At 43.1% G+C, this 71,615-nt stretch overlaps 4 protein-coding genes and 1 long non-coding RNA gene across 6 annotated transcripts in view; 3 read left to right on the forward strand and 2 right to left on the reverse strand.

Annotated features, from left to right (window-relative positions):
- Positions 1-17,414: 17,414 nt before the first annotated feature.
- Positions 17,415-18,257, reverse strand: LOC309703754. The gene is made up of 3 exons (XR_014276019.1): positions 18,060-18,257; positions 17,835-17,986; positions 17,415-17,750 (listed from the first exon to the last, which is right to left on the reverse strand). It is a non-coding gene; the product is annotated as an uncharacterized lncRNA (long non-coding RNA).
- Positions 18,258-21,373: 3,116 nt separating this feature from the next.
- Positions 21,374-39,386, forward strand: LOC309703200 (uncharacterized protein). Its single transcript, XM_082527912.1, has 4 exons — positions 21,374-21,712; positions 21,814-23,216; positions 32,686-32,722; positions 37,603-39,386. The coding sequence occupies exons 2-4, from the start codon at positions 21,831-21,833 to the stop codon at positions 39,012-39,014; spliced, it is 2,835 nt and encodes a 944-aa protein (XP_082384038.1). The 5' UTR covers positions 21,374-21,712; positions 21,814-21,830; the 3' UTR covers positions 39,015-39,386.
- Positions 39,387-47,100: 7,714 nt separating this feature from the next.
- On the reverse strand, positions 47,101-50,964 carry LOC309703604 (interferon-induced protein 44-like). The gene is made up of 10 exons (XM_082528522.1): positions 50,934-50,964; positions 50,614-50,649; positions 50,416-50,442; positions 50,302-50,319; positions 50,141-50,174; positions 49,199-49,400; positions 48,868-49,017; positions 48,471-48,639; positions 48,047-48,147; positions 47,101-47,934 (listed from the first exon to the last, which is right to left on the reverse strand). The coding sequence occupies exons 2-10, from the start codon at positions 50,639-50,641 to the stop codon at positions 47,770-47,772; spliced, it is 894 nt and encodes a 297-aa protein (XP_082384648.1). The 5' UTR covers positions 50,642-50,649; positions 50,934-50,964; the 3' UTR covers positions 47,101-47,769.
- Positions 50,965-51,919: 955 nt separating this feature from the next.
- LOC309703649 (uncharacterized protein) lies at positions 51,920-59,637 on the forward strand. The gene is made up of 7 exons (XM_082528583.1): positions 51,920-51,947; positions 52,242-52,270; positions 52,881-52,915; positions 57,597-57,642; positions 58,005-58,106; positions 58,628-58,822; positions 59,058-59,637. The coding sequence occupies exons 2-7, from the start codon at positions 52,258-52,260 to the stop codon at positions 59,390-59,392; spliced, it is 726 nt and encodes a 241-aa protein (XP_082384709.1). The 5' UTR covers positions 51,920-51,947; positions 52,242-52,257; the 3' UTR covers positions 59,393-59,637.
- Positions 59,638-67,815: 8,178 nt separating this feature from the next.
- The window catches only part of LOC309703560 (nuclear factor 7, ovary-like), a 33,008-nt gene continuing 29,208 nt past the window's right edge, over positions 67,816-71,615 (forward strand). The window contains exons 1-2 of one of the 2 annotated variants that reach the window (XM_082528473.1): positions 67,816-67,978; positions 68,080-69,440. In XM_082528473.1, coding sequence (XP_082384599.1) covers positions 68,097-69,440 — 1,344 coding nt within the window. In that variant the 5' untranslated portion in view covers positions 67,816-67,978; positions 68,080-68,096. Of the gene's footprint in view, positions 67,979-68,079; positions 70,710-71,615 lie in introns of those variants that run through there. The other variant, XM_082528472.1, reaches the window with a different exon arrangement.

Raw genomic sequence — 71,615 nt, forward strand, 5'->3', positions numbered from 1 at the left:
CAGCAGATAAAACATATAGAGCAGCCTGAAATCAGTTTTCATTACCCACTGAAGGAGTCTCAACTCACTAAGTGTCTGACTACAAAACTGTGGCATTTATCACAGTGCATGTTTTACACCTGAAATACTGAGCTCTTTGCTGGTTGCACATCATGAGTCTAACTCATTATTCATCAACTTCAAAAATACAAAAGATGATGTTTAACCTGAGATTCTTGCGTTTCTGGCAAAATAAATTTATATTTAAATGTTGATTCAGGATTTAATGAACCAACATCACATTATTTAAACTAAAATTGAATCGGTGAAATTGATTTTTTAAACTCACCCCTACCTACAAGGCTTTAAATGGTCTGACACCTTCATATCTCCCTTACCTTTTCCACCTCTATGTTTCACTCCATGCTCTGTGATCTCAGGATACTGGCCTTCTGAAAGTTCCTAAAACCAGAACAAAACTATTGAAGCGTCCCTTTTCTTTTAATGCCCCGTCTTTGTGGAACAACCTCCCTCAAAATATTAGGCAGACATGCTCCGTGGAGGTTTTCAAAGCTAAATTAAAACCCCACTTGTTCATCCTATCCGACGTGTCTTTATTCCATGCCTAAAGTTTTTACTGGTTCTGTTTGTTGTTGTTTTTATCTGTTTTTAAACTGTATTGTTTTTATTTATTTATCCTCTTTACCTTCAAATAGCAGTTCAGCACTCTGAAAGCATTTGATAATACAATTATTATTTGTATTGCAAATGTGGAAGACATGAAGAAGTATCCCATGCTATAATGTTTAACTCCCACCACTGGATTTTTGCATAATGAAGGATTTGTTTAACCTGAGAAATCAGTGGCTGAAAGTCTAAGCCTCTGAATCTACAAACACATGAAGTTTTGGTAGAGTTTTCCACATCTTAACATCCCACTGTTGGTCTCTCATTAATCCCCTGTAGCACTATAATGATTTCATGAGTAATTGACTGATAATCCAAATGAACATCTACATAGTCTCCAACCTGTGACATTGTTGAAGGACTGTGGCTGTGATGCATTACAGCTCAGTGAATAATACATATATCATCTCTAAGGCAGTTATATGTGTATTGTTTATGACTTCTCATGTCCATATGGAATATGTTTTCTACTCTTTGATATCGCTGCTGTCCATCAGTGGCCTGTTCTTTCTCTGTTACTCTCCTATAGCCACCATCAGCATTGTGTGTCCATCACTGGTAACTCACTGGTGTCATAATCCAACCAATGTAGGATTATGCATTTGTATTGGGAGAGGTAAGTAGTCAGTTACTGCAATCTACTAAAACCTAGGTGATGTCATTTAAGTCAACTAGCTAACATATTTGCCATTTTCACCTTGTGTGTTAGTTTTCAATAAACAATAGCTTTTCTATTACTTGTAGCACACAAAAACATGTGTAACGCAGTTAAAGGACCAGGGCACCTGACTGCAGCCTCATAGACAATGAGCTATCAGAATAAGATTCGCCTATGGAGCCTGAGGGTGTGAATAAAACACAGGAAACAAAAGTAGAGCTCAAAATATATATATTATGTTTGTTATGAGAAGTGTATAGACGGATGTACAAAAGAAATAAAAACATATGCATATATATCACAAACAAAAATAATGTTGACAATACAAAACAGCTTATTAGGTTCCAAAAGGAGGTGGGATGAGGTGTAGTCCAGTATGTGATTTAGTTTAGTTCCATGGACCTGTGATAGGTCATGCGTCAACAGTTTGTGATTCAGTCCATAGGTTCACAATTCCTACCGCAACGTAGCGGTGGTCGGGTGGCTCGCCATCTCGCGCCGATCAGGGCGTTGATCGCGGGAGAGAAAAAAAAAACAAAAAAACAAAAAACAAAAAAAAAAAAAAACCCTGACCTAAACAAGGTCAAAAACATAAATTATCATTCACAAAAGAAAATGAAACAGCATTCTACTGCTGTGACAAAATAAATACATAAATAACAAAGACAAGTAATTAATGCCATGTTTCATACAATAATCAACAAACCATCATTTCTTATAATGAATTTCATTCAACATACTATTATAGAAAAACATTCTCATGGGTCCCATCAAAGTACAGTATATCAGCCATAAAGCTAATAACCATTATCCAAAGTTAATCAAATATATTTACAAAACTCCTTTAATCACAGGTGTTTGCGCAACAGATTCAATAATCTAAATGAAATTTTACTCAATACAAAATCTCATAGGCCGTTTTGGCATTTCATCAGAAAAGTAACAAAAAACATCCAAAACGGACAAAACTACAAAAATCAAATCACTTGCTCAACTCTAGATACATTAAGTCACCATTCGGCCATAATGGAATAAAAATAAAAACAACAATATTCAATAAATAAAACTAGTAATTGCACTTACTGTCGCTAGCCTAGCATTAGCTTACCGGCGTTTTAGGATGTGCAATCGCGGCTCCGCATTTACATTAATTGTGACAAAACAAAACAAACAAATAACTCACCGTTGAGTCGATTGTGAGGTAGTGTAAAGATGAATGAATCGGCTGGGTTATTGCACGCTGTCAACTGGTCTGTAGTGTAAAATTTGTCGATATATGACAAATACGCCAACCACAGGGACAACAGCAGCCAGAGGAGCAGGGACATGCAACTGATTGACCCGGAACTTATATAGGATTCATTCCCGCCACAATAAAGGGACTGGCGGAAGTGGGGTCAGAAGTTACCGTGGTTACACATGACTTAAACCACAGAAAACATGAAAACCCTTTAATATATAACATTGAAGAAAGCTGAAAGCTACAAAAACAAAAATAGAAAAAAATGACAACAAAGGAGAAAATACAAGTTAAAAACTAAGATCACAACAGTAACTATGGCAACACCAGCACAAACGTTACCCACCAACTGCTCTGCTTACTACAGTTAGGTCTCTGTGACTTTGTCTGCTCCTCCAAAGTAACAGACAAGTTAAAGTGTCAGATACGAGGACATCCAGCATGCTTTGCAGCTGCACTCCATTGAAAACGATGATCCACATTCATATCAGGTAAGGTTTGGGACTGTTATGGTCTCATTGATAGCTGTTAATTGTTCAATCAGTTGTTTAATTCTTTCTCTCTTCCACAGCATGTCTTTATCCCATTTTCATTCTCTCACCCCAACCGGTCGCAGCATGAGGCTCCGCCCCTCCCTGAGCCTGGTTCTACCGGAGGTTTCTTATTGTTAAAAGGGAGTTTTTCCTTCCCACTGTCGCCAAAGTGCTTGCTCATAGGGGGTCATATGTTTGTTGGGTTTTTTTTCTCTGAATTTATTATTGTAGGGTCTACCTTACAATATAAAGCACCTTGAGGTGACTGCTGTTGTGTTTTGGTGCTATATAAGTAAAATTTAATTGACTTGAATTGAATTGAACTGAATTCATGGCTGTTACAGTTATTAAACAGTAGAAGTAGAAACAGGACATAAACAGTACAATGTTTTGTTGTCCCCCCTGACCTCCTCAAGCAGATCTCTGGCTCTCCTCACTTTCTTCTCCATCATTTGTGTAAGTCAGCAGAGGCTGCTGTCAGATGAAACAGAACTATGGATCCTAATAAACTGCACACAGACGAAGCCTGTGCAGTGACGTCCACAGAAGGACAGTGCTGAAAGTGTTGAAAGACACAGTGAAAAACAAAACAAGGGACTAGAGCCTATCAGGAAAACTAGTGAGTGGACCTCTGATTAAAGAATTTCTACCAAACTACAACTGCAGCTGAACAAATGAGCTGTTGGTGGAACTTTACACTCTGAAATATTGAAAGATTTAAAGGATGAGACAGCTCAGCACAGCATGTTATTAACTTCACACATGAAGTGGTTCAGTCCAGTCAGTCTTCAGTTTTGCAGCCACCGTCCACATCCTGCTTCTTTGACTACGCTAGATTCGAGACAGCGAACACCATGAGACCGGACAGTGTGCGCAGGAGTGTCTGAGGAGGATGTGTGGAAGTGCTTCAGGAAGGTGAACACACGCAAAGCTACTGGTCCGGACGGGATTCCCGGCCGCGTCCTCAAGTCATGCGCGGCTCAGCTGGCTTGAGTGTTCACGCACATCTTCAACCTTTCCCTCTCTCTGTCTGTAGTCCCAGCCTGCTTCAAAATGGCCACCATCGTCCCTGTACCCAAATCCTCCACCATCTCCTCATTGAACGACTGGCGACCTGTAGCCCTGAACCCCATCCACAGCAAATGCTTCGAAAAGCTGATCAGGGACTACATCTGCTCTGCACTACCCGACTCACTGGACCCTCTACAGTTCGCATACCGCCACAACAGGTCCACTGATGACGCCATAGCCATGACACTACATACTGCCCTGTCACACCTGGAGAAGAGAGACACGTATGTGAGAATGCTGTTTGTAGATTACAGCTCAGCATTCAATACCATCGTTCCCTCGAAGCTGGACAGGAAACTGCAGGATCTAGGACTGAGCAGCTCCCTCTGCAGCTGGATCCTTAGCTTCCTGTCTGACAGACGCCAAGTGGTCAGACTGGGCAGCATCATCTCATCCCCCGTCACACTGAACACTGGTGCTCCACAGGGGTGTGTACTGAGCCCTCTCCTATACTCACTCTACACCTACGACTGCACGGTGTTACCTCTGAACAGTTTCTCCCGGTTCGTAGATTCCTCAGGCCTCCAGAAAGAACACCGGGGACTCAGTAGTCAATTCACAACACTTTTATTAATCTACACTCATTGATCACACTTATCGATTACACCTTCTAGAAGGGAGATGTACAGGACCCCGGAATTCCTCTGCAGATCTCAACTCCTTTGTCTGTTACATGCAGTTTTGTATCAGTGACCCCCTTCTAAACCCTCTACAAGGTGCCATAAAACTAAGTACTATGTTTACCTACTTTCACTTGTGTGTGTGCGAGCCTGTGAATGCCTACATGTGCGCGTTCCTGCGTGTCTATGCGAGTGCTCGTGTGTGACTGTGTACACATAGCTGTGTGTATGTGTGAGTGCACATGAGTGAGTGTGCGTGTGGATGTGTGTGCGTGACAGTTAAAACACTGTGGGGGTAGGTGACTCCCTAGAGGTCATAAAAGTCCATCTCCCTTCCAGATCACAGTTATCCAATTACAATGTTGAGACCCCCACCCAAAACATCCGCTGGGGAATTTCCACTTAGCATTAACTCCTCTCTGTTTTACTTTCACAGTACAAGTGGGGGAGGGGTCTCCTACAATCTACTCCAAAGTTCGTGACACTATCAGGCCTTTACTTTTGAGGGCAGTGTCAGTGTCTCCACAATAATTCTAGATTCTATGTTAACACATTTCTAAACTCTAAAATAAGCTAAACATTTCTACAACGGCCACTAACAACTCCAACATCATTGTGAGCTGGAAGCATGTAAATATAATAATAGCCACTGCAGCCAAGAAGAGAGCCTGACGAGCCCAGTTGTAAGTAAGCTATTAAGACTCAACTGTGCACTGTGTTATTTTTTTCCTCCGGAAAAAATTTGTTCCGTTGGAGCAGCCTTTCAACGCCTGTCTCTGTCTCTGACAAGCAAAATTGACCCAGACAACAAAGTAAAGCTATTTTTTGACTACCAGCCCGACACGAACCCGACGTATTAGCCAGAGGTCGCTTTACTACGGTTCGGAGCCGCAGACCTTTAGTAATTGTAATAACTTAAACAGCAATAGTACATTCATGTAGTTGTAAAAAGCATGATAATATATTAAGTAATCCAATGTATTCAGAACATGTTACTCTCATTGAGTAACGTAATGGAATACGTTGCAAAATACATTTTGGGGCATGTATTCTGTAATCTGTAGTGGAATACGTTTTAAAAGTAACCTTCCCAACACCACCAACAGCATCACTGAAGTGACACTTTAATGTACTGCTGATGTACATGAAATCTTTACGATAGAAAAACAGGTTCTCTCGTTAACAGATGTTTGTGCTGTCACTTGTCATTAAAATGGACGGAGCCTGGGTTCAAGCTTCCTCTCCTTCCTTCCTCTTTATTAATTACCAAATATGATAATCTCTTGCTCTAACCATCTTCTTCTATCTATCTAAAGGTTTTATTGCCTCCAGCGCTGTGGAAGGTCAAACACAGTCAGTGCTGTATGAGTCATCTGAAGTGAATTTCACTCTAAAGTGATTTCCATGCATTTTGTTCATAATCTCTCTGTGGTTTTTCTTTTCTTTTTCTTTTTTTGGGGGGGAGGGGGTTGCTTTCACTCAATCAAAGATACATGATTACACATTCATACAATAAGCAAGGCTTCTATAAAAATTACACCCAGTGTAAGAAAAACATTAACATGTTCCTGTTCTTTGATGATCATATTACATTTGTCATATTTGAAAACACATAAGATACTTGGAAAAGTGTTCACAAAACACTTTAAGAGAACTTACACACCTTTACTTTTTCCACAGTGCCTGTATGAGCCACGGTATCCAGTGCTGTACACAATGAAGATGAAACTGGCATGGTTCAGGGTCAACTGACTCAGTATTTTGAGTATAGTATAGTGTTGGGTCTTCAGTGTGTCAGCCTGTCATTCCCCCTGTGTTAAAGTCTCCCTCTCCTTTGTTTATCCCAGTTGCGTCTTTGTGTCTTGTCTCCATTTTCTGTCCTCCTTGCGTTTCATTCCATGTTTTCCCAGCCCGTCACGTGTGATGGGAAATTCGACTTAGCCCTCACATTTAGATTTATGTGGTTAGAATTTCACTGTATGTTTTTTGTGTAACCTTTTCATGCTTAGATAAGGTATGTGTATGTGTCAGTATGACCTCGTGAAATAAAAAACAGCTTAGCTAGGCCTAACAATGTTTCACTTTGTTATCTGCTAGCCGCTTTGCTCAGAAGGATGAAGCTCAGAGCCAGCGCCAGGTGCTGCCCTGGGAAAAGATAGTGGGAGTCTGTTCAGCAACAGCGCGGGTTGGAAAAAAGACTGTTGTAACTGAAAGATACACAGAGTTTGTGCGATGTTATAAAAGGTGTGCTGCGATGCCCCAGGTCAGAGTGCTAATAACTTAGACCTGTGATGTTTTGATGTGTGTATCCCTTTTCCTGCGCACAGTAATAAATAGCTTGACCACAGCCAACAATCATATGACCCCCTATGAGCAAGCACTTTGGCGACAGTGGGAAGGAAAAACTCCCTTTTAACAGGAAGAAACCTTCGGCAGAACCAGACTCAGGGAGGGGCGGGGCCATCTGCTGCGACCGGTTGGGGTGAGAGAAGGAAGACAGGATAAAGACATGCTGTAGAAGAGAGACAGAGGTTAATAACAGATATGATTCAATGCAGAGAGGTCTGTTAATACATAGTGAGTGAGAAAGGTGACTGGAAAGGAAAAACTCAATGCATCATGGGAATCCCCCGGCAGCCTATGTCTATTGCAGCATAACTAAGGGAGGATCCAGGGTCACCTGGTCCAGCCCTAACTATATGCTTTAGCAAAAAGGAAAGTTTGAAGCCTAATCTTAAAAGTAGAGATAGTGTCTGTCTCCTGAATCCAAACTGGAAGCTGGTTCCACAGAAGAGGGGCCTGAAAACTGAAGGCTCTCCCTCCCATTCTACTTTTAAATACTCTAGGAACAACAAGTAAGCCTGCAGAGCGAGAGCGAAGTGCTCTAATAGGGTGATATGGTACTACAAGGTCATTAAGATAAGACTGATTATTTAAGACCTTGTATGTGAGGAGCAGGATTTTGAATTCAATTCTGGATTTAACAGGAAGCCAATGAAGGGAAGCCAAAACAGGAGAAATATGCTCTCTCTTTCTAGTCCCTGTCAGGACTCTTGCTGCAGCATTTTGGATCAGCTGAAGACTTTTCAGGGAGTTTTTTGGACATCCTGATAATAAAGAATTACAGTCGTCCAGCCTGGAAGTAATAAATGCATGAACTAGTTTTTCAGCGTCACTCTGAGACAGGATATTTCTAATTTTAGAGATGTTGCGCAAATGGAAGAAAGCAGTCTTACATATTTGTTTAATATGTGCGTTGAAGGACATGTCCTGGTCAAAAATGGGAGGAAGTAGCGCCAGACGGTATGTTTGCAAGATGGCAGCTGTTGATCTAACTCTCTCTTGAAGAGAGAGTCTTGTGGTTGTCACAATGGAGAGTAATTCTTCAGATTAGCAGTAGGTGGATTACAGCTTCCCGATTTCAATTAAAGTCAAAAACACAAAAATCACAGGAGAGCACAGAGAGTGCACTGTGGTCACGCCAGAATCGAATCCATCAAAGTTACATGGTTTATTAAAATAATCAAATTACAGCATTTAGATTTATGTTACACTACTTAACTGCTTAAGCCCACTTACGATGAAAATGTAAAAAAAATCTTGTTCATGACCTGTGTAGTATGTTAACACTATTGGAAGTAAAATTAACTTGAACTCCAATTTTGAAAACACAACTTTCTTTCTTTTTAAAGCTGACTTGTATTATGAGTATGAGTCTGCGGTCTGGGAGAGAGTCCTGTAACTCTCTGTCTGAAAAATACAGTAAATAATGTCCAATGTTGAGCAATTAATTATATAGTTACTTCTTCAAAAAAGTTACTGAGTTATGCAAACAACAAAGTTTTTTGCAGCTGTTTATCTAAAAATAGAGCCAAGTCGTTTTTTTTAAAATAAACATTTCAAACTATTTACAGAACAATCAGCTGCTCTGCATGAAATCTGATGCCACACAAATTATTTGTGCCACTCCAAAAAATTATTTCTGTCCACTATGAAATAAAGGAGAACAACAGCCTAATACCTGCAGGCCTGACAACAGGAGACGTATCACTGCTGTAACCCCTGTAACATTCAGCAGTCGCCTCATTCTTCTGACACGCACAACAAAACTATATTGACTACACTACACACTAACTACACAAGATTTGCGCTAAATGTTGCAAATCTCTCACATCTCAGAACAACGCTATCATTCCTAAAACTTCAGTTTCTTAACAACTAGATGCCACGTTGCCATATCATTTTTGATTGGTCGACATGGTACATTTTTCCACCAATAGGAAAGGGTGGGGGGGTTTTTGGTTCTGTTTTTGCTCACAGGCGGAGGGTGCTTTTGAGCGCTTTCCTCATAAAACACCGTTTTTACCGTTTCTTTCCGCAGTAAATATAAACAACGACAGTATTCAGGAAGAAACCCAAACATTGCATATATTTTTATCACAACTCTGGTTTTACGTGGCCTATCAACACAATTTAAAAACTGGTATAAAGTCCACACTGTTTCCGTCAATTGCTCACATCTCCAATGGTTGTACACGTTGTCATTAACTCACTTCACTCCACATCAGCCACACTGCTTTGCTAGCTAAAACACCGGTGTCGGCACATAAGGACACTGTCAGCTGCTGTGTCCTAAAACGTCGGCTGCATCCTCCGCAGGCCGCATTTGAAAGCCGATTATGTCACAGCCATGCGACGAAGGCTGTCCCAATTCATCGACTCCTTCAAATGCGGCCGACAAATGCGTCCTTCATTTCCCCGAATTTGAAGGATGGGTTGGGTGTGTCCTTCGTGGCCCACCATATCCCAGAATTCATAGCACGGCCCAGCCAAATTTCAGCTGCCAACAACTGCTACTAAGTTTTAAAATTAGTCTTATTAATCTTTCTGGGTCACAAAATAAACTTTTAACATATTTTCAGGCGAGAAAGTATCTGTGTAAACATCAAATATCTGCTTGGTTTATCAAGACATCGCATATTTGCAAAAGTGCGCCGACATTTTCGGAGATGTCTGTTACCCACCCACTCGATAGCAAGCCGGGGGGGGGGGGGGTTTCAATGGTCACTCCAGCCGGCGAGAGCAGTGGACTCCCGGCTTCATCATTTTCAGACCCCCGCTTTCGCTACTCAGGTTAAACATGATATATAAGTCACTTAAAAATTTAATTGTTTGCCTATTTTCTGTGTTTTATTTGTTCCGGAGTAAATCGGTTTGGCTGAGATCGAAGTTATTAGATTATCAGATTAAATAAAACTTTATTAATCCATCGGGTGGGTTCCTCCGGGATTTTCACACAGCTGAATAAACGTCAAACAGAAAACTGATTAAACCGAAGTGTGAGATGGTCGATAATTTACGCCAGTGTCCTGTTATATTTTAGATAGCAAGGAGCAGATGGCCGTGTTTATTAAACTCAACCGAGACAGCGGTGACGCAAATCTGAAGGCTAGACCGTCCCATTTCACAGCGTCGCACTTCCGGCCTACTCTGTCTTTGAAGAACCCGGCCCACGTAGAGCGCGAAGGCCGGGTCCTCTGAAGGATGCAGCTGACGTTTTGGGACACAGCTATAGCCTGTCAGCTACGTTGATTAGCTGCGTATATACGAATGTGAATCGCTTCATTGGCTGGACTATGGGATAAGGTGGCATCGTTCTAATCCCATACGGGAGCAGCCAGTAGTGATGTGCGATACCACTGATTTCCTTTCCGATCCTATACCAAGTGTAAGAGCCAATTAAAGGTTAATTAGGTAAGGTAAGGTAACTTTATTTATACCTAAAGGCAAGGTAAATTTGCTTTACAGAAAAATGACAGCATTTGACATCCCTTTAAAAACACACATACCTAGTAAATATATAAAACTCACTGTGACACATACTTTAATATTTCGAATCAAAAACAGTTCTTATTTAATTCAGTGACAGCAACGGGGACAAAGCTATTTTTATAACGCTTTGTCCTGCATCTCGGAAATAGAAACCTCCGTCCTGAGGGAAGAAGCTGAAATTCACCCCTTAGAGGATGGGAACCATTATTAAGGATTGATAAAGCCATCCTCTGTACCTGCTTAGAGTACAGGGAGGCTAAACAAGACTGTGGCTCACCTATCAGACGACTGGACCATCTCACTATCTGATTTAGAGAGTTTTTCTCTGTGACAGAGGTCTGACCAAACCATGCCACCTAATTTTATTGGTACTGGTAAAATGATTAGAGGAGAAATATATATGTTTGATGTTAAGAATATAATTCTAGTTGATTTTAAAATACTGTTTGTTAAATGTATAGAATAGAGAAGTGCAACATTCTAAAGCGCTTTTTAGTATTTTGAGCTTCCGGCGCACTGTAGTTACGTAGTTGAGGAGTTGGATAAGCTGGAAGCGACACAGTTTTTTGACCGAGTCTTGCCATGTAAACTAAAAGTGTCAATAAACATATTGTTTGCAAGAAGGATACTTGGACTTGCTCGCGTTTCAATGCATGTTGCCGGACTGACTCCTAACGGCGGTACAGAAGAGTGAAATAGGGACGGAGTGCCGCCGCTACACCAAGTAATATTCATGGTGGTATCGACGATACTGATCCGATACCGATTTGGATGCACACAAACGGTGAGAGAGAGTCCAGCGTTGAAACACTCTCATTTCTAACAGTCCAAGTGGTACTACAGCGATCATAGATGAAATCAAGCCCAACAAGCTTCATATCGTCTGGAAACGCAGTCTGCGTTCCAGCTGAAACTGAGCGAGGGAGCGATGAAATGCAGCCACTCTGTGCTCTGACAAACGTGCGCGGCTGGAAAGCGAGCATATTTCCAAACCGAGAAAAGTAATCTGCTCCCTTGGGATTACCCTCCTCCCCCTTTTGCGAGTGTGGACGCTTCAAATAAATTAGCGAGCTCTTTTGAAAGTTCACAGAGAATCTGATCAGAATCAGAATACTTTATTGATCCCTAGGGGAATTTTTTTTTTTTTTTACTGTGCTCCATTAAATACAAGTCAGAAAATAAAGAATACGTAAGAAAACAGAGTTAATCTAAGAGAAAAAGCAGGAGCGACTGCAACAGGCTGCATGCTGGTTGGCACATGCGCACTGAACCCCAGTGTCTGAATATGTGACAGAACCAGTGACAGCTGTGTCTCCGCCTGCTCTCTGGAGCAAGCTACAAGAGCCCAGTCATCTAGGTAGGCTAAGATGCGGATGCCTGTCTCTCTCAGGGGTGCTAGCGCTGCCTTGGTACATATCGTAAAGGTGAGGAGCGAGCGACAGCCTGAACGGCAGCACTAGGTATTCGTAGGCTACGCCCTCGAATGCAAACCTCAGAAACTGCCTGTGTTTCGGGTGTATAGCTACATGAAAATAAGCATCTGCAAGATCGATTGTTGCAAACCAATCTCCCGGGCTGACCGCATTCAAGAGCTGTCTGAGTGTTAGCATCATGAACCTGTACGTTCGTAGATACGTGTTCAAGACTCGCAGGTCGAGGACGGGACGATGCCCTGCCCCTTTTTTCGGAACAACAAAATAACGGCTGTACCAACCTTTGTCTGTCTCCGAAGCGGGGACCACTCGTATTGCTCTTTTCTGCAATAGCGCCTTTATTTCCTCTCTGAGTATCATGGCCACCTCGGTGTTGAAAGTCGTCTTTACGACTCTTTGGAAACGAGGTGGATTGACCTGGAACTGCAACCAGTGACCCATGGCAATGGTTTGCAGCACACACGGAGAGGGTGCGCGAGTGCACCACTGAGGGAAGTGAGCAGCGTGCCGGCTGACCTGCAGCACCGTCGGCGGGGCGTTGTCTCCCCCCAGTGTGTCTGCAGGGGACAGCATCACCTGCCTGACCTAACTCATTCTGCCTGCAGACTGAGCATTTGTGACTGTTTGAGAATAAACAACACTCTTTATCGATTGTAACATGGAAACATGTTGTCATGCGCCGTGCCGCGCGTGCACAAAAGGATCCAGACGCAGACTCAGCGCTAACAGAAAAAGACACTTTATTATAATAACGAAAGGCGACCAACTAGGGAGCAAAACGAGGAACTAAAAACCCGGGGAAACAATGACATGAGGAAGCCGGGATCGGGACCATGAGAGGCTGCAATAGAAAGGGGAGAGGATTACTAGAGAGTCGGGAAGTGGGGAAAACACATCAGGACTGAGTCAGAGTAGGGGGGCTTACGATAGAGCAGGACAGTGGGAGCTCGGGAGGGAAGTGTGGCAGTCCGTGAGCAGGAAGTCCGTGGGAATAGCGAATGGGCCAGATGATGCACCGAGTGATCCAGTTGAGCCGGAGGACAGGCAGGTGGCAGACGCCGGACGCCGGGTCGAAACCTGGACACAAGTAGGCGGATTAAACACAGTTCCAACCAGAAGTGAACGCACGCTTTCGTGGAAGTCTAGTTACCACTGTGAGGTGAGTAACGGACTGGCGTGGAGCATCCGTCAGCGCCGGGTCAAGTAGCTCTTCATGTAACCACCGCGATGGAGAGCAGGTTTATGGCCCAGCCCGGGGGTGTGGCTACCCGAGCATCATGCATTCCACAGGCACAGGACCACGGACCATGACAGTGGCCCCCCCTCAAGGGTCGCCCCCAGGCGACCGACCGGACTGCGGCCTGCAGAGAGAAGCACGGAAGTCAGCGACGAGGGACGGATCCAGAATGAAGGAACGCGGAACCCAGAGGCGGTACTCAGGACCGTACCCCTCCCAGTCCACTAGGAACTGCCACCCCCGCCCACGCCGGCGCTCAGCCATGATCCGCCGGACCGTATAGGCCGGGTGACCGGCGATAAGCCGGGCGGGAGGAGGGGACTCGGACGGAGGGCACAACGGGCTGCGGCGGACAGGTTTGACCTGGGAAACGTGGAACGTGGGATGTATGCGCCAGGAAACAGGGAGCTTGAGCCGAACTGCCGCTGAGTTAACAACCAGTTTTCGGGATGTCACGTGCAGCGAAACGTTTTTGGCAGCTAGCCAGACCCTCTGCCCCGACCGATATTCGGGGGGTGGGGGTTCGACAGCGGTTGGCATGGCGTGTGTGCTGTTCCTTCGTCCGCAGGAGAGCTTGGCGGACCCTGAGCCAGACCCGCTGGCAGCGCCGGAGATGATGCCGTGCAGAGGGGACTGCAAGATCGAGTTCATTTTCAGGGAAAAGTGGAGGCTGGTAACCGAGGGAAGCTTCGAACGGGGACAAACCAGTGGCAGACGAGGTAAGTGAGTTATGTGCGTATTCCACCCAGGGTAGATAGGTGACTCAGGAGGTGGGGTTTTGGGACGCTACGCAGCGTAGCGCAGCCTCAAGCTCCTGGTTAAGCCGCTCAGTCTGGCCATTAGATTGCGGATGGAAACCCGAGCTTAAACTAACTCTTGCGCCCAGAATGGAACAAAAGGTCCTCCATACTTGTGAAGTAAACTGCGGGCCTCGGTCTGAGACGATGTCAAGGGGAATACCATGGAGCCGGAACACGTTCTCAATTAGGGCTTGGGCTGTGTCAGAGGCGGAGGGTAGTTTTGTTAGCGGGACGAAGTGAGCGGCTTTGGAGAACCGGTCGATGATGGTGAGGATGACGCTCTTTCCCGAGGAACGAGGAAGACACGTAACGAAATCTAATGAAATATGAGACCAAGGCCGGTGAGGAGTGCTGAGCGGGTGGAGCAGGCCCGCTGGGTGCTTAGTGGATAGTTTATTGCGGGCGCAAACAGCGCAGGCAGCCACGTACTCCCTCGCATCTTTTCTTAAAGTCTTCCACCAGAAATATCGTTTGAGGAGATCAATGGTTCTACTCACGCCAGGGTGACATGAAAATCGTGCAGTGTGGATCCAATGAATTACCGCTCCACGGGCGGCAGCGGGGACAAAACGCCATCCAGGCGGTCCGGTACCTGGGTCATGGTCGCCCGGGAGGACCTGGCGGATAACCTCCTCAACATCCCAGGAGAGGGCGCCCACCACACAGGTTGGGGGGAGAATGGTGGTTGGTGACGATGTTTCCGTGTCTGGGGAGTACTGACGGGAGAGCGCATCTGGCTTGACATTCCGTGAACCTGGGCGATACGAGAGAGTGAAGTTAAAGCGGGTAAAAAACAGAGACCAGCGGGCTTGTCGGGAGTTTAACCTTTTAGCAGTCCTCAGAAAAATCAGATTCTTATGGTTCGTCCATATGAGAAAAGGCTCCCTCCAGCCAGTGGCGCCACTCCTCCAAAGCAAGTTTTATGGCCAAGAGCTCCCTATTGCCTACGTCATGATTTCTTTCAGTAGGAGTGAGCCGGCGAGAGAAGTAGGCGCACGGCTGGAGCTTACCTTGAGGCCCAGACCACTGAGAGAGAACAGCCTCGACTCTCATGTCGGACGCGTCCACCTCAACGATGAATTGTTTGGTGGTGTCGGGGTGGAGTAGAATGGGTGCCGAAGTAAACAATTCTTTTAATTTAGTGAATGCTGTGTGGGCCTCTGGGGGCCAGGTGAAAGTTACCTTAGAAGAAGTGAGGCGAGTGAGGGGCGCGGCGACGTGGCTGTAGTTTCGGATGAAGCGTCGGTAGAAGTTTGCAAACCTGAGAAAGCCTTGAAGCTTCTTCCGCGAATCCGGGACTGGCCACTCCAGAACTGCCTTGATCTTAGCTGGGTCCGTCTTCACCTGCCCTCCTGCTAAGATATAGCCCAAAAAGGAAACTGATGAGGCTTGGAAGTCGCATTTCTCTGCTTTGGCAAACAGTCTGTTCTCCAGTAACCGTTGCAGGACGCTCCGGACGTGAATGCGATGCTCCTCCATGGTCCTGGAAAAAACGAGGATGTCATCCAAGTATACAAAAACAAACACGTTCAGGAAGTCTCGGAGCACACTAGAGTTTGAAAAACTGCAGGGGCATTTGTTAAGCCGAATGGCATAACCAAATACTCAAAGTGGCCCAGTGGTGTGTTAAAAGCGGTCTTCCACTCATCCCCCTCCCTTATCCGGACCAGATGGTACGCGTTTCGCAGATCCAGTTTCGTGAAAACGGTGGCTTCCTGGAGAGATCCAAAGGCAGAGTTAATCAGCGGAAGAGGGTATTTGTTCTTTACAGTGATGTCATTTAAGCCCCGGTAATCAATGGTAATCAACCGTCCTTTTTCCCCACGAAGAAGAAGCCTGCAGTTACAGGGGAAGAAGAGGGTCGAATAATACTGGCCGCGAGTGATAATTGGATATAGTTTTCCATCGACACCCTCTCAAAGCGAGACAGGTTGTACAACCGGCTGGAGGGCAGCGGGGCACCAGGTAGCAGGTCAATGGCGCAGTCATAGGGGCGGTGAGGTGGCAGAGAGCAAGCCTTGTCCTTGTTAAACACTTCCTGTAAGTCATGGTACTCGGGTGGGATGGAGGAAAGGTCATGTGCTTGTGTAACAAGTGGGGTCAGGTTAGCTGGTGCAGCAGGAACTGCTGATCTCAGGCAATTAGCTAGGCAGAACAAACTCCAACTGGCGATCTTGCTCCCTGCCCAATCAATGTGGGGATTATGTCTTTGCAGCCACGGGTAACCTAACACGAGCGCGGTGTCGGGAGACGGGAAGGTAAAGAATGAAAGTGATTCGTTATGATTCCTGGAAGTGATTACTTTCACAGGCGCAGTCTGATGGGTGATGTAAGCAAACACTTGTTTATTCAGCGCTGACGCAGGGAGGGGAGGTTCCAACAGAGTGAGTGGTACTTCCAGCTCTTTAGCCAGCTTCTCATCTATGAGATTTTGCTCCGCCCCAGAATCCACTAATGCGCTGCATGTAACAGTCTTTTTGTTGGTTACTATGGCAACGGACACAACTAATCGGGGTCTAATAGCATTTAATGGGCTGCCCACCCGTATCCCCGAACCTACCGGTGAGCTGGTCCATTTGGGCGAACCGGGCAGCTGGCGATGCGGTGTCCCGGCTTCCCACAGTATAAGCAGTCCCCGGCCCGAAAACGGCGTTCCCTTTCCTCCGGCGAGAGCCGAGAGCGCCCGATCTGCATCGGCTCCGGCGGAGACAGTGAGCGAGCGCACGCCGCTGGAGAGCTAAATGGGGGCAGGGGGGGGTGACACGCGAAGTTCTGGGTACAATACGGGTTTCGGTGGCTTGGACTGCCGTTCAGCCTCTCTCTCCCGTAGACGCTTATCAATTCTACGGGCGAGTGACACCAAATCCTTGAATGATTTAGCTGCCTCGTGAAACGCGAGCTGATCTTTCATCTGATCGTTCAGGGAGCGTAGGAAAATGCCCCTTAGGGCCGAATCGGGCCAGCCAACAGCGGCTGCCACTGTGCGAAACTCCACTAAATACTCCGCAACACTACACCGGCCCTGGCAGAGCGCCACTAGCTTTTGAGCAGCATCATCCTCGGAAACTGGCGGGGAGAAAGTTGCTTTGAATTCTTCGAGGAAGTCATCGAAGTCGCAACTCTGTATCGAGTTAAAAGATACATAGGCTTCAGCCCACGCCAACGCCCTTCCACCCAGCAGTCCCACAAAGTGGGAAATCTTGGCCGCGTCAGTGGGGAAGGCGAGTGGCGAGCGACTGAAGAAAAGGGTACACTGAAAAAGGAAACCCCACACTGGTCCAATTCGCCGTGGAAACACAACGTCACACAACGGTATGCCGGGGTCGGGCTGTTTAGCGTGCATTTCTCCCCGTTTCCCGCTAAGCTCTTGATACTGATCCTGAAGTAAGAGAAGCAACTGATCGTGTTGGCCGAGCATGGCACCCTGCTTATTAATAGCTGAACGTATTGGGTCTGCTGGATCCATTCTGGCCAGTCCGTACTGTCATGCGCCGCGCCGCGCGTGCACAAAAGGATCCAGTCGCAGACTCAGTGCTAACAGAAAAAGACACTTTATTATAATAATGAAAGGCGACCCGGGAAAACTAGGGAGCAAAACGAGGAACTAAAAACCCGGGGAAAAAAATGACACGAGGAAGCCGGGATCGGGACCGTGGGAGGCTGCAATAGAAAGGGGAGAGGATTAGTAGGGAGCCGGGAAGCGGGGAAAACACATCAGGACTGAGTCAGAGTAGGGGGGCTTACGATAGAGCAGGACAGTGGGAGCTCGGGAGGGAAGTGTGGCAGTCCGTGAGCAGGAAGTCCGTGGGAATAGCGAATGGGCCAGATGATGCACCGAGTGATCCAGTTGAGCCGGAGGACAGGCAGGTGGCAGACGCCGGATGCTGGGTCGAAACCTGGACACAAGTAGGCGGATTAAACACAGTTCCAACCAGAAGTGAACGCACGCTTTCGGGGAAGTCTAGTTACTACTGTGAGGTGAGTAACGGACTGGCGTGGAGCATCCGTCAGCGCCGGGTTAAGTAGCTCTTCATGTAATCACCGCGATGGAGAGCAGATGTGTCGGTGATGGCCCAGCCCGGGGGTGTGGCTACCCGAGCATCACGCATTTCGCAGGCACAGGACCACGGACCATGACACATGTACATTCATACATTTTGTTGGAGGCACCTTTTCTGGGACACAACAATGAAAAACAGCGGGAACACTCGATGTGGTCACCTGAACATTTAGCACACCTGAACAGAGGGTTACCTGAGGCATTTTGTGTGCAGATGTTTTGTGCTTGGGAGACATTGTTAGGAAAGTGCAACACCTTCTGGGGCTGACAACCTGAACAGAACTTAAGCGGCACCTCTTGTGCGGCAACAGAGGGGTAAAAACAGCGTCTCCCTGCTGCTAGACCCCCTCTCCACTCTAAGCCACAGCTAGGAGGGCTGAAGCTTCTTCCTCCTGGACGTCAGGTCCCGCCGGGGGCCCGAGGGTGGGCCTTTGCTCCAGGCTGACTGGCGTGGAGCTCGGGCCGGAGGATGTGCTCTCGCTGGTGGCACACCCACTTCAGCAGTGGGCGCTGGTCTCTTGCCAGTCATTAGAGGAGTGGCGGGCCTGTGAGAGCTGGCTGCGGGCTTGGGCTGACGTCTGGGGATGATGTCGCGCAGAGCTTCCATCTGCTGAAGCCCGTCAGCGCTCCTGCATGGTTCCGGCTCGTCATCGGCTAACCCGTCAACATATTCCATGTGGTCAGCCCAGCTAATTGCAGGGACATCGACCGGAAAATCCTCGTCTTTGGACTCAGAGAAAGCTGGGGCTCCAGACTCGGAAAGGTGAGGGTCTTGCCTTGCGACAGCCGAGCGTCCCAGCACTTTTTCCACAAATGTCACCCGTCTTTCCAGGGTCGAGCGCCGGAACTGGCGACAAAACGCACAGGCTTCGGGCTCCGTCAACGCTCTCCGAGCATTGACGATCCCCAGGCAGACAGGGCAGGCATTGTGCTAGTTGCTGTCGTGCAAAGAGAAAGGGCATCCCTGAGGACAGGGGCGATCAGAAGATTTCTGCTTTGCTCGCTTCGGTTTGAAGTCCATAACAAAACACAAAGCAAAACACTGCACGGGAAAAACTTGAAATAAGCGCTCCACGGGCAGCCTACACACCAACTGCGCGGTGGAGGCTAACACCAACAGGGGCAGTTAAGCAAAGTTCAAGTCTGCAGACAACGGAGCTAACTAGCAGCAGTTAGCTAGCCCAACTCAGCAGAGGTGTTCTCGGCGAGTTGAAGAGCGTAAGAACTGAGGGATGACTGTGATGACAGTGGCTATATGTGTCATCACACGTCATCTGCCTTAAAGGCGTGAATAAAGGTTTCTTCAGCCAGGACACGTGAAGGAGCGTGATATCCCATATATATTAGAGATGGCACGATACCACTTTTTATGTCCGATACCGATATCATAAATTTGGATATCTGCTTCCAATACCGATATGAATCCGATGTAGTGTTTTTTAATCAACAAAACTGTTTTTTTAAATATCTTGCTGCATTTTGTATAAGTTGTATAAGTTTAAAACAACAACACTACACTAAAGCTATTCTGTTATACCTGTATGCAAAAAAAAATATTTCATAGTTCAGCAATACTGATCAATCTAATAAACTTAAACCATCCTCCCTATTCTGGTATTTTAAAGAGTACTTAACGTAAATATTAAGCAACCTAACTAATAGGGTTCCAACTCCCAGCAACAACAAAAATAAATAAATAAAAAATAGGGAACCACCCCTCACGCTCCACCTCATGATGCTTAATCGACCTAATCAACCTTAAATTGATGCAGTGTGGAAAAAAAACGCACAGAAATCAATTATTTTACAAGAAATATTAAATAGATTCAACATCTTTCTTCAACAAAATTGCAGACTGCACAGATGGTACCTTCCCAAAGGAAAAAGTACTATAGCTTACTAGGGTATATATATTAGACTTAATAGTTACTATATACAGTAATTGACTTCTATTCATTTTACATCAAATTAAAACTTTGGGTGTCAGATAATTATTTATTAAAAGCTCGACATTTTAAACGAGAATAAGAAATAAAAGTATGTCTTTGTGCCCCCTTTTCCCTGTTAATATCTATCGGCCCCCCTGGCTAAACTTTGCTAGATCCGCCCCTGCACAGTTACCAGCGTCAGCTATGTAGAAAAAGATCCTGGTGTAGAAAGTAATATTAAATACATTCTAACAACAGCTTATCAAGCTTAAACGTGCTGCTGTTTTTTATCCACTGGTTTCCTCTTTCTGGTGCAAAGTGGACCAAAAACCAACAAGAGAGACGGACAGCCGATCAGCTGATCATTAAGCAGTTTCATGATTGAAGTAGCAGCAAGAAGAGGTAGTGCTTGTTAAGCTTAACGCAGGAATGCTTTACAAACATTCAGAGATGGACTTACACACTTGCTTTACTTCTCTCAGGGATGATTTTGTCGGAGATGAAATGGCGGTTTGCTAACGAAGCTCCAAAACTATCCAGACCACCGACAGGCCACAGCCGCTCTATCACGTGATGCATACTGCTCCGACCTGCTAACATTCTGAGGCGAGTTACGGCGTGTTGCAAGTTTTGTGAGGTGCTTTCATGATATTTAATGGATCGGATTACATTTTTTATTTTTCTCTGATATCCGATCCAGTAATTTAGGTCAGTATCGGACCGATATCGATACGTAATATCGGATCGGTCCATCTCTAATATTTATGTGTTATACCGAGTGAATCGACTGAAAGGTAACTGTCTGAACAAAGCTTTGTTATGTTACTTTTGCACTATGATGCACATGTTGTTATTACATGACTTAATAGAACTCCAGATATTCCAAATATTCCTTCATCACATCTTCTTTAATGTTAATATTTCATGTTTAATAGTAACAAACAACATTTCTGACTAAAATAATCAATGAATGAATGAAAGTGTGTTTCAGAGAATAAAGAGGAGGACTTAAAGTCAAAGGATAAATTCCATCTAGAAGTGTTGTTTGTATCAGACAGAATTTGATGTTGGTGTTGGTCTGATGGAAAAGTAGCTGCTGTTACATTAACTCGGGCATGGGGAAACTCCAGGCCTTGAGGGCCGGTGTCCTGTAGGTTTTAGATGTGTCCTTGATCCAATACAGCTGATTTACATGGCTAAATTACCTCCTCACCATGTCTTGAAGTTCTCCAGAGTAAATCCAACTGTGTTTGTGTGACTGCATTACACTCCCACTGCTGTGGAACCTGAACAATAACCAGAACAAAGTCTGAAATAAAAACTGCCAAGCAGCTGCACCACTGAGTCACAGTTTATTTTCTACGCTTAAGAAAAGGTTTCGTTTCTGATCTGCAACAAACGTCTGCACTCTGCTGTCACACTCACGCTGAATGATGTTCCGGCCTCTATGTCACTGAAATGCTACAAACCAGGAAACAGGATGTTGTTCTTCTTCAGTGCAGAGAGACGCACAGACGATCAGACTGAACTCAGACCAAACTAGCAGCTTCCTCTGAGTGAGTCCAGCTACAGGAGAGAAAAGTGGAAAACTCCAACACTGCTGCTTCAAGCTGCTGACGCTCCACACACTGAATGTGAGTTTGAGCAAAAACACGACTCAAAGTAAGTTTCAGTGAAGGTGGTAGAGGAGGGAGGGGAGCCAGGACTGACTGTACTTCCTGTCTGCTGTTTTCAGCTTCACTCACAGACTCAATGGCTTCCAGATCAGAGGAGGATCTCTGCTGTCCGGTCTGTCAGGAGGTCTTCAGAGATCCTGTTCTTCTGTCATGTAGCCACAGCTTCTGTGAACACTGTCTGAAGAGACAGTGGAAAGAGACACCAACACGTGAGTGTCCAGTTTGTAAGAGAAGATCTTCACGGTCAAAACCACCTTTAAACCTGGCTTTAAGGAACCTGTGTGAGTCGTTCTTACAGGAGAGAGATCAGAGAGCTTCAGAGGCTCTCTGCAGTCTGCACTCTGAGAAACTCAAACTCTTCTGTCTGGACCATCAGCAGCCAGTGTGTCACATCTGCAGAGACTCAGAAAAACACACCAATCACAGAGTCAGACCCATTGATGAAGCTGCACAACAACACAAGAAGGAACTTCAGGAAACTCTGGAGCCCTTAAAGAAGAAGTTAAAGGTTTGTGAAGAAGTTCAAGTGAAGTTTGATCAAACAGCAGAACACATTAAGGTCCAGGCCCGACACACAGAGAGGCAGATTAAGGAGCAGTTTAAGAAGCTTCACCAGTTTCTAGCAGAGGAAGAGGAGGCCAGGCTGGCTGCACTGAGGGAGGAAGAGGAGCAGAAGAGTGGGATGATGAAGGAGAAGATGGAGGCTCTGAGCAGAGAGATAGCAGCTCTTTCAGACACAGTCAGAGCCACAGAGGAGGAGCTGAGAGCTGAAGACATCTCATTCCTGCACAACTACAAGGCTGCAGTGGAAAGAGTCCAGCGCTGCCCCCTGCTGGATGATCCACAGCTGCCCTCAGGAGCTCTGATAGACCAGGCCAAACACCTGGGCAACCTGACCTTCAACATCTGGAACAACATGAAGGACATGGTCTCCTACACTCCTCTCATTCTGGACCCAAACACTGCTCATCCAAAACTCATCCTGTCTGAAGATCTGACCAGTGTGAGACGAGGAGATGAACAGCAGCTTCCTGATAATCCAGAGAGGTTTGATTATTCCTGCTGTGTCCTGGGCTCTGAGGGCTTTAACTCAGGGACTCACAGCTGGGATGTCGAGGTTGGAGACAGTACATGGTGGGCTCTGGGGGTGCTAGCAGAGTCTGTGCAGAGGAAGGGATACATTGAGTCTGGATTATGGAGATTATGGTTTTCTACAGGTAAATACTCAGCACACTCACCATCAGCTCCTCTCACTCCTCTCTCAGTAGAGAAGAAGCTCCAGAGGATCAGAGTGAATCTGGACTGGAACAGAGGAAAGCTGTCGTTCTCTGATCCTGATACTAACACACACATACACACCTTCACACACACTTTCACTCACAGGATGTTTCCAATCATTAACACTGGTGATAAAGTGAAGGTGTTGCCGTTGAAGGTGTCAGTGTCAGTGCAGCAGATGAGTTGAGGATGATGATGTTTCTAATGTTGTTTCCTGTCAGTGAGTTGAAGCTGTTAAACTGCAGCTGTCCTCCTGCTGCCTCGTTGTTCCAAAGCTCTTTGTTTCTCTTTTAGTTCTCACTGTTTCTTTCTGTTTCTGCTGTCCACCTTTTCACATGGAAAATCATTTCACTGTTTCTCACTGAATGACTCCCCAAACTAGATTTGAAATTCTATCAAGTTTCTAATCATTACCAGTGTTGGGAAGGTTACTTTTAAAATGTATTCCATTATAGAATACAGAATGCATGCCCCAAAATGTATCCGGTTGTTCAGTCTGACGTCACTAGCCGTGTCTGGGCCTAAACTCCGCTGCAGGTCCATATATCAAACGATCACTGTGGCATTACTGAGAGTTGAAAAACTGTCTAAACTCTTTCATCTTTAATAAAATGATCAGCGTTCTGCTCTACCAGGTGTAACAATTGAGTTTAACATCCAGGCATCCATGAAAACGGAATTTATGACATTTAACGGAGTTAGACGTTAGCAGGGAGTTAGCTCGCTAGCTTCTATCTAAATACAATATAGCATGTCCTGACTGCGGGGTTTTGGAAACAAATTAAAACGTACAGCTCTGTTATCACTTCCAGCATAAATGAAGACAGAAAATTAAACAGCAGTGACGTTTTTAGAGTTACTGAAGTTGGGCTAGCTGGTATATAATGATGTGCTACATGACCGCTAGCGACACATCTATGTTAGCATAATATAAACAAGCTAACTTTTTTTCCACTCGATAAAAGTTAACGTGAGTGTTCTCGGTGGTCAGGAACAAATGTAATCGCTGTAAAAGGACCAAACTTCAGCCAGGAGAACAACTGAGATAATCCATCCACAATACGAGGTTAGTCATTCATATACTGCTGCATGGGCTGGGCTGTAGTTACATCCTAAGGTTTTAAAAACTGAGCTTAAATAAATGATTAGCGGTAATAAAAGCCGAGGGAGGTCAACAGTGATCACTGACTGTTTTAGGAGCTTTTTGAGATCAAATAGAAGAAAATACATAACATTAAACATGTTAACAACACAAAAGCCATATTAAATGCAGACTACTTTAGACCCGGAAGTAGGATTCATCGCGTCATCACTGAACAACCGGATTCTGTAACGTATTCCGTTATGTTACTCAATGACAGTAACGTATTCTGAATACTTTGGATTACTTAATATATTATCATGCTTTTTACAACAACGTGAATGTACTATTGCTGTGTGATTTATTACTATTACTGAAGGTCCGCGACTCTGAACTGTAGTAAAGGGACCTCTGACTAATACGGCGGGGTCCCTGTCGGCTCGTAGCCGAAAAATAGCTTTACTTTGTTGTGTGGGTTAACTTTTCTTGCGAGAGACAGAGAGAGGCGTTGAAAGACTGCTCCAACGGAACTTATTGTTTTCGGAGGAAAACACGAACACGGTGTACAGTCGAGTCTTAATAGCTTACTTACAACTGGGCTCGTCAGGCACTCTTCTTGGCTGAAGTGGTTATTATTATATTTACATGCTTCCAGCTCCCATTTTTCCTCGAGGACAACTCGTACCTTTCCACTCCCCTTTTTCTCCCTCCTCGAGCTCACAGACCCATAACGTGTATGGCAGTCCATTCTCCCTGCAGCACTGACTACACTGCCCATGATGCTACATTCTTTAGAGCTATGCTTGTAGCATTCTGCCTGTTAGCTTAGCACAACAACAACAACAACGAAAAGGCGCTCTCTCACCCAGGAAACACACAGTCGCAGAGAGAGAGAGAGAGAGAGAGAGAGAGCGTCGTAACCATGGCAACCGTAACGCTGCCGCCTGGAACAACAGAACGTAGCTGTCAAACAAAACCCAAACAGTCCTGACCCGCGACAAAATGAAACAGGAAAGTACCGCAGTGTAATCCATTTATTTCAACAAAGTAACTGTATTCTGAATACCAGCTTTTTAAACGGTAACTGTAACGGAATACAGTTACTCATATTTTGTATTTTAAATACATAACGGCGGTACATGTATTCCGTTACTCCCCAACACTGATCATTACAAGTGATTCATGTTTCTATTTGATGTGTAAATGGAGATGATTTAGTTTGCTGGGATATGGACTGACATGTGTTGAATGGGAGGAGCAGTTTGTTGTTGTCTTCTTGTCTGTTTATGACAACAATAAATATGTTGTTGAAACAATGATTCATGTTTAACTCCATATATGAAATGTTTCTGATCTTTGAATTCTGTTTGATTAAAGACTTTCTTCATGACACAAATGAGATTTCAGTGTATTAATAGAACTAAATAAGCTCAGAGTTGAAAGGCTGGAGTATTATGTACGTGCTTCACTGTCAGGATCTTCAGGGGGATTCAAAGGGAAACATCAAACTGCTGTAATGAGATAAACTAGTTGGGCTGAACACACTTATCTGTAGTTTGTCTCCATCCAGGATCATCAGAATATAATGAACATGTGTGAAGAGCCACAAAATGCTGCTGCCCTCTCAGCATGATGAGCTCCAGCCTTTGTTAGCAGGACAACAGGAAACATGAGACAACTTTCAGAGACAGTAACCAACTGTGGCCACAAGATGGCAGCAGCTGATCTGAGATCCTTTATTGGACAGAAGGACTCTGCTCTGTGACGTCATCAGAGAGACGGCCTTCACTTTGATAGATCTGACGTCATGTCTGCACTGCGATGATGAAAGCTGATAAACACATTGTTATTGATCCATGAAATCACCTCTGTCCTCTCAAGTGTAGCTGTTTACAGAGCTGAAGAAGTCCTTCATCATCAAAACAGACAAACATGTATTTCCTGTATTAAGTGACGTCATCCTCACTCTGACCTCTTACATACATTCTGTTCAGTTTTCCTGCTGTAAGAAATAAACTGTGTGAAAATAGAAATGCAGGGAAACATCCATTAATCACAGCTGAGCCGTTTGTTTCTGACTCACATTCAATGAGGCTTCAGGTGTAAATACCTCAGAAGTGTTTGTGAGTTCAGTAGAAGCAGACCCAGTCGACCATCATGGCCTCCACAGCACTACACAATGCAACAGAAAGGCCTTCATCATCTGCTGAACCACCTCTGAACCACGACGCTCTCCCTGCATCTAAAAGCTGTTAGTCAGGATGAGATGCTGCTGTGATCGCTCACAATTTACCTGTGAGACCTTTGTAAATATTGTCTTTGTTTCTGGAGGAAACACCTTTAGTCTGTTTGTATTTGGAGTGCAGATCTGGGCGTCCATCACTTTAACCTGCACACGTTTAGTTATTGAGTGTAGTTGATGTTTGGCAGCATTTTATAAGTGACAGTTCATGAACGGTGAAGGAACAGAGGACGCCTGACCATCCTACCTGTGTCAGTAAGAAGACTTTCATCACAACTTCACAACTTAACACAACTGAAACCTGAATTCAGTGTTGCATAGTTTACTAACAGTGTGTGCTGACACTGAAGTTAGCAGTTTGTTTCCTAAGAGCTGCTGGGACAAACCACAGTGACCGGCTACAGAGTTTAGTTAAGGTGGTTCTAACATGTGACCTGTTGAATTATTTACAGGGATTTATTTTTCATTTAAAGCATCATTTGTGAAGTTTTTATGAAGTTTACTTCTTTTATGTTCTTTGTGTAACGTTTAATGTAATTTCCAACAAGCAGACCTGTGATCACTTTGACTCAGTATGATGGATTGTTTGGATTTGTCTTTGTTTCTCTGGCTTTTCTTGTGTGTCTTTGTGTGTTGGATAGAGTCATGTGACCTGCCCATGGACGACACATGGAAATGAGCAGTTTAGCTCAAATCTGGCAGGTTTCCATCTTCTACTGTTTCATATTGATTTTATTGAAATGAGCCATCCTGTAAATAAGTGAAAATAAAAACAACTGGCTAACTTTTAGTCTGATCCAGTTTTTTTCTTCTTGAGTGAGTGTTTACATCTCAAAACGCTCGCTCACAGCTTTTCATCATCCTGTTTCAATGAATAAAACAGGGGTGAGGTCACTTCCTTTGGGTGGAGTCAGCTGCTGGTCACCTTGAAACAAACACACAGCTGTTCCACTTGTCAGCTAATCAGCTTGTAGCATATGCACAGTTTACAGAACCCCTTTTCTGTAAATTTAATTAATTAACCTGCTAAGCAGATAGCATATGATATGAATACCACTGTACTTTCAAAATATAGAAAGTGATTTGTAGAGGGACAAGCAAAATTTACTCTTTTAAACTCTGCCAAATTAAAAAAAAAAAGACTAGTTTGTTTGTTTTTTAAAGTACAAGCTTACTGGGCCCTGTTTCAGGAAGCCGGTTTAGTGCAAACTCTGAGTAAGTATACCCTGAGTTAACGAAAACTCTGGGTTTTCGGTTTCACAAAGCGAGTTTAGATTGATCCTGAGTGAGTTACTATGACGACACACTCCGTGAAGCTAACCTGCCCCCTAGCAGGTTTACTTCAACTAACCCTGACGTTCTCCGCCTCTGTGTCGGAAACCTGACTGTATAAGTGTCAGACATGGCGTGCTCCTTCCTTGAAGAGCCAGTAGATGTTGAAGCCCAAATTCTCCGCAGAGCTCTCCGCCGGGAGAGAGTGATTAGAGCGCGTTTGGACATTTTATCATTTCCTGATCATTTTCTGTGTGAACGTTACCGTTTTCCAGCACAATCTATAATTTATTTGAATAACATCCTCAGGCCTAATATTGTTCATGTGACACATCGCGGACATCCTCTCAGTTCTGTACATATTATTTGTATTGCACTTCGGTTTTTTGCAAACGGGAGCTTTCTGTATAATATTGATGACGCTGAGCACGTTTCCAAGGCTACCGTCTGTCGGGCAGTCAGGAATGTTACAGTTGCACTGAAACGTCTCCTGTACTCGTTTGTGGTGTTCCCCGGTCACAGACCCACAAGATTTATCAAAGAGGGATTCCACAAAACTGCAGGTATCAGGATGAACAAAACTTAATTTATGATGTGGTGATACTTGAACTACTACTTAAATTTTACATTTATTCTCACGGTTCCCAGGCGTGATTGGCTGTACAGATGGCACTCACATTCCAATCATTGCTCCTTCAGTAAATGAAGGAGACTATGTGAACAGGAAGTCTTTCCACAGCATTAATGTACAGGTACATAGTTCCCTGTAGCATTTCAAACTAACAAATTATTTCATCATAGTAATGGATGCTAATTTGTGTTCTCTGCACTGTGAAGATCATATGTGATGCTGCCAACATTATCACAAATGTGGAAGCCAAGTGGCCAGGCTCTGTTCATGACTCACGAATTTTTCGTGAATGTACACTGAGCACAAAACTTGGACATGGTGAGTTGAGAATACTTTAAAATATATAAAGACCAATTGCTTCAGGGACATTTGAACTGAAGTGTATCCTTCTGTCTTAGGAGAGTTCACTGGCTACTTGCTTGGTGATAGGGGGTATCCATGTTTACCCTATTTGCTTACCCCTGACCCTGAACCGGGCCCACAGCAGCGATATACAGAAGTCTGGTGAGGAACTTTGTCGCATGGAGTCACACAAACCACCTGCAACTCAACACCTCAAAGACTAAGGAACTGGTTGTGGACTTCGGGAGGTCCAGAGAAGGTCCACTGCCGGTTCAGATAGAGGGGGAGGAGGTGGAGGTGGTCAACAAGTACAAGTACCTCGGGCTGTGGGTGGACAATAAACTGGACTGGTCATGCAACACAGAGCACCTGTATAAAAAAGCCCAAAGCCGACTGTACTTCCTCAGGAGGCTGAGGTCTTTTAACATCTGCAGGAAGCTCCTGAGGATGTTTTACCAGTCAGTGGTTGCTGGAGTACTTTTCTATGCTGTGGTGTGCTGGGGGAGCAGCACAGCAAAGAAGGACTCATCCAGACTGGAGAAACTGATCAGGAGGGCTAGCTCTGTGGTCGGCATGAAGCTGGACACTCTGGTGACAGTGGCAGAGAAAAGGACATTAAAGAAACTGCTGGACATTATGAACAATGCCAGGCATCCTCTGCACACGGCCATAAACAACCAGAAGAGTCTGTTCAGTGACAGGTTGCTTCTCCCCAAGACAAGAACTAACAGACTTAAAAACTCCTTTGTCCCACACGCCATCAGACTGTTTAACTCCTCTCTGGAGGGGAGAGGGAGGGGAAACAGGAAACAGGAGGACAAAGGAGGGGGGAACAACTAAGCTGTAGTGCCTCTTCACCTCACTGTGCAATACCTTGTGCAATACTTTTGTAAATAGTCAACAGTGCAATAGACCTCAATACTTGAAATGTGCAATTCACTTGTATTTTTATTTTTTATTCCTATTTATTCTACTTATCCCCTTCGTATAGTTTATTTATATTGTCTCTGTATTTATATATGTGTGTGTGTGTGTGTGTGTGTATATATATATATATATATATATATATATATATATATATATATATATATATAACACTGTCCACTGCTGATGGACAGTGTTGGGAAGGTTACTTTTAAAATGTATTCCACTACAGATTACAGAATAAATGCCCCAAAATGTATTTTGTAGCGTATTTCGTTACGTATTTCGTTACATTACTCAATGAAAGTAACGTATTATGAGTACTTTGGATCACTTAATATATTATCATGCTGTTTACAACTACATGAATGTACTATTGCTGTGTTATTTATTGCTATTACTGAAGGTTACTCGTCATACCAATACCAACTAGATTTTTAAATGTTAATATAAATGAGTAACAGTAGGTGGACATTAGGTAAGGGTGCACTTATTGCAGCGATCTCGTATAGAAAACTATTCAGCGCGTATATAAAGACTAGTAAAGGGACCTCTGGCTAATACATCAGGTTCGTGTCGGGCTCGTAGCCGAAAACTAGCTTTACTTTGTTGTCTGGGTCAACTTTGCTAGCGAGAGACAGAGAGAGGCGTTGAATGGCTGCTTCAACGGAGCTTATAGTTTCAGAGGAAAACACGAACACGGTGTACAGTCGAGTCTTAATAGCTTACTTACAACCAGTGTTGGGTAAGTTAATTAAAAATAGTAACTTAGTTACATTACTAGTTACTTCTCTCAAAAGTAACTCAGTTACTTCAAGTTACTCGTTACTTTCAAAGTAACTAGTTACTAGGGAAAGTAACTTTGGTTTTACTCAGAATTCTCTTGTTAATGTGTTGCTTCCATAACTTTGCCAGTCTTCTAGCTTGCTTACTTGCCGCAAGTGCACTGTGCCACCTACCAATAGAAAGGAAAAGATAATGTGCATATTTCCACGAGAGAAATCCCACGCCTGGACCGTCATTGACTGCTGTCATGATTCTAGCCTACGTCACAGTGTCATGTGCGCCTTTTACATCCAACACAAAAACTGCAGTCGTGGTGCTTTGATTGTACTCAGAACTCGGAAATTCTGCCTTCTGAATAGGAAGATGTAGGTAACACCAGACTGCAGATGAGCTGCATACAGGGCTGGACTGGGACAGAAAATTGGCCCGGACATTTTGACTAGAGGCCCACCATTATAGGAAAAAACAATGAATGAAAACAAACACTGTTGTGACAGTGATGTACACCGTTTTGATGGTATATATGCATCAATCTATCAATCGTTTGTTGCAAGATTCAGATAATTATTTTTTAAAAGCTAGACATTTTAAATGAGAATAAGATATATAAGTATTTCTTTGTGCCCCCCTTTCCCTGTTAATGCCCTACCTGCCCCCCTGGCAACACTTTGCTAGACCCGCCCCTGCACAGTTACCAGCTGTCAGCTACTTAAAAAAGGATCCTGGTGTTATTTGTCTCTCAGAAACAGTTCATAACTTCCCTTCAACTCATTCATGTCACCTGAAAGGTAAACCTGTTTCTCCATCACCTGTTCAGCTCTGATGATCCAGTAAGGACATCTCCTGGTTTCATCTTCATGTTTCCCTCTCACCAGATAACCAAACCGACATCATGACCAGCAGCTTTACAGCTGTGGCTCCAGCAAACATCAGCTGACACTAGAAATTAATATTAAATAAATTCTAACAACAGCTGATCAAACGTGCTGCTGTTGTTTAGCGCGACATCCGCTGGTTTCCTCTTTCGGCGCAAAGTGAGCGATAAACAAACAAGAGAGCCGATCAGCTGATCACTGATCAGTTTCATGATTGAAGTAGAAACAGGAGAGGGAGGGGGGAGAATGAGAGGAGAAGAGGCAGCTGTGCAGCAAAGACACAGAATAAATCCAGCTTTGTGCCTTTTTCATTGTAGCTGAATTACGGGACAAACTGTTCCTTTTCACCTCAATAAGAAACGCGTAATATTTTCTCTGAATACCAGACGGGACGGTTGGCAACTCTAATAACTTATGAACAAAATAAAGTGCAACATCATTAACTTCATAGCACCACCCAGCTGTATAGAAACTCCGTCATGCTAGCTAGCACGCAGTACGGAAAAAGTCAGCATAACGAAAATAAACTCCACCTAAACTTGGTTCATATCTGACCCGGAGAGACTGCAGGTCATAACTTCTTACCTGAAGTTCAGTTCACACTTGGACCGGCGGCCGCCTCGGGTCTCTTTTCCTTCTGCGTCCCTTTTCCTTCATCCACCTGCTGCCTCCACCACTTGCTAATGTTACTGAATCTGTGGAAGCTCCGCGATAGCCACCACACGAAGTAACGAGTAACGACCCTATCTAAATCCCAGTAACGACTAACGCGTTCCTGATTTTGGCATAATAACTAGTTACCGTGCTCGTTACCACAATAATAACGTAGTTACTGTAACGCGTTACTTAATAACGCGTTAGTCCCAACACTGCTTACAACTGGGCTCGTCAGGCACTCTTCTTGGCTGCAGTGGTTATTATTATATTTACATGCTTCCAGCTCGTTTCTGCTCGATGACAGCTCCTACTTTTCCTTTTTCTCCCTCCCTCGCTCACAGACATATAACGGGTAGGCAGTCCATTCTCCCTGCAGCACGGACTACACTGCCCATGAGGCTACATTCTTTAGGGCGATGCCTGTAACACTCTGCCTGTTGCCTTCATATTAAATCATTTAAAAAAATATTTCTTCACGTCATTATGAGACGAGAGAGACACCGACATTAGAGCCTCTTAATGTGTGTTTTGTTTGGGTTTCCAACGGTGTGTAAGTACCAAAAATAGTAACTGTATTCTGAATACCACCTTTTTAAACGGTAACTGTAAAGAAGTACAGTTACTCATATTTTGTATTTTAAATACGTAACGGCGGTAAATGTATTCCATTACTTCCCAACACTGGCTGCAGCTGATGAAAACAGTGCATTGTGTTTGATGGAGGACTGAAGTGTGTGTCCAGCTGAGCTCTCTGTGTGCTCATGTATACAGATGCTGATAAACACATGTTTGTATTTGGACCCTGTTACTGATCAGGACCTGCTGTGTGTTTCCTGTCCACAGGTCTACAAAGAGTCGCACTTCCTGCTGTGGTTCAGATGTTCAGCGTGTTGCTTTGTTTCTCACATGTTGGCTCCACGGTCTCTGCTGCTGTGGGCTGATGTCATGCAGCAATACAGCTGCTCAACATCTGGCCTTGTTTTCATCAGCAGATATTTGGCTTTTAGATCAAATGATATTTGCATCCAACCTTCAAACACGTGTGGAGAATTCATTATTTCTTTGAAAGGTTTTTTAGTAAATAACAGAAAAACGAAAGTAAGAGAAAATTTTATTCTATAAAACGTGAAAAATTCCACACACATGTAACTCACCACTGTGTGAACATCACAGGGGAGAAATCGTTTCTCTGAGTCAGAGATGAGTGTCAATAACACAAAAGTAACACTCAGTGTCATGCAGTGACTTTTACACAACCAGATCAGATGAACCAACTCACACTAAAACATGCATTTTGCTGCACTCTTTACACTTATTTCTTTTCTTTCTGCTCTTTTATATGATTTGTAAAAGAACAAAAAAATATTTTATATCAGCAGCAATTTTTCTCAAACTGCTGCATCACAGCTTTCATGCTCTGACCTGCATGTGAAATGAGATAAAAGCTCTTTATTAGTAACTTTTACAACTTCTGGCAGGTTAATGTCTGAACTTTGGAGTGAAACACACCCTTAGTTACAGGAAATAAGTAAGTAAGTAAGTAAGTAGTAAGTAAAATTTATTTATATAGCGCTTTTCACAGATAAAAATCACAAAGTGCTTTACAACACAGAAAATGGGAATATAAAACAATATAACAGTAAATAAAACAATGTAAAACAATAAAACTATAAAAACAGCATAAGAAGAAATTAATCAAATGCTTTTCTAAATAAAAATGTCTTCAGCTGTTTCTTAAAACAATCAATGGAGTCCGTGCCGCGAAGAGACAGTGGGAGAGAATTCCACAACCGTGGTGCCACAGTCTGAAAGGCCCGATCACCACGAGTTTTAAAACAAGTGCGTGGTACCACCAACAGTCTCTGATCTAATGACCTTAAAGCCCGAGAAGATGTATGTGATTTCAGCAGGTCAGATAAATATTGAGGAGCCTGACCGTGCAGGGCCCTAAAGGTTAGAACTAAAATTTTAAACTGAAACCTAAAATTTACAGGCAACCAGTGAAGGGAGGCCAAGACTGGAGTGATATGCGATCTTCTCTTGGTGCCTGTTAAGAGACGTGCTGCAGCATTCTGCACAGTCTGAAGACGATTTAAGGCTGATTTGTTAAAACAAGTAAAAAGGCCATTACAATAGTCTAAACGAGAAGAAATAAAAGCATGAATAATCATCTCAAGTTCAAGCTTTGATACCATTAGTCTGAGTTTAGAAATATTCCGTAAATGATAAAAACAGTTTCGGACTAGCTGCTTAGAATGCTGCTCGAGCGACATCGAGCTGTCAAATAAGACACCGAGATTTCTAAGGCTTGATTTTACGTAAGGGTCTAAGAAGCTGATATGCTGTCTAATTTCTGGGACCATATGGTCTGGAGCAATAATTAGAGTTTCTGTTTTATCAGAGTTTAGTTGGAGAAAATTGTCATATAACCATTTGTTGATTTCTGTCAGACAATTACTTAAATTAGACAATTTATAAAACTCAGACATTTTGAAGGAACAGTATAGTTGGATGTCGTCAGCATAGAGATGATAGGAGATATATTTATAGCGCTTAATAATTTGGCCTAGGGGAAATACATAAAGTAAAAAGAGAACTGGACCCAGGACAGATCCCTGAGGTACCCCACACGGCAAAACTGTTGATTCGGATGTGACATGATTCATGCAAACAGTAAAAGATCTCTCAGACAGATATGATATAAACCATTTTAAAACAACACCAGTAATCCCAAACAAGTTCTCGAGTCTGTTTATCATGATACTGTGATCTACAGTGTCAAAAGCAGAGCTGAGATCCAGCAGGACCAGCACTGTGTATTCTCCAGAGTCTGCTGCCATCAAGATATCACTAGATACTCTAAGTAAGGCCGTTTCAGTGGAATGCAATTTACGAAAACCAGACTGGAAAGTGTCCATAACAGCATTTTTATCCAGGAAATAGTTAAGTTGTTCTAGTACTACTTTTTCTAAAATTTTCGATATAAAAGGCAATTTGGATATTGGCCTATAACTGTTAGGAAGAGATGGATCCAGCTGGGGTTTCTTTAATATTGGCTCGACGATAGCTTGTTTAAAGAAGCTGGGGACTGAGCCAATATGAAGAGAAGTATTTATCATTTCCACAATACAGGGGCCAATTGAATCAAACACACTAGTGAAAAATGAAGATGGAAGGACATCAAGGGGGCTTGAAGTCTGTTTTATATGACAAAGCAGGCCTCTGATGTCTTGTAATGTAACAGGAGTAAAAGACGACCAAGTATCAGAGGAGAGCAAGTTAAAAGTTTGATATTGAGAAGATGATGGAGAGATATTAGACCTGGTTTCAATGACCTTATTTCTGAAATAGTTCATAAACTCATTGCAGTCGGACGTTGAGTGAACTGGTGCACAAGGAGCATCAGGAGAAACAATACTCTTAATTGTTTTAAACAAGAATTTAGGATCTTTCTTTTTTGAAGCTATGAGGTGTGAAAAATACTCTGTTCTGGCATTTTTCCACATGTCATTTAGCAATAGGATAGATTCTTTAAGGTGTAACTTATAAACCTCAAGTTTGGAAGCCTTCCACAAACGTTCTAGCTTGCGACAATATCTTCTGAAATTACAAATGTTTTCATTTAACCAAGGATGAGATTTCAAACGTAGGACAGTACTTTTTTCCAGAGGTGCCACTATGTCTAAAATAGAAGTACACTGGTTATTAAAGGATGAGACAAGAGAGTCCAAATCATTGTAAGTCATTTCAGCGTCAAACATGGCAGAGAACCTTTTGCCGGCGTTCAGGTTTATGATTCGCCTTTCAATCGTTATTTTGGGAGCCGGGGGATCCAAATAAAACGACAAGTTAAAATATATGCAGCTATGGTCACTCACATGGACATTTTCCACACGAATGTCATTTATATTTAAACCCAAGGAGAAAACAAGGTCCAATGTGTGACCCTTTACATGTGTAGGGCCAGAAACATGCTGCATAAAATTAAAAGACTCTGTGATAGTCATGAAGTCAGCAGCCATATTACAGGATGCATCATCAATATGAAAGTTAAAATCTCCCAACATTACCACCTTCTCTAATTTAATAATGGATGATAGGAGGTCGTTAAATTCAGTTAAAAAGACTCCGGCAGGGCCAGGAGGTCGGTAGATTAAAATACAATAAAAGGTGTGCAAAGAGCCGACCTTTATCATCTGAAGTTCAAATGAGGTAAAGGAATCCGAGTTCATCAGTCTGCATGTGAATCTGTCCTGGTGCACAACAGCGAGACCTCCACCACGTCCCGAAAGACGTGGAGTTCCGATGACGGAGCAGCCAGTCGAACAAATTTCCTTCAGATGTATATAATCCATGTTTTGTTGCCACGTCTCAGTTAAACACAAGAAGTTGAGAGATTCCTTTATAAAAAGATCGTTTAAAATAAACGATTTGTTTGTGATTGAGCGAGTGTTGAGCAGGGCAAACCTGATTGAAGACTTTTGGTTGGTGCAGTCAACAGCTGACTGCAGTGGCACTCGAAATAAACACCTATGCGCACCTCTACACCTGTTACGCCGGGCGGGGACTTCAGGGCTAGCAGAAGCTAATATCCATAGTGGTACATCACCTCTGCCATCAAAACGGCGGTCGAAGGAGGGACGCCAAGTGAACATGGGGCCATCAGACCATAGACTCCGAGCTGGGAACTGCAGTGTAGCGTCGGCACCAGGTGACAATAGATGAATTGGTCGTAGGCACCGGGATTCTTCCCACATCCAAGAAGCTAATCTTCGGTACCTTCTCAGTCGCACCTGGACACCGGCCCTGGTTCCCCTACTTCTTCTTTTCTTCGTGTTAAATCCCACCGATATGTACGGTAACATGCAGTCAGGTGAGGAACACACAAAGGGTGGAGGGAAAAATTTCCTGTAACTGTCCCAGCTGTCACAGTAGCTCTCCATTGAATCTTTGATATACAACATCATGCCCCGATCATAAGTATTGGTGGCAGAGACAAAATCAAAACATAGGACGGTAAAAATAATATTGCAAGTGACAATAGCGGCCAGTATAAAACTATACCAGCGAGCTGTACAAGCGGCAAAGCCAAACACAGGCGCCATCTTGAAAAAAATACAAGTACACACCAGCGGTCGCTTCTGTTTCCAACCCCTTAGTTCCAACACCACTGTCTGTAACTAAGTGAATCCACCTTAACACCACCTGTGTTTGTGTGACTGCATTACACTCCCACTGCTGGGAACCTGAACAAGAACCAGAACAAAGTCTAAAATAGAAGCTGACAAACAGCTGCACCACCGAGTGACACTTTATTTTATAAACTTCACAACAGGTTTCATGTTGTGACCTGTGGAGGTGAAGAGACACAAAACCTGTTTTACAGCTTTTGAGCTGCAGGCAGGATTGAAACACACCTTAGTTAAAAGTCAAACAGCAACATTTGTCTCCTCCCCTCACGTCACTCAAATGCGACAAATCAGGAAACAGGAACTTCCTGTCAGGAAGTTCTTTGTCCTCAGTAAAGAGAGACGCACAGACGATCAGACTGAGCTCAGACCAAACTAGCAGCTTCCTCTGAGTGAGTCCAGCTACAGGAGAGAAACGTGGAAAACTCCAACACTGCTGCTTCAAGCTGCTGACGCTCCACACACTGAATGTGAGTTTGAGCAAAAACACGACTCAAAGTAAGTTTCAGTGAAGGTGGTAGAGGAGGGAGGGGAACCAGGACTGACTGTACTGCCTGTCTGCTGTTTTCAGCTTCACTCACAGACTCAATGGCTTCCAGATCAGAGGAGGATCTCTGCTGTCCGGTCTGTCAGCAGGTCTTCAGAGATCCTGTTCTTCTGTCATGTAGCCACAGCTTCTGTAAAGACTGTCTGAAGAGATGGTGGAGAGAGAGACCAACACACGAGTGTCCAGTTTGTAAGGAAATATCAGTGAATGATCCACCTTTAAACCGAGCTTTAAAGAACCTGTGTGAGTCGTTCTTACAGGAGAGAGATCAGAGAGCTTCAGAGGATCTCTGCAGTCTGCACTCTGAGAAACTCAAACTCTTCTGTCTGGACCATCAGCAGCCAGTGTGTGTCGTCTGCAGAGACTCAGAAAAACACACCAATCACAGATTCAGACCCATCGATGAAGCTGCACAACAACACAAGAAGGAACTTCAGGAAACTCTGGAGCCCTTAAAGAAGAAGTTAAAGGTTTGCAAACGAGTTCAAGTGAAGTTTGATCAAACAGCAGAACACATTAAGGTCCAGGCCCGACACACAGAGAGGCAGATTAAGGAGCAGTTTAAGAAGCTTCACCAGTTTCTAGCAGAGGAAGAGGAGGCCAGGCTGGCTGCACTGAGGGAGGAAGAGGAGCAGAAGAGTGGGATGATGAAGGAGAAGATGGAGGCTCTGAGCAGAGAGATAGCAGCTCTTTCAGACACAGTCAGAGCCACAGAGGAGGAGCTGAGAGCTGAAGACGTCTCATTCCTGCACAACTACAAGGCTGCAGTGGAAAGAGTCCAGCGCTGCCCCCTGCTGGATGATCCACAGCTGCCCTCAGGAGCTCTGATAGACCAGGCCAAACACCTGGGCAACCTGACCTTCAACATCTGGAACAACATGAAGGACATGGTCTCCTACACTCCTCTCATTCTGGACCCAAACACTGCTCATCCAGAACTCATCCTGTCTGAAGATCTGACCAGTGTGAGAGAAGGAGGAGAGAGGCAGCAGCTTCCTGATAATCCAGAGAGGTTTGATAATTACATCTCTGTCCTGGGCTCTGAGGGCTTTAACTCAGGGACTCACAGCTGGGATGTTGAAGTTGGAGACAGTACAGTGTGGGAACTGGGGGTGTTGGCAGAGTCTGTGCAGAGGAAGGGAAGCATACAGTCTGGATTATGGACAATAGGGTGCAGTTTAGGTACGTACTACACACGCTCACCACCAGGTCCTTTCACTGATCTCTCATTCCAGCAGAAGCTCCAGAGGATCAGAGTGAATCTGGACTGGAACAGAGGAAAGCTGTCGTTCTCTGAACCTGATACTAACACACACATACACACCTTCACACACACTTTCACTCACAGGATGTTTCCATACATCAGCACTGTTGATGATGGTAAAGCAAAGGTGTGTCCGTTGAAGGTGTCAGTGTCAGTGCAGCAGATGAGTTGAGGATGATGATGTTTCTAATGTTGTTTCCTGTCAGTGAGTTGAAGCTGTTAAACTGCAGCTGTCCTCCTGCTGCCTCGTTGTTCCAAAGCTCTTTGTTTCTCTTTTAGTTTCACTGTTTCTTTCTGTTTCTGCTGTCCACCTTTTCACATGGAAAATCATTTCACTGTTTCTCACTGAATGACTCCCCAAACTAGATTTGAAATTCTATCAAGTTTCTAATCATTACAAGTGATTCATGTTTCTATTTGATGTGTAAATGGAGATGATTTAGTTTGCTGGGATATGGACTGACATGTGTTGAATGGGAGGAGCAGTTTGTTGTTGTCTTCTTGTCTGTTTATGACAACAATAAATATGTTGTTGAAACAATGATTCATGTTTAACTCCATATATGAAATGTTTCTGGTCTTTGAATTCTGTTTGATTAAAGACTTTCTTCATGACACAAATGAGATTTCAGTGTATTAATAGAACTAAATAAGCTCAGAGTTGAAAGGCTGGAGTATTATGTACGTGCTTCACTGTCAGGATCTTCAGGGGGATTCAAAGGGAAACATCAAACTGCTGTAATGAGATAAACTAGTTGGGCTGAACACACTTATCTGTAGTTTGTCTCCATCCAGGATCATCAGAATATAATGAACATGTGTGAAGAGCCACAAAATGCTGCTGCCCTCTCAGCATGATGAGCTCCAGCCTTTGTTAACAGGACAACAGGAAACATGAGACAACTTTCAGAGACAGTAACCAACTGTGGCCACAAGATGGCAGCAGCTGATCTGAGATCCTTTATTGGACAGAACGACTCTGCTCTGTGACGTCATCAGAGAGACGGCCTTCACTCTGATAGAGCTGACGTCATGTCTGCCCTGCGATGATGAAAGCTGATAAACACATTGTTATTGATCCATGAAATCACCTCTGTCCTCTCAAGTGTAGCTGTTTACAGAGCTGAAGAAGTCCTTCATCATCAAAACAGACAAACATGTATTTCCTGTATTAAGTGACGTCATCCTCACTCTGACCTCTTACATACATTCTGTTCAGTTTTCCTGCTGCAGCAAAAAATGCTGCTGTTTGTCGATTCATTTCATTTATCTAAACTTTCAGCCACTAATTTTGCAGATTAAACAAACAGTTTCATTTAGTATGAACAAATCCTAATTTATAACAATAATAATGACAATAATAATGATAGTTTTATAAAGCACTTTCAATGTAGCAGTAGTAGTAAGTAATAAGGTAATAACTTCTTAAAGATCTAATCAAGACATTATTAAATGAACAACAAGAAACTTGTTTAGAGTGTGAATGTTACACAGAAAGCATTTAAACAAAAAATAAAACTGAACAAGGTATGTTATATAAAGTGTTGTGAAGGCTGAGATAGAAAAGAACCAGCCCAGTTAAAACATTCTTAAGTAACAACCTGAGTAGAAGGTGGAGAAGTAACAGCTGTGGTTTTCAAAAGATGATTATTTCCTGGTGTCACAGAAGAAAAAGGCTAAGCAGCTGAATCTTGGACCTTTAAATCTAATAGTGTCATAGTCCTGGCTGGCCTGGAGTGTTCTTCCTTCTTTCTGTCTCTCTCCACCTCTTCACTCTTTCTATCTTTTTACTCTCAGGTGAAGTTGTGAACCATCTTTCTCTTGTTGGTCACACATGGCTCTTACAAGCTAGGTCCCTAACTTTTGCTAGCTGTTGAAGTTGTGGTATATCAGTGGTTAGAAATGCTATTATTGCTTTAGGGTTAGTTTAACACAAAGTCAGGACTGACCCAGGACCATTGCTGTGAGTCACACTACGCAGGGTAAAGGCCCTTTCACAGCGGACGTAGCATGCACTGCGCTCACCACTAAGAGCTGAGGATCCAAATTTTGTAGTGCTGGCTACGCTCTATGCTCTGTCATTTCTTTGTGTGGCAGCTCTGTGTGTACTAGATATGCCTGAATCTTGTTTTTGGAGTTTTACATTTGGGATTGACATGAACCATCAGCTGAAAGGAAGAAAAAATTGGGTAACAAAAACCAAAACAAAAAAACAATTGGGTCGTACTGGCAAGTTGAAACTCACACACAGCCAGGCAACTTGATTGCAGAGTTTTACAGGTAGGGTTTTGCTTTGTATATTTAATCAGGCCTTAAGAAAACAAAATGTAACTTCTTTTTATGTATAGATGCACAAACATAAAACCTTCAGACATTTTGGTTTGCAAGGTTAAAAAAGTTCACAACAACGCATTTGATTTACAAGTACAAAATATTTTTTACCACAACAAAGCCTGTTATCTCCTGGAAAAATGACTCAACATTCTTCCTTGGATTTCTGTGCTTCTGTGGATGATCAGCTCCATTCTCTGCTGCCCTTACCTGCCCAAACCCCGTGAAAGTTGATTAAAACACTCAAAAACAGGTGATCATCACTTTTATATGTTTAAGTGCATAGTGTGGATGATATCATAAGGCCTTGAGGCAATCAGATGTAAAACACAGTATTTATGATTTTTAAGTTGTAATGATTTCACCCGAACGCGACGGAAAGGTTCGATTACATATTAGAATTCAAAGCAAATATGTGGTTCATTTTTTGTTACAGAAGCAGGAATTTTTTTGTCCTGCATGTGGAGAAATCTGCCGTTAAATCAGAACACATGAACACATCTGTACAGGACAGGCTGCATTCAAACCCATATTACTGTGTATCATGTGTCACTGTGTATAGCGCTTTATGACTGACTGTCTATGAAAACACTTTGCATGTTCTCCCCGTCTCCTCTGGTACTCCGGCTTCCTCCCACAGTCCAACGACTTGCACTTAGTGGGGATACATTAACTGATCAATCTACATTGCCCATAGGCGTGAATGCAGAAGTAAATGTGAGTACGCAATGTTGTCTGACGCTGTGTGTTAGTATTAACCCCGATTCTTTTGTCCCCATGATAGAACAGAGAAAACTGACTCAGTGTGTTAAAGCATTTCTATTTCTTTTTATTCAATCATCTTCCGGAAGAGAGACACCCCTGCACAGCCCAAACGCCAGTTGCAGGATCTCTAACATTACAAGCTCAACATGTGTCTTATATGGTGTTATTTCTGTACTTTACACGTCACGCAGTTTCGATACCAACATTGCTTATATGGCAAAGGTCCTCTTTTCTGTGTCTTATCTATTAATATGCCTGTGCACTAAAACTTCCTGTGCAGCTTGTAATAACTTGCAATAACTCTACAAAAAACATGCAGTTTCCTGTCAGCCTGTGACCTAGTCTCAAAGCTGGCCTTCTTTTATACATAAAACAATGTAATGAGCGGATACGCATTAAAAATATTTCTCTATTTCTTAGCAACAGACTGGCGACCTGTCCAGGGTGTACCACGCCTCTCGCCCTATGACAGCTGGGATAGGCTCCAGCGACCTCCACTACCCTGAAGAGGATAAGAGGAAGCAAACAGATAGATGGAACATATTTATTTATCATTTTTTGTATTTTTTGTCTTTTAACTTCGACTTAGTCTCAGTATACAGGGAGTGCAGAATTATTAGGCAAGTTGTATTTTTGAGGAATAATTTTATTATTGAACAACAACCATGTTCTCAATGAACCCAAAAAACTCATTAATATCAAAGCTGAATGTTTTTGGAAGTAGTTTTTAGTTTGTTTTTAGTTTTAGCTATTTTAGGGGGATATCTGTGTGTGCAGGTGACTATTACTGTTCACCATCAACATTGCGTGCAGCAGCAACCACAGCCTCCCAGACACTGTTCAGAGAGGTGTACTGTTTTCCCTCCTTGTAAATCTCACATTTGATGACGGACCACAGGTTCTCAATGGGGTTCAGATCAGGTGAACAAGGTGGCCATCAGTGTTGGTCAAGTTACTTGAAAAAAGTAATCAGTAACTAATTACTGATTACTCCCCCCAAAAGTAATCCCGTTACTTTACTGATTACTTATTTTCAAAAGACTTAGTTACTTAGTTACTTTTTAAAAACACGATTTACAACCTGAAGAGGTGATAAAGTGATAGATCTTTCAGCCCAATTCTACTTTTTCTACATAATCCATCATACAAAATGTAATCAAATGAAAAAGTCTCTTTTTTTAACTTATTATATCAGTTTTAATCTTTTAACTTTATGCATCAAGCAAAAATATAATTATATGCAACATTCTCTGACTTGAATAAATTAGTTTAACATTTAAACCTATTTTCTGCACATTCCAGCACATAAAATAAAATATTTTTTGTGTTTACACTGACTCTTTCAAATAGATGCAAGTAAAACACAGCAGAAAATAAATAAAGTCAAAGACTCAGCGGTCTTTTTGCTCTATTTTCACCTGTAAAGCAGGACTGGGGGTAGGCGGAGGTTTACCCTGGTGCAGGTGTGCCGCGGTCAGTTGAAGAATCCGCGAGTTTCTCTGTGAGTTTCCCATTACGTCGTTGCGCACTCGGTGCTTGCTTGGAAGTTTAGGTGTTTTTTTCGCTGTAAAAAGTTTTCTTCCCACGCACAACGGACGCTAATGTTTTTGTCACATTTTATGGAATCAAACTCAAAGTAAGGTCAGTACTTCCAAGTTTTTAAACGTTGCACGCTCATACTCTCTCCCACAATCGATATATGATCCATTGTTGATCTGCACACAGCTGTTGTCACTAACGGCGCACTCGCTTACATCACTGTCATGAGACATTCTCGCAAAAAAAAAAATCACGGTTTTAGTAACGTAGTCACGCAGCGTTCCTACGGGAAAGTAACGGTAATCTAATTACCGATTTTGCAATAGTAATCCCTTACTTTACTCGTTACTTGAAAAAAGTAATCAGATTACAGTAACGCGTTACTGCCCATCTCTGGTGGCCATGTCATTAGTTTTTCTTCTTTTATACCCTTTCTTGCCAGCCACGCTGTGGAGTACTTGGATGCGTGTGATGGAGCATTGTCCTGCATGAAAATCATGTTTTTCTTGAAGGATGCAGACTTCGTCCTGTACCACTGCTTGAAGAAGGTGTCTTCCAGAAACTTGCAGTAGGACTGGGAGTTGAGCTTGACTCCATCCTCAACCCGAAAAGGCCCCACAAGCTCATCTTTGATGATACCAGCCCAAACCAGTACTCCACCTCCACCTTGCTGGCGTCTGAGTGGGACTGGAGCTCTCTGCCCTTTACCAATCCAGCCACGGGCCCATCCATCTGGCCCATCAAGACTCACTCTCATTTCATCAGTCCATAAAACCTTAGAAAAACCAGTCTTGAGATATTTCTTGGCCCAGTCTTGACGTTTCAGCTTGTGTGTCTTGTTCAGTGGTGGTCGTCTTTCAGCCTTTCTTACCTTGGCCATGTCTCTGAGTATTGCAAACCTTGTGCTTTTGGGCACTCCAGTGATGTTGCAGCTCTGAAATATGGCCAAACTGGTGGCAAGTGGCATCTTGGCAGCTGCACGCTTGACTTTTCTCAGTTCATGGGCAGTTATTTTGCGCCTTGGTTTTTCCACACGCTTCTTGCGACCCTGTTGACTATTTTGAATGAAACGCTTGATTGTTCGATGATCACGCTTCAGAAGCTTTGCAATTTTGAGACTGCTGCATCCCTCTGCAAGATATCTCAGTATTTTTGACTTTTCTGAGCCTGTCAAGTCCTTCTTTTGACCCATTTTGCCAAAGGAAAGGACGTTGCCTAATAATTATGCACACCTGATATAGGGTGTTGATGTCATTAGACCACACCCCTTCTCATTACAGAGATGCACATCACCTAATATGCTTAATTGGTAGTAGGCTTTCCAGCCTATACAGCTTGGAGTAAGACAACATGCATGAAGAGGATGATGTGGACAAAATACTCATTTGCCTAATAATTCTGCACTCCCTGTATGAAAGGCAGAAGAGGAAGTAGTTCCTTTGAATGTAGACAATCCGAATGTTATAGTTTCTTTCCACTGTGTTCCTGTTAATGATAAACTACAAATTTACTCTAAATTACTAAAATATCGACATTTTAATGTGAGAATCGATTCTAGAACATAAATGATTGGTATCGGAGGAATCGATATTTCAGGATCGATCCGCACATCACTAGCAGCCAGTCACTTACTGACTAACATTGCAAAACAGAATTGTTAAAGTTTTAATTTTAAGTTCAATTCAGGTTAGATTTTGTTTTTGTGCACAACGCAGATTTTCTGTGCGCAGAGACCGTGCCAGCAGTGTGCAATTGCGCTCGCGCGCAGCTTAGAGGGATCATTGGTTGCGACCAACCCCAACGGACAGACAGCAGGAAAAAGCCCCAAGGGCTTTCCCAGGTCCCCCTTTAAAGGTACCAGTAATCCCACCTCTTGCTGCTGAGTAACTTTCCCAATATTCATCTGGGAACACAGTATATGACCCGAAACAAATAAGCAACATTTTCAGGGATTTGTATAAAAGATTGTATTCACCACAAATAAACCCATCTAAAAAGGAAATTGATTAGTTTTTAGACAACATAACTCTTGCAAAATTATTAGACACTCAAGCAATGGCACTGGATTCGCCGCTGACACCAGGTGAACTCCAGGAAGCCCTGATAAGTATGCCCAATAATAAGGCTCCAGGTTCAGACGGCTTTCCTGCAGAATTCTACAAAGAATTCTGGTCGATTCTAGCACCAGTTTTTTACAGAACGCTGTTGGAAATCAAAGAAAAGGGCAGACTTCCATCAAATATGAACTCTGCAAACATTAATCTCCTGCTAAAACCAGGCAAAGACCCTGTATGTCCCTCAAGCTATCGTCCAATATCCCTTATAAATGTAGACCTTAAAATAATCTGCAAAGCTCTCTGAAAGAGACTGGAGAAAATAACCCCCCCACCCCCCCTTAATTCATCCTGACCAAACTGGTTTCATAAAAGGTAGGCACTCATCAACAATACACGTAGATTACTTAATTTGATAGACTACTCATACAGTAAAAACCTAGAAACTACAATATTCTCTTTAGACGCAGAAAAAGCATTCGACAGAGTTAACTGGAAATTTCTATTTGCTACTTTACACAAATTTGGTTTTGGATCCTCTTTCATAAACTGGTTAAAAATATTATATAATTCCCCAACAGCTTGTGTCAGAACAAATGACCAGACATCCTCCAGCTTCTGTCTCCTGAGGGGCACCAGGAAGGGATGCCCACTCTCCCCTTCACTGTTTGCAATTTTTATTGAACCACTAGCAGCAGCAATTAGACAGAATTCAGTAATTAAGGGCATAAAATGCAAGAACGTGGAACATAAAATCAGCCTTTATGCGGATGATGTGTTACTCTTTCTCCAAAATTCACAAACCAATATCTCTGGGGTGATTGAATTGATAAACTCTTTTGCAAGAATATCAGATTACTCAATTAACTGGTCAAAATCTACAGTCCTTCCGATTAATTGCTCCTTCCATAATTCCTCTTCTACACCACTGCAATTGGGAAATATAAAATATTTAGGTATTAATGTTTCTCCCAAGCTTGCAGATCTAACTAAATTAAACCATATCCCACTTTTAAGGAAAGTAGAAGGTAATCTGGCTAGGTGGAAATGTCTACCCATATCACTCATAGGGAGGGTTGCCACTATAAAAATGATGGGACACCAGCCCTCGTGGACTGAGATTGCCCAGCCCTGGGTTAACCTAAGGGTGTCCCTTTGGGCAGGGCACTCAGCCAGAGCCCTGCCCGAACCCTTGCCCGTACTTTTTCAAGGTTTAATGCAAATGTATGGGACATTTATTTATTCTTCAGTGCACGTTTGCATTATAACATGCAGAGCTGGGTGATGGCTACACAAGCTCATGGCTGGAGTGCATGTGTGAAATTCATCTGCAAAGACAATGACAGCTTTATTTTATTTGATTATAGATGTTCTTCGATATATTTCTGTGATGTTAGTCGATATTAAAAAAAGGAAAAGAGAGAGATGAAACTCGTGTTTCTTTTCATATTAATCACACTCAATTATATCAGCTTTCCGTAACAACTTTCATGATTTTTATTTTATCTGGTGTTGAAATCACCCAATCCTTTTAATCTTTGGGCTGAAGGAAGGACAGTACTCGGTGTATAAATGCTCAATCAACAATCATTTATTTCCATACAATTCAACAATACAGAGCATTAAACGTCCGGACGGGAGAGATGCCGGTCAGAGGTTCGGCCGCATGTCTCAAAATGGTGGCGAATCTCACAGCCTTTTATAGCTTCTGACGACCCCCACCTAGTCATAAAAGCTACCTCTTCACATGTTTTTCTAATTCTTAGCAAGACTGTCTCCTGACCTTTGCTCCCTGTCTTTCTGTTTTAAGGAAGGTGGGGGTACGGAATGTGGTTTATCTCTTCTCCCTAGACACAGAGTCTCCTGCTTTACAACCTTCTTTTTATGATTCAACAATAAAGCATGTCAAGAAAACAGTGTAAGACATTCACAGCAGATCAAGGATACAGGGTGATGCACATTTATCTAATAAACTAATAAATGAATATGTTCTTTTAACTCAAGAGTACAATGAGAACTAAACTACATACACAGCACACCATCTAACCTAAAGGATAATATATGTCCTACAGCTGTTAACATAATTCAACTACATTGACTATGGTCATATAAGAACATATGTTTTACCACTGGCCTCAACACTGGTAATTAACGTCACCCTGTGTGGAAAAAGTGACTCTTATTCTACTGGGATTATGTATTATTCATCGAGTGTATTACATCACTGTGTATGTCAGTTTATAATTTAGAGTCAATGAAGTCTTCTCCCAGGTCAATCATCATTCTCACTGCGCTCAGGATCAAAGTGTCAACATCGTCATTCAGTTCTGTTTCTTCACTGTAGTTCTTCACAGGAAGGATGAAGTTAAGCGGGATCCCCAGTTTTGAGCTCAGATCTCCCATCTGGTTTTTACAGAAACAAATGAATTACTGTAAGATCTGAGTTCAGGTTTGCAATGTTTCATTTACCCAGCCAGTATTGTTGTAATGTTAATTTTTTCCAGCCAAAATTCACCTTTCTCTTCACGAGCTTGCTTTTGTACACATTCTTCAGGTCCTTGTCAGTTTCAGGACAGGCCTCATCAAATTTGGTAAGAACAGCTAACTGGGGAATACCTGCAATATGAGATTTTTCTGATAAGTCTGGGGTTAACTTGACAAGAACTTTGACTATGCATACAATATGAACAAATACCACTCAAAAGCCTGTGAATCATTCAGTGAAATGTCTTCCAGCAGAGACCGTCCATATTTAACCAGGTATAGTTATAAAACTTCTCTTATCAGATGCTTTAAGACAAACAAGTCTAATGCAGAACTTCAGCTGTGTTTTTCATGCACATGTATTTGTTTTCTTTTACAAGTAAAGTGTTAGAATAAATAGCCAAGATGTTCTTTAAATGCACTGTAAGTCTGTTACACACTTAATCCCCTCTTACCCAAGTCGCTGGCTGCCTCTCTGATGATTTTCATCTTCTGTAACACTGAGCTGTTAATTTCTGTTGCGTTACCAGTGTGGACACAAACCAGAACATGAACTCTGTCCTCTGGAGAAGGTGAAGGGTTGTAGCCAGAATCAGAAGTGGACAATGGAGAAGCAGGGTTTAACTGCAATATGTTACAAAGATCCAGTGAACCCACACTCATTGTATAGTATAACAAGAATCTCATTAACAACATGAATGAAAGAAGACTGTGCAAATCTGTATTTTAAAAAAAAAAACCTTCACTAAATTAATCAATATATGATTTACTTTTTCTCTCACAAAATAACTTGAAGAAAATTTGAGAGTTTTACTTAAAGAATAAACAAAGTTCACAGTTTGATGATTGTACCTTATAACCCTCCTTCACATGTCCCATCATGGCCAGTTTGATGTCTTCCACTCTCACTCCTCGTCCACTCCCATCTTCCAAACCCATCAGGTCATTGAAGACAAATGGGTAAAACTGCCCTGTGTCTTTCTTAATGTTGTGGGTTTCATACTGAATGACAAAAGTTTACAAACAACTTGGAAGGAGATACGATTTGTTTTGAACATGATGAAAATGTTTTAATTACTTATTAAATCTTTAACATGGTGTGTAGGCTAATATTTTACCATATGTTACAGTTTCACTTGTTAAATTTCCATACATCGAGTCAGTGTAACTAAAAGGAAGTTACTTTTTTGGTGAAACTTCCTTCCTCCTCATTTGTTGCGTTGGTCAAAGCTGGACAGGTTATTCTTCTCCGTAAGACATTGCTGACAGAATTGATGAAGCTGGACTTCCCGGCACCGACTGGGCCATAGAGCAAAACTCTGACATGTGTCACTTTGTCATTTTGAAGCTGAAAATTCTTCACATACTGCAGATCTGCCTGGTTCCTGTAAAATGGGGTTAAAAAAGTTTAATACATTGTAGATGTAGTTTTAACATGACTGATGAGGTTAAAACATTCTAACAGCTCTGTGAGGCTGCTTTTTAAACACAGCAGTTCAATCAGGAAAATGCTAGTTATGGGATGTTTTCTGTGACGTTTGATAATGCCTGTTATCAGAAAAGCATGATAACATTTTCTGAATTGGACATAAGGGATAGTAAAAATCGTCAGTTTTCCAATGCAAGTTAAATTTTGACCTCATGATGGAGCTATATGAAAAAAGTTAGATGATTACGGAAGCCACAGTAATTCATCCTGAGGAAAAACTGCATGTTTGAACTACATTTTTGTATATTACATTTTTAACAAGAGCATTAACATCCAGTGTAAGATCAAAGAATGCTTAAGGCGCTTCAGCAGACCCAGCGAAAGACACATTATTAACTAAAAATGCACGTATAGAAATTGTGTATGAGATGTGGCTAACAATAATAGGGCTGTGGTTGGCTGAGCAATGTTTGCAACATCTGATAAGCTTTTCTGTTCATGTGAGAAAATCAAACATCTCTTTTGCATTTTTCATAAAATAAAATGGTCGGTGAAGGGAACCAATTTTTTTTAATTACTTATTAGTACAGCCTTCCAAATGTATTGCAGTAGTTAGAGTTAAACAAAAGAAAATTGGTCTAAGTCAGCAACTGATATTCTCAGTCCTGTTCACAAGACTGGAAACTGTAGATTTACCCCCAAGATACTTGTCTCCACGGAGTTTTCAAAGCTGAAAATTGAATTGAAAAGCATTTTAGAGCGTAAAAAAGATGAACTCTATTTGTAAACAGGAGAAATCAGTTTTGTTCAAAATAATCTGCAAATAACAGTAACCAATGTTCTAAAATGAAACTTACTAGGAGAAGGTGGAGGTGCTAGAAAATAAAAACAAACAACATGAAACACGCATTAGACAGGTATGTGCAAATTAATTGTAGAATTTATGTTGTTAAATTTATGATATAACTTACTAGGAAGACGTGGTGGAGCTGGAGGTGCTACAAAGTAAAACATAGAGAAAGTAAAATACAATTTCAGTTTCCATTAATATTTCTGATTTTTTTGCAGTGGGAATATAACTGTGCAACAAAGACTAAAATTGCATTCTAATATGCAGCTCTTGCCTTATTCTGCAACAGAGAACAATTTCTTCACTATATACTACTTACGTGTAGGAGAAGAAGAGCCACCTCCCATTGCTAAAACTAAAGAAGTAAAGATAAAGTTAATATCAATCAGTAACACACAAATATTTCAATGATCAGGTGCCCACACCCGAAAAAAGAAAAAGTTTATAAAATAATTATAAAGTTAAACTAAATGAGTTTAAAGCTTAAACGTAAAACCACAGTCGTTGCACAAATGTTGCCTTCTACAATAAATTCATTAAGGGAAGGAGGGAAAAATGCAACATTTTAGAGAGTAAGACTTAAAGTGTAGTGGCAATGATTTTACAGCACATGGTCTGCAGACTGAACTTTCCACTCACTAGTGTGGGATTTCCAAACTCCTGAGCAATGAGAAAAGTAAGAAAACACAATAAAAATGAACTGGTATGAATCACTAAGGCTCATTTTTAACCTGATAACATACATGGTAAAGAATTCTTACCTGTATTGTGATGCAGCTGCAGAGGCAAAGATCAAGTGAAACTGTTGAATGGAACAAAGTCGGTCTTATATAGACTGATCAGATCTTATACTTTCACTTTCTTAATGACAAAGTGAAAGTATAAAAAGGTACTTCCCAGGTACTTCCCAGAGTCCCTTCTGGGAAGTATCTTACCTGATGTTTTTCTTTCCTGCTACTTTTTGATGCAAACCTCATCTGACCTTTCTCTTACTTAACTTTTGCAATAATTAGAAAAGATAAAACTGAAATATGTATTTAGCTTTTAAAAAGTGAAACTGAAACTGAGTGATGAGACAAAATGATGAGATGTGAATCACAAGATTTTCCTCTTTAATAATAATAGATGATCCCCGTGGGTAAATGACTTTCTTTGAATTTGTTAGGGGCAGCCACTAAGCAGGTGACCGGGGAGCAATGTGTAGGGATGGTGCCTTGCTCAGGGGTATCTCAGCATAGCAGTTAAGTGGATTTGAACCACCGACCACTCTACCTACTGAGCTATCCCTGCCACCTTTGCATTCTTTATAAGTGTTTGCAGGCTATAATTTATCATTACTGATGAACAAAGCAACTAAAAAAATGCTTGTTCACATTATTTATATTTAGTCTTTTTATTGTTTTATCTCTGCAACCAGCAGACTGCTCACTTATTATTTTTCTGCAAAAAGTTGTCAGGTGCTAAAACATAAAGCTCAGGGGAATTAAGAGGATTTCCAAGACACAGGGGGTTGATTTCTTATAAACCACATGCTTTATCATAAAATAAAACAGAAAGTGAAAGTGGGCAGGCTACTGTATAAAAGACCAAGTGCTCTCTTTGAGTAGTTTCACTGCATCCTCCTCGCTGCAGCAGTCACAGCAGCAGCACAAGGTAGGAAACCAGACTGATGTTGTTTTATATGTTTTGGTATTTTAATTTCATTTTCCCGGTCTGGTTGGTTTTGTTTTCTAGTTTGTCTGATGTTTGAGAACATGGGTTACACAGAACAGCTTCTCACTTTTCTTATTTTTTTTATATTTTTGGTTACACTATTAAACCTGATTGTTTAGACTGATGATCTGTCCAAAGTGTAGCCCCTTGTAAAGTATGTTAGGATACACTTAACATAGTGGAGTTTGACATCTGTTACCTATTGCTTCTGAGTTTTGTCTTTCTTTCCTTCAGGTCTTCAGATTTGATCATGGACCCTAAGAGTAAGGGACAAATTGTTTAATGGCAATATCTAACGGAGTCACTGCAGTGCTTTCATGTTGCTGTTGATGGCATTGATATAATTCTAATGATGATAATAATCATAATACCTGATTTCAATAATAGTGCTGAAACATTATTAATGTGCTCACGTTATGCCTGCTATGCAGAGTCAGTAATATTATTTCACATTTAAATCCCTCACTCTCAACTGTTTCAGACATTATGTTTCTATACACAACACCAGGGGTACCCAGGTCCAGTCCTCGAGAGCCACTGTCCTGCAGCTTTTAGATGCATCCCTACTCCAACACAGCTGAATCAAATGGTCTGATTACGTCTTCAGCATGGCTTCAAGTTTGGCAAAGGCCCAGTAATAAGCCATTCATTTGATTCCAGTGTGTCGGGACAAGGATGCATTTAAAAGCAGCAGTAGCTCTCGAGGACTGGGCATCCCTGAACTACACACACAATCATAGCACAGGATGGAAAAGGCCATACAAATCTCAGCTAACTGATCTTTTGTTTACTTTGTGTGAAATATAATGCAAGTCAAAATAATATAACAATTTTTAACAACACTCTTTGATTTGTTAAATATTTTTTCCTCAGATTCACCTTCAGCTGCTCCAACGCCACAAGTACAGGTTAGCAAACCTCCTTGGTCACTCACATCACAACTAACATAAAACATACACACGCAGAACTCACTTTATAACAGGAGCTATCATGATGGAGCTAAGAAAAACACTTTTTCATTAACTTAAAGAGCAATGTGCAGTACTCTGGCCACAAAAATACAAGGTTAGATAATGGCATGATTTTTGGGTAACACTTTATAATAACTACAATGAGCTATCAAAAATTATTAAGTTATTATAAATTACATAAATCATCATTTTTGTAATCGCACAGTTGTAAATGCTTGCAATGTATGTAATGTAAATGTCTTTAGTGAGTTCACATATAACAATATTTTTGACACAAGTGTTTTCATACTTAATTACTGAATTATGGATTCAACAGAAAGTACAAACCAGTTATTTATAAGCTGTTAATGGTTCATGGCAGCATTCGCAAAGTCTAAGTACATAATTAACATTACATATAAACACAGTATGTAGATGCACATGTATACATACAATATTAATAGAGGTTTTATAAATAATTGTTAATTATTGCCATTCATGGTACAGTTGTTAAGTATTTTATGTGACCTCATCTAAAAGGAGGACTATCTATGATTATAATGATTATAATATGAAGCATTTACACATGAAAATAAAAGACAAGGTGGACATTTAGAATCAAAGCAAGTTTCTGCTATCTTTAAAATACAAAAAGAAAATAGACAAAGTACAAAGTTATGCGGTACATACAGGACGGAAAAATAATAAATATGAAGTTTACAGAAAACAGTAATGTAAGTTGGACGAGAGTTCAAACAATCAGAAATCACAAAGTTTTTCACAGCGCATCAAGAGCAGGTATTTATGTCAAAAACAAGAGTGCCAATTATATTGCATATGTATGTATGTTGACAGAATGCTGGCAATCATGAACAATGAACCCCCCATAACACACTGCACAATCTAAAGAGAAGTTTCAGCAACAGGTTCCTTCAACCTTGCTGTCTGAGGGAATGTTGCAGGAGGTTGTTCCTTCGTTATTAATGTTCTTTGGTCAGGTCCACACATGTGAAACGGAATTATTAAACCTCAGTGCACAGGGTGCATTTTTGTACTCCATGACATATATTTGTAGACGTACTTGCCCTTTTATATTTATATACATGTTTATATTTATATTTATACCTATATCTCTAGATTTATCTATTTATCTTAATCTCCAAAAGTTGACTCTGTTCATCTGGACGTAGCGTTTTGTAGGAGAAACATTTCCGCACTCATCCAAGTGACTTCTTCAGTCTCAGCTTCAGTCTCAGCTGACTGCAAGTTTCCCCAAAACTTATAACCAGTATGTCTCAAGGTTCAAGGTTCTTTATTTGTCACATGCATAGTTATACAAGTATGACACACAGTGAAATGTAGCCTGACACGAGGAAGAACATTATATATATATATAGTATATACACTGGGTGAATGTGCAGTAGTAGCAGCAAGCAGGTGAATTCTGTACATTAATATGAATAGACATCTGACTATTTTACAGGATAGACAATATAAACATATTTAAAATTAAAGGAATTTGGAATGTACATTGTGCCTTGGTTTAGAGTGTCTGGAAGAGAGTCCTGTCTCAGTCAGTTATAGATGATGTGAGAGGGCGGGTGTGTGTGTTTAGGGCACGGATGGCTTGGGGATAGAAGCTCCTCTTGAGTCTCTCTGTCCTTGCCCGGATGATGTGGAACCTTCTACCAGATTGCAGAAGTTGGAACAGTTTGTTGCCAGGATGGGACGGGTCCTTCAGTATCTGCGCTGCTCTAGTCCGGCATCTCCTGGTGTAGGTGTCCTGAAGCGGGGGGAGAGCAATCCTGCAGCAGCGTTCTGCTGTACGGATCACTCTCTGGAGAGCTTTTTGGTCCTTCACACAGCTGTTCCCGAACCACGATGTCATGTTCTGTGTGAGGATGCTCTCCACAGCGCCTGTATAGAAAATCCTGAGGATCTTTGGAGAGACCCTGAACTTCCTCAGTTGTCGTAGGTGATACAGGCGCTGCCTAGCCTTTTTGGTCTGGACCTGAATGTGGGCAGCCCATGTCAGGTCTGAGGAGATGTGGACACCAAGATACTTGAAGGACTGCACCCTCTCCACTGGAGCTCCATTGATGATAATGGGCTTGTAGTCTCTGTGCTGACCCCTTCTGAAGTCCACCACCAGCTCCTTGGTCTTGCAGACGTTCAGCTGGAGGTGGTTGTCCTGGCACCACGATGCCAGATTCTTCACTTCATCCATGTAGGCCGCCTCATCGTTGTTGGAGATGGCACCCAACACCACTGTGTCGTCAGCAAACTTCACAATGGTGTTGGAGCCATGGGTGGCCACACAGTCTGAAGTGTAGAGGGAGTAGAGCAGTGGCGAGAGGACACATCCCCGAGGTGCTGCTGTGTTGATGGTGATGCTGTTGGAGAAGCACCTGCCCACCCTCACCACCTGAGTTCTGCCAGTGAGGAAGTCCAACACCCATGCACACAGACGGCTGTTAAGTCCCAGATCCCTGAGCTTTGTGAACAGTCTGCAGGGCACTATTGTGTTAAACGCTGAACTGTAATCAACAAACAGCATTCGCACATAGTTACCCTGTTTCTTGTCCACGTGGCTGAGAGTGGTGTGTAGGACGTGGGCGATGGCATCCTCTGTGGATCTGTTGGATCTATAGGCGAACTGCAGCGGATCTATGGTGTCTGGGATGGAGGAGGAGATGATGTTCTTCAGCAGCCTCTCAAACACCTTCATTACTACCGAGGTCAGTGGAACTGGCCGGTAATCGTTCAGGGATGAGGGTTTGCTGTTCTTGGGCACAGGGATGATGGTGGATCTTTTGAAGCATGTGGGGACCACAGACTTCGCCAGGGACTCGTTGAAGATGTAAGTGAACACACCTGCTAGCTGGTCAGCACAGCAGCGCAGCAGACGGCCGGTGATGCCGTCTGTGAAGGTTCTCAGTCATCCAGGCCATCGTAGACTAAGGAGCTTGGAAAGAAAAGCGTCTGGACTTCTTGAGTTGCTTGAGTTGCAGAAAAGAAGATCAGACACCAGCGAGGGAGGATAAGAAGGACAGACGCAACAACATTGTCATTCCCTATGTAGCTGGTGTATCAGAGAAACTCAGGAGAGTTTTCTCCAAACACGACATCCCAGTGTACTTCAGACCCAGCAACACACTCAGACAGAAACTGGTTCACCCGAAAGGCAAAACTCCTAAACCCAAACTGAACAATGTGGTGTATGCTGTACAGTGCAGAATGCCCAGACCTCTACATCGGAGAAACCAAACAGCCACTTCACATGTGCATGTCACAACATAGAAGAGCCACCTCCACAGGACAAGACTCAGCAGTTCATCTGCATCTAAAGGATAAAGGACACTCTTTCAAGGATGCCAATGTTCACATTTTGGACAGAGAGGACAGATGGTTTGAATGAGGAGCGAAAGAAGCCATTTACGTCCACTGTGAGCGACCATCTTTGAACAGAGGCGGGGGTTTACGACACCAACTCTCTGCCCACTATAATCCAGTTTTGAGTTCCCTCCCCAGACGCCTTAACGCCCACTCACATCCTGGGCCATCTGACCTCAGGAAATCACATGATAGGGTGGGGCCAGGTTTCACAATGAGCTCACACAAAACCTTGGCTGATTGGGACCCACACCCGCTTTCACACCTTGGCTCATGTGATTAAGTAGAAGATCATCAGGGGGTCCTTTGTCCCCCTTTGGGGGGGGGGGGGGGGGGGACTCCCACTAGGTTTTGCCATAAAACGCCAACAAAACGCTTGGACACTGCTAGCGCCCACAAAAACGCAAAGCAGGAGATGAAGCATCGCTGAATATGTTTCCAAACCAACTTCATTCTAAGCCAAAGACTATAAATATGAAGAAGCATATCTTCCCTTTGGTTTCACCTGCACAAGTGCCGAGGTAGGTCTCCCTGCAGGATTGGTTTTCCCTTCGTCGGGAGCAGCGCTGGGCTCTTCAAATCATGGACAAACAGGATCCCACATTCTTGATATTTAGTTCACAAACACTTCTCATAATGACTAACTACTCCTGACATTTTGGAGATGTTAGCTCTTTATACAGTAAAGTTACAGTGGGATACAAATAACATCAGGCTGATCCTGCCACGATTTGTTCCCCCGGTTCAAATCACGGACAAACAGTATCCCACAGTTGTTTATGTTTTTAAGCCCATTTTACACAGAGAGGCATTTTTTGAAAAATATATTGATAGCAATGTTGAATATTATTACACAGGGAAAAAACAACTACATGTAAAATAATTACACCATAACGCCTCTGACTTTCTAAATGGAGGCACAGTAACTGTGTGTGTGTAAACATGTAAAACCTGAAGATAGTGACAAAATACTGTTAATCTGACTATCTGCCATTCTGCAATTAATCTCATGTAAACAATAACGTGGCGCACAGAGTGACGTGAAAAAATGCTCATACCTGTGACGTTGCGTGACGAACTCTGTATTCCTCGTCCACACGTAAATGCAAAAAACAGGAGTTTTAATTAGTATTCACTTCATTAAAAACAACAAAAATAAAGCTGTCATTCCTTTAAGTGAGTCAAAGCAGCAAATCAACAGTAGTTTGATTTGTAAATAAATCAATTTGTCTGCAATTTCTTCCAGAAGCTGCACAAACACATTAACAATCTTCCAGAAGAATACAGGGAGGGTATGTACCAACTAATTAAAGGGTATTTCTTCTTCGACTTCTTAAACCGTATTGCCATTTCTAAATAAAATTATGCAAAGTTTTCTTCTCTGCCACATGCCCTATTGGTCAGTATGTTCTGAATCATTTCATGCCATATATTAATCTGCTCATTTTGTCGTGTAACTGTCACACTGTAAGAATTTGTTAATGAATTTCTGACACAGAAAACCTTCGCTTTCCAAAGCTCCATCAGTAATGCCTCCTGGTATACCTTGGACAAACAATTGGAAGCGAAAACTAAATACTTTTCTACTTTTCAGCTGAAGCAGCTAAAAACCATTCACAGTGAAGCAGCCTGAAACTCTCATTTATCTTTTCAGCTGCTAAAAAATTGTTGGTGGCCTATCAAAAACGCCATGAGGATGATAAAATCAACAAATTCTTCAAATGCTTCGTTGATTTCGTGAAACACCCTCATACAGGTATGTGCATAAATACCTGTATGAATTATATAAATTTCACCTTTTCATTATACAATTTCAGGCCAAAATGGTATGATAAAATAGCATTTATCAGATTTCTTATATCTTTAATAAAAGACAGCTACTAAAATGATTTCATTTGTTTTTTGATAAATAAATTTAAATATTCTTGTAAATGCAGTGGTTATACATTTACCCTCTGAACTTGTTTAGATGACTTTCATAAATATTCTCTACATGACACTGAAGGTTGTACAAAATAAATAATTGGTAGATTAACGGTGCTTCCAGAGTATTTTCCATGGGAGGGACAAAGAAGAGTTTCAACCTCTTGCCAATTCCCCCTTTTTTAACAAATCACACCACATTGTGTACCACAGTATGCATTACTTCATTACATGGTAAATACAACCTCGTTTCTTATCAAGAAGACAAAATTTGCCATCTGAGTGAGCGTCCAATCAAAGTAAAAGTTTTAAAGCTTTTCTGTTAAGTTTTTCCTCTTTTCAAAATGTGTGCAGATGCAGTAAAATTCTACAGTTACTGTACAGCTGAGACCTTCGGGGCGGACAAAGATGTGCTGTACCAAGTAAATTTGTCTCAACAGCTACTGGTGGAGAGCATAGACCTACAGGAATGCAACACTGTCATTGTTTTCTGCCCAATCAACTCTCGTGTTCGGTCAGATGTGGAGGCAGCCATGGCTAAAGCACCAGGTATCATAAAGCTTGGTCACAATAATATAAAGTATGTTCAGTTTTTTATAGTTTTATAGTTTCTCTTTTACTTTACTCACTATCAATATACATATGAATATTTTAATTCAGTTTTCAAGATAATCATGGAAACATCTTTTCTTATGGTTTCAGCCCTCTAACCATCCAAAACAGTAACAATGCAATGGCTTTTTATTTGATTATATTTATTTAGGGATGTTTCTGCTGTGTGCAGGTAATAAAGACATCATCCTGGTTGTGATGCACCATACCCGAAAGACAAACTACTCAATAAGTGGGACAGGATGGTCTCAGATATTTCCAAATGTAATCCTGCATGTTGATGTTCTCTTTCATGAGACTGAGAGAGGATTACTGAGATGTCAGAAGAATGCACAGGCAGTCTGTCAGATACAACAAGGATTACAGAAACACAATGATATTAGTGAACCAACCAACACTGTGGGAGCACAGGGTCCTTTGGCCCCGTCCCAAAGTGAGAGATTGCCTGTTCCACAGAGGCAGGGATCTAATACCCCACATAATCAAAATTCATGTTGGGTTAGTTAGTAAGACAGCTGGTGACACTGACAATGACAAAGACTGTTTAGCTGAGAATAGTTTTAGCTGAGATTTACACTTTGCATGAAAAAAGGATAAACCTAAATAGTCTAAATGAACAACATAATGCTTATTACAATGTTGAGTCTTTACAATATGAGATTTAATGTCACAATTAAATAAATGAAAATGCTCATACTGTAGGTGTTCATGTCAAAATGAATGATTAAATAAAGTCTTGTGATGAGTCCTCAGTTTCCTTTGTGGTAACACTTTATTGTAGCATGCCTATTTTGCATTTGTTTGCTGTCTATACAAAAGATTGCATGATGTACACAGCTCTAACAACTTAACAAATGGTATATTGTAATTGTATACAATATGTGTATGAAAACATGAATGATAATGAAACAAAAGTCTACATGAACATCAAGGAATCCTTCAAATGTTATTGATTTTGTTTGTCAATAAATTCTTTGATGTTGAATTCAGGCCCAGGGCCCAAATTATTGTGATACAGAGAATTTAGCTTTTTTTCCCCAGTGTGCCTGAATGTCAAACCTCTAAAGATTTATATCTATAAATATATACAAAACACAAAAATATCCATGAATTTTTTCATTCAGGAGCATTTTGAAACTGAACCTGCCTGGATGCCATCTTGTCTGACTAAGCTGACAGACTACAAACTGAGGAAGGCGGAATCCCAGGAATGAACTAAAGAAACTCCAAACTCTGAAATTTTGTGTTGTTGTTCTAAAGTAGTTGCAGTGGATTGAGCTGTTTCATCCTCAGGTTTCACAACTACTGCTTGCAATATTGCTCTTTTAACATTCTGTGCTTCTCTTCTCTTTTGAGCCTGCTCCAGCCACAACTTAGCAACTGCTAACTGCAATTCCTTCCTCTGCTTCGCTTTCCCTGTTTTACCTGCTACACTTACAGCTATTCTTTCTACAAGCATTTTACACTGAACTTCCACTAATGTCCCTTCAAATCCATATTTCTCACACCAACAACCTACATACTGCGTGCTGCCTGGTAAAAATTTCTCCATAAATTTTACATTCCCTTCTAAGGCAGACTTACACATTTTATTCTCCATTACAAGACAACAATCAGCCACACTCACGCAGACCACGTCTGGCCCGCACACACACACAACATAGGCCTATCGCTTGCGTCTGCACGCACAGCTAGCGCTCTCTGTTGAAAACTCTCAAACGCCCCAAATGGCGGAGAATTCAACCGTCGGACACTCTCCAAACGACCCAAATGGCGGAGATTCCGAACACTCCTCACGGCGGAGCTACCGAACCTAGGTTGTCTCCACGCCCCAAACGGCGGAGAAGCCTGCGTCTCTCTCACGCGGCTAGCGCGCTCCCGTACCTGCGGTCAACGCAGGGTCACGTAGCCGCTCTCTAAGGCCTTCTGTACTAACTGTTTGTTTACGTTCATGGGAAGAGTCTCTGGATCCCGTCAATCGTCATCCATCCCGAGGGGAGTTCAGGCGCAAACTTCCCGGCCTGGTGACAAAGCAAAGTGAAACACCAGGGCTTTACGTCAATCATCCCAGACGTTGCGGTGGCGTCCTCTCCCTCTCCTCGGTGGATGCAAGGTTCCGGCTCCGAAGGACAACAAGGTCTGTGTTTCCACAAGCCCCGCTAATTCTAGAGACTTATTCATCATGAAGAAAACAAGACAGTCGATCGATTTATTATTTGCGCAAGGGAGGCCTCTCATCTGTGTCCAGCACGACAATGACCCCCAGATCTGACCTCCTCCTGCTACCTTTTATTGGGAGACAGTTCACACAAAACACGTCAGAACAAAGCCACGCACCCTTTGTTCTAAGACAAAGCATTTTATGTATATGTGTGAACTTCTGTAAGAGTGTGTGTGTGTGTGTGTGTGTGTGTGTGTGTGTGTCAGACCTCCTGCTGACCAAAGGGTCGTAAACCCAGGAAGTTTACATCAAAAGAAACAGATCTTTCAGATAGGATGTATCTACAATAAAACCTCCCCCAGCACAGAGTGGTTGGAGAGGTGGTCAGGATCAAAGGAATGGCTTTGATCCTACTGCTTAAACTAAGACTGTACAAATTTAAGAAACACAATGGCAACATTCAACAATTAGACTTAACAAAACACGTTCAGGAAGTCTCGGAGCACACTAGAGTTTGAAAAACTGCAGGGGCATTTGTTAAGCCGAATGGCATAACCAAATACTCAAAGTGGCCCAGTGGTGTGTTAAAAGCGGTCTTCCACTTGTCCCCCTCCCTTATCCGGACCAGATGGTACGCGTTTCGCAGATCCAGTTTCGTGAAAACGGTGGCTTCCTGGAGACATCCAAAAACAGAGTTTATCAGCGGAAGAGGGTATTTGTTCTTTACAGTGATGTCATTTAAGCACCGGTAATCAATGCATGGCCGCAACGAACCGTCCTTTTTCCCCACGAAGAAGAAGCCTGCAGCTACAGGGGAAGAAGAGGGTCGAATAATACCGGCCGCGAGTGATTCTTGGATATACTTTTCCATCGACATCCTCTCAGGGCGAGACAGGTTGTACAACTGGTTGGAGGGCAGCGGGGCTCAAGGTAGCAGGTCAATGGCGCAGTCATAGGGGCGGTGAGGTGGCAGAGAGATAGCCTTGTCCTTGTTAAACACTTCCTGTAAGTCATGGTACTCGGGTGGGATGGAGGAAAGGTCATGTGCTTGTGTAACAAGTGGAGTCAGGTTAGCTGGTGCAGCGGGAACTGCTGATCTCAGGCAATTAGCTAGGCAGAACAAACTCCAACTGGCGATCTTGCTCCCTGCCCAATAAATGTGGGGATTATGTCTTTGCAGCCACGGGTAACCTAACACAAGCGCGGTGTCGGGAGACGGGAAGGTAAAGAATGAAAGTGATTCGTTATGATTCCCGGAAGTGATTACTTTCACAGGCGCAGTCTGATGGGTGATGTAAGCAAACACTTGTTTATTCAGCGCTGACGCAGGGAGGGGAGGTTCCAACAGAGTGAGTGGTACTTCCAGCTCTTTAGCCAGCTTCTCATCTATGAGATTTTGCTCCGCCCCAGAATCCACTAATGCGCTGCATGTAACAGTCTTTTTGTTGGTTACTATGGCAACGGACACAACTAATCGGGGTCTAATAGCATTTAATGTGCTGCCCACCCGTATCCCCGAACCTACCGGTGAGCTGGTCCGTTTGGGCGAACCGGGCAGCTGGCGATGCGGTGTCCCGGCTTCCCACAGTATAAGCAGTCCCCGGCCCGAAAACGGCGTTCCCTTTCCTCCGGCGAGAGCCGAGAGCGCTCGATCTGCATCGGCTCCGGCGGAGGAGGAGACAGTGAGCGAGCGCACGCCGCTGGAGAGCTAAATGGGGGCAGGGGCGGTGACACGCGAAGTTCTGGGTACAACACGGGTTTCGGTGGCTTGGACCGCCGTTCAGCCTCTCTCTCCCGTAGACGCTTATCAATTCTACCAGCGAGTGACACCAAATCCTTGAATGATTTAGCTGCCTCGTGAAACGCGAGCTGATCTTTCATCTGATCGTTCAGGGAGCGTAGGAAAATGCCCCTTAGGGCCGAATCGGGCCAGCCAACAGCGGCTGCCACTGTGCGAAACTCCGGCCCTGGCAGAGCACCACTAGCTTTTGAGCAGCGTCATCCTCGGAAACTGGCGGGGAGAAAGTTGCTTTGAATTCTTGGAGGAAGTCATCGAAGTCGCAACTCTGTATCGGGTTAGAAGATAAATAGGCTTCAGCCCACGCCAACGCGCTTCCACTCAGCAGTCCCACAAAGTGGGAAATCTTGGCCGCGTCAGTGGGGAAGGCGAGTGGCGAGCGACTGAAGAAAAGGGTACACTGAAAAAGAAAACCCCACACTGGTCCAATTCGCCGTGGAAACACAACGTCACACAACGGTATGCCGGGGTCAGGCTGTTTAGCGCGCATTTCTCCCCGTTTCTCGCTAAGCTCTTGATACTGATCCTGAAGTAAGAGAAGCAACTGATCGTGTTGGCCGAGCATGGCACCCTGCTTATTAATAGCTGAACGTATTGGTTCTGCTGGATCCATTCTGGCCAGTCCGTACTGTCATGCGCCGTGCCGCGCGTGCACAAAAGGATCCAGTCGCAGACTCAGCGCTAACAGAAAAAGACACTTTATTATAATAACGAAAGGCGACCCGGGAAAACTAGGGAGCAAAACGAGGAACTAAAAACCCGGGGAAACAATGACATGAGGAAGCCGGGATCGGGACCGTGGGAGGCTGCAATAGAAAGGGGAGAGGATTACTAGGGAGCCGGGGAGTGGGGAAAACACATCAGGACTGAGTCAGAGTAGAAGGGGCTTACGATAGAGCGGGACCGTGGGAGCTCGGGAGGGAAGTGTGGCAGTCCGTGAGCAGGAAGTCCGTGGGGATAGCGAATGGGCCAGATGATGCACCGAGTGATCCAGTTGAGCCAGAGGACAGGCAGGTGGCAGATGCCGGATGCCGGGTCAAAACCTGGACACAAGTAGGTGGATTAAACACAGTTCCAACCAGAAGTGAACGCACGCTTTCGGGGAAGTCTAGTTACCACTGTGAGGTGAGTAACGGACTGGCGTGGAGCATCCGTCAGCGCCGGGTTAAGTAGCTCTTCATGTAATCACCGCGATGGAGAGCAGGTGTGTCAGTGATGGCCCAGCCCGGGGGTGTGGCTACCCGAGCATCACGCATTCTGCAGGCACAGGACCACGGACCATGACACATGTACATTCATACATTTTGTTGGAGGCACCTTTTCTGGGACACAACAATGAAAAACAGCGGGAACACTCGATGTGGTCACCTGAACATTTAGCACACCTGAACAGAGGGTTACCTGAGGCATTTTGTGTGCAGAGGTTTTGTGCTTGGGAGACATTGTTAGGAAAGTGCAACACCTTCTGGGGCTGACAACCTGAACAGAACTTAAGCGGCACCTCTTGTGCGGCAACAGAGGGGTAAAAACAGCATCTCCCTGCTGCTAGACCCCTTCTCCACTCAAAGCCACAGCTAGGAGGGCTGAGGCTTCTTCCTCCTGGACGTCAGGTCCAGCCGGGGGCCCGAGGGTGGGCCTTTGCTCCAGGCCGACTGGCGTGGAGCTCGGGCCGGAGGATGTGCTCTCGCTGGCGGCACACCCACTTCAGCAGTGGGCGCTGGTCTCTTGCCAGTCGTTAGAGGAGCGGCGGGCCTGTGAGAGCTGGCTGCGGGCTTGGGCTGACGTCTGGGGATGATGTCGCGCAGAGCTTCCATCTGCTGAAGCCCGTCAGCGCTCCTGCATGGTTCCGGCTCGTCATCGGCTAACCCGTCAACATATTCCATGTGGTCAGCCCAGCTAATTGCAGGGACATCGACTGGAAAATCCTCGTCTTTGGACTCAGAGAAAGCTGGGGCTCCAGACTCGGAAAGGTGAGGGTCTTGCCTTGCGACAGCCGACTTTTTCCACAAATGTCACCCGTCTTTCCAGGGTCGAGCGCCGGAGCTGGCGACAAAACGTACAGGCTTCGGGCTCCGTCAACGCTCTCCGAGCATGGACGATCCCCAGGCAGACAGGGCAGACATTGTGCTAGTCGCTGTCGTGCAAAGAGAAAGGGCATCCCTGAGGACAGGGGCGATCAGAAGATTTCTGCTTTGCTCCCTTCGGTTTAGAGTCCATAACAAAACACAAAGCAAAACACTGCACGGGAAAAACTTGAAATTAGCGCTCCACGGGCAGCCTACACACCAACTGCGCGGTGGAGGCTAACACCAACAGGGGCAGTTAAGCAAAGTTCAAGTCTGCAGACAACGGAGCTAACTAGCAGCAGTTAGCTAGCCCAACTCAGCAGAGGTGTTCTCGGCGAGTTGAAGAGCGTAAGAACTGAGGGATGACTGTGATGACAGTGGCTATATGTGTCATCACACGTCATCTGCCTTAAAGGCGTGAATAAAGGTTTCTTCAGCCAGGACACGCGAAGGAGCGTGATATCCCATATATATTAGAGATGGCACGATACCACTTTTTTATGTCCGATACCGATATCATAAATTTGGATATCTGCCGATACCGATATGAATCCGATATAGTGTTTTTTAATCAACAAAACTGTTTTTTTAAATATCTTGCTGCATTTTGTATAAGTTGTATAAGTTTAAAACAACAACACTACACTAAAGCTATTCTGTTATACCTGTATGCAAAAAAAAAAATTTCATAGTTCAGCAATACTGATCAATCTAATAAACTTAAACCTACACCATCCTCCCTATTCTGGTATTTTAAAGAGTACTTAGCGTAAATATTAAGCAACCTAACTAATAGGGTTCCAACTCCCAGCAACAACAAAAATAAATAAATAAAAAATAGGGAACCACCCCTCACGCTCCACCTCATGATGCTTAATCGACGTAATCAACCTTAATTTGATGCAGTGTGGAAAAAAATGCACAGAAATCAATTATTTTTCAAGAAATATTAAATAGATTCAACATCTTTTTTCAACAAAATTGCAGACTGCACAGATGGTACCTTCCCAAAGGAAAAAGTACTATAGCTTACTAGGGTATATTAGACTTAATAGTTACTATATACAGTAATTGACTTCTATTCATTTTACATCAAATTAAAACTTTGGGTGTCAGATAATTATTTATTAAAAGCTAGACATTTTAAATGAGAATAGGAAATAAAAGTATGTCTTTGTGCCCCCTTTTCCCTGTTAATATCTATCGGCCCCCCTGGCTAAACTTTGCTAGATCCGCCCCTGCACAGTTACCAGCGTCAGCTATGTAGAAAAAGATCCTGGTGTAGAAAGTAATATTAAATACATTCTAACAACAGCTTATCAAGCTTAAACGTGCTGCTGTTGTTTATCCACTGGTTTCCTCTTTCTGGTGCAAAGTGGGCCAAAAACCAACAAGAGAGACGGACAGCCGATCATCCATCCATCCATCCATCCGTGGGCAGCACGGTGGCACAGTGGTTAGCACTGTTGCCGCACAGCAAGAAGGTCCTGAGTTCAATTCCACCATCAGGCTGGGGTCTTTCTGTGTGGAGTTTGCATGTTCTCCCCGTGTTTGCGTGGGTTCTCTCCGGGTACTCTGGCTTCCTCCCACCATCCAAAGACATGCAGCTTGTGGGGATAGGTTAATTGATTAATCCAAATTGTCACTAGGTGTGAATGTGAGTGTGAATGGTTGTCTGTCCCTGTGTGTTGGCCCTGCGACAGACTGGCGACCTGTCCAGGGTGTACCCCGCCTTTCGCCCTATGACAGCTGGGATAGGCTCCAGCGCCCCCCGCGACCCTGAAAAGGATAAGCGGAAGCGAATGGATGGATGGATGAAGTAGCAGCAAGAAGAGGCAGTCGCTTGTTAAGCTTAACGCAGGAATGCTTTACAAACATTCAGAGATGGACTTACACACTTGCTTTACTTCTCTCGGGGATACTTTTGTCGGAGATGAAATGCCAGTTTGCTAACGAAGCTCCAAAACTATCCAGACCACCGACAGGCCACAGCCGCTCTATCACGTGATGCATACTGCTCCGACCTGCTAACATTCTGAGGCGAGTTACGGCGTGTTGCAAGTTTTGTGAGGTGCTTTCATGATATTTAATGGATCGGATTACATTTTTTATTTTTTTCTGATATCCGATCCAGTAATTTAGGTCAGTATCGGGCCGATACCGATACGTAATATCGGATCGGTCCATCTCTAATATTTATGTGTTATACCGAGTGAATCGACTGAAAGGTAACTGTCTGAACAAAGCTTTGTTATGTTACTTTTGCACTATGATGCACATGTTGTTATTACATGACTTAATAGAGCTCCAGATATTCCAAATATTCCTTCATCACATCTTCTTTAATGTTAATATTTCATGTTTAATAGTAACAAACAACATTTCTGACTAAAATAATCAATGAATGAATGAAAGTGTGTTTCAGAGAATAAAGAGGAGGACTTAAAGTCAAAGGATAAATTCCATTTAGAAGTGTTGTTTGTATCAGACAGAATTTGATGTTGGTGTTGGTCTGATGGAAAAGTAGCTGCTGTTACATTAACTCGGGCATGGGGAAACTCCAGGCCTTGAGGGCCGGTGTCCTGTAGGTTTTAGATGTGTCCTTGATCCAATACAGCTGATTTACATGGCTAAATTACCTCCTCACCATGTCTTGAAGTTCTCCAGAGTAAATCCACCTGTGTTTGTGTGACTACATTACACTCCCACTGCTGTGGAACCTGAACAATAACCAGAACAAAGTCTGAAATAAAAACTGCCAAGCAGCTGCACCACTGAGTCACAGTTTATTTTCTACGCTTGAGAAAAGGTTTCGTTTCTGATCTGCAACAAACGTCTGCACTCTGCTGTCACACTCACGCTGAATGATGTTCCGGCCTCTATGTCACTGAAATGCTACAAACCAGGAAACAGGATGTTTTTCTTCTTCAGTAAAGAGAGACGCACAGACGATCAGACTGAGTTCAGACCAAACTAGCAGCTTCCTCTGAGTGAGTCCAGCTACAGAAGAGAAAAGTGGAAAACTCCAACACTGCTGCTTCAAGCTGCTGACGCTCCACACACTGAATGTGAGTTTGAGCAAAAACACGACTCAAAGCAAGTTTCAGTGAAGGTGGTAGAGGAGGGAGGGGAGCCGGGACTGACTGTACTTCCTGTCTGCTGTTTTCAGCTTCACTCACAGACTCAATGGCTTCCAGATCAGAGGAGGATCTCTGCTGTCCGGTCTGTCAGGAGGTCTTCAGAGATCCTGTTCTTCTGTCATGTAGCCACAGCTTCTGTAAAGACTGTCTGAAGAGACAGTGGAAAGAGACAACAACACGTGAGTGTCCACTTTGTAAGAGAAGATCTTCACGGTCAAAACCACCTTCAAACCTGGCTTTAAAGAACCTGTGTGAGTCGTTCTTACAGGAGAGAGATCAGAGAGCTTCAGAGGCTCTCTGCAGTCTGCACTCTGAGAAACTCAAACTCTTCTGTCTGGACCATCAGCAGCCAGTGTGTGTCATCTGCAGAGACTCAGAAAAACACACCAATCACAGATTCAGACCCATCGATGAAGCTGCACAACAACACAAGAAGGAACTTCAGGAAACTCTGGAGCCCTTAAAGGAGAAGTTAAAGGTTTGTGAAGAAGTTCAAGTGAAGTTTGATCAAACAGCAGAACACATTAAGGTCCAGGCCCGACACACAGAGAGGCAGATTAAGGAGCAGTTTAAGAAGCTTCACCAGTTTCTAGCAGAGGAAGAGGAGGCCAGGCTGGCTGCACTGAGGGAGGAAGAGGAGCAGAAGAGTGGGATGATGAAGGAGAAGATGGAGGCTCTGAGCAGAGAGATAGCAGCTCTTTCAGACACAGTCAGAGCCACAGAGGAGGAGCTGAGAGCTGAAGACATCTCATTCCTGCACAACTTCAAGGCTGCAGTGGAAAGAGTCCAGCGCTGCCCCCTGCTGGATGATCCACAGCTGCCCTCAGGAGCTCTGATAGACCAGGCCAAACACCTGGGCAACCTGACCTTCAACATCTGGAACAACATGAAGGACATGGTCTCCTACACTCCTCTCATTCTGGACCCAAACACTGCTCATCCAAAACTCATCCTGTCTGAAGATCTGACCAGTGTGAGACGAGGAGATGAACAGCAGCTTCCTGATAATCCAGAGAGGATTGATTATTCCTGCTGTGTCCTGGGCTCTGAGGGCTTTAACTCAGGGACTCACAGCTGGGATGTCGAGGTTGGAGACAGTACATGGTGGGCTCTGGGGGTGTTAGCAGAGTCTGTGCAGAGGAAGGGATACATTGAGTCTGGATTATGGAGATTACGGTTTTCTACAGGTAAATACTCAGCACACTCACCATCAGCTCCTGTCACTGCTCTCTCAGTAGAGAAGAAGCTCCAGAGGATCAGAGTGAATCTGGACTGGAACAGAGGAAAGCTGTCGTTCTCTGATCCTGATACTAACACACACATACACACCTTCACACACACTTTCACTCACAGGATGTTTCCAATCATTAACACTGGTGATAAAGTGAAGGTGTTGCCGTTGAAAGTGTCAGTGTCAGTGCAGCAGATGAGTTGAGGATGATGATGTTTCTAATGTTGTTTCCTGTCAGTGAGTTGAAGCTGTTAAACTGCAGCTGTCCTCCTGCTGCCTCGTTGTTCCAAAGCTCTTTGTTTCTCTTTTAGTTCTCACTGTTTCTTTCTGTTTCTGCTGTCCACCTTTTCACATGGAAAATCATTTCACTGTTTCTCACTGAATGACTCCCCAAACTAGATTTGAAATTCTATCAAGTTTCTAATCATTACCAGTGTTGGGAAGGTTACTTTTAAAATGTATTCCATTACAGAATACAGAATGCATGCCCCAAAATGTATCCGGTTGTTCAGTCTGACGTCACTAGCCGTGTCTGGGTCTAAACTCCGCTGCAGGTCCATATATCAAACGATCACTGTGGCATTACTGAGAGTTGAAAAACTGTCTAAATTCTTTCATCTTTAATAAAATGATCAGCGTTCTGCTCTACCAGGTGTAACAATTGAGTTTAACATCCAGGCATCCATGAAAACGGAATTTATGACATTTAACGGAGTTAGACGTTAGCAGGGAGTTAGCTCGCTAGCTTCTATCTAAATACAATATAGCATGTCCTGACTGCGGGGTTTTGGAAACAAATTAAAATGTACAGCTCTGTTATCACTTCCAGCATAAATGAAGACAGAAAACTAAACAGCAGTGACGTTTGTAGGGTTACTGAAGTTGGGCTAGCTGGTATATAATGATGTGCTACGTGACCGCTAGCGACACAGCTATGTTAGCATAATATAAACAAGCTAACTTTTTTTCCACTCGATAAAAGTTAACGTGAGTGTTCTCGGTGGTCAGGAACAAATGTAATCGCATGGCAGGATGCTGTAAAAGGACCAAACTTCAGCCAGGAGAACAACTGAGATAATCCATCCACAATACGAGGTTAGTCATTCATATACTGCTGCATGGGCTGGGCTGTAGTTACATCCTAAGGTTTTAAAAACTGAGCTTAAATAAATGATTAGTGGTAATAAAAGCCGAGGGAGGTCAACAGTGATCGCTGACTGTTTTAGGAGCTTTTTGAGATCAAATAGAAGAAAATACATAACATTAAACATGTTAACAACACAAAAGCCATATTAAACGCAGACTACTTTAGGCCCGGAAGTAGGATTCGTCGCGTCATCACTGAACAACCGGATTCTGTAACGTATTCCGTTACGTTACTCAATGACAGTAACGTATTCTGAATACTTTGAATTACTTAATATATTATCATGCTTTTTACAACAACGTGAATGTACTATTGCTGTGTGATTTATTACTATTACTGAAGGTCTGCGACTCCGAACTGTAGTAAAGGGACCTCTGACTAATACGGCGGGGTCCCTGTCGGCTCGTAGCCGAAAACTAGCTTTACTTTGTTGTGTGGGTCAACTTTGCTAGCAGAGACAGAGAGAGGCGTTGAAAGACTGCTCCAACGGAACTTATTGTTTTCGGAGGAAAACACGAACACGGTGTACAGTCGAGTCTTAATAGCTTACTTACAACTGGGCTCGTCAGGCACTCTTCTTGGCTGAAGTGGTTATTATTATATTTACATGCTTCCAGCTCCCATTTTTCCTCGACGACAACTCGTACCTTTCCACTCCCCTTTTTCTCCCTCCTCGAGCTCACAGACCCATAACGTGCATGGCAGTCCATTCTCCCTGCAACACGGACTACACTGCCCATGATGCTACATTCTTTAGAGCTATGCTTGTAGCATTCTGCCTGTTAGCTTAGCACAAAAACAACAACAACAACGAAAAGGCGCTCTCTCACCCAGGAAACACACAGTCGCAGAGAGAGAGAGAGAGAGAGAGAGAGAGCGTCGTAACCATGGCAACCGTAACGCTGCCGCCTGGAACAACAGAACGTAGCTGTCAAACAAAACCCAAACAGTCCTGACCCGCGACAAAATGAAACAGGAAAGTACCGCAGTGTAATCCATTTATTTCAACAAAGTAACTGTATTCTGAATACCAGCTTTTTAAACGGTAACTGTAACGGAATACAGTTACTCATATTTTGTATTTTAAATACATAACGGCGGTACATGTATTCCGTTACTCCCCAACACTGATCATTACAAGTGATTCATGTTTCTATTTGATGTGTAAATGGAGATGATTTAGTTTG

The sequence above is a fragment of the Aulonocara stuartgranti genome, assembly GCF_965226115.1.
Source record: "Aulonocara stuartgranti genome assembly, chromosome: 3".
Classification (NCBI taxonomy): Eukaryota; Metazoa; Chordata; class Actinopteri; order Cichliformes; family Cichlidae; genus Aulonocara; species Aulonocara stuartgranti.

Bases quoted from the DNA above. Each gene is read 5' to 3' on its own strand.
- LOC309703604 (XM_082528522.1), bottom strand. From the start codon at position 50,641: ATGGGAGGTGGCTCTTCTTCTCCTACAC. The intron at 50,443-50,613 runs GTAAGTAGTATA...TTTACTTTGTAG, and splicing joins TGGCTCTTCTTCTCCTACAC to CACCTCCAGCTCCACCACGT. The intron at 49,018-49,198 runs GTAACTTCCTTT...TTTGTCATTCAG, and splicing joins AAGGAAGTTTCACCAAAAAA to TATGAAACCCACAACATTAA.
- LOC309703200 (XM_082527912.1), top strand. From the start codon at position 21,831: ATGGCTTCCAGATCAGAGGAGGATCTCTGCTGTCCGGTCTGTCAGGAG. The intron at 23,217-32,685 runs TGAGGATGATGA...TCCTGTCCACAG, and splicing joins TGTCAGTGCAGCAGATGAGT to GTCTACAAAGAGTCGCACTT. The intron at 32,723-37,602 runs GTTCAGCGTGTT...TGCTGTTTTCAG, and splicing joins CTTCCTGCTGTGGTTCAGAT to CTTCACTCACAGACTCAATG.
- LOC309703649 (XM_082528583.1), top strand. The intron at 52,916-57,596 runs GTTAGCAAACCT...AATTTCTTCCAG, and splicing joins CTCCAACGCCACAAGTACAG to AAGCTGCACAAACACATTAA. The intron at 58,823-59,057 runs GTATCATAAAGC...TGCTGTGTGCAG, and splicing joins AGCCATGGCTAAAGCACCAG to GTAATAAAGACATCATCCTG.